The 72,089-nt window shown below is 43.4% G+C and overlaps 1 protein-coding gene across 1 annotated transcript; it reads right to left on the reverse strand.

Moving 5' to 3' along the window:
* Nucleotides 1-345: 345 nt before the first annotated feature.
* Nucleotides 346-27,795, reverse strand: TMEM233 (transmembrane protein 233; the record flags this gene model as incomplete). Its single annotated transcript, XM_082699756.1, has 2 exons — nt 346-486; nt 27,610-27,795. 2 exons carry the CDS (start codon nt 27,793-27,795, stop codon nt 346-348), a joined length of 327 nt encoding a protein of 108 aa, XP_082555882.1.
* Between the last annotated feature and the right edge of the window lie 44,294 nt (nt 27,796-72,089).

Consider the following 72,089-nt stretch of genomic DNA (forward strand, 5'->3'; position numbering starts at 1 on the left):
GCTGCTTTTGTGCTGAAAGGGCTGAGTTAAGTAGTGACATGTGATGGTGATAGACACCAATGATATTCACTCTTTGGTCCTTTGTAGAAAAAGTTTACTGATCTGGGTTCTAGATAGAGCAGCTGGAGGACAGTGGGGCTTTGGATAGGCAGGACCCCGAGTGACTGGGTAGAGGAGAGACCCTCCACAAAGCTCCCTGGCTTATGTGCCACCAGTGAAATAAAAATGAAAGCTCCTTTGTTTGGGATTGTTTGCTCTTGGAACATAACCTAACCTGTCCTCACAGATGGCTGTGGGCACTCAGGAGAAGGCCTTCCATATTGGGAGGGATTCAAAAAAGCCTACTTACTTCCTTGTGAAGTGAACTGCGCAAGAAATACCGATGATGAGAAGGCCAATAATGATGGAGGCGATGGCCACCCACTTGGCATTCCTCCCGAGCCGCTTGGATCCCTCGATGTCTCCCTCGTTGTAGCTGTTCAGAGACTGGGAGACACAAAGGAAAAGCTGGTGATGACAGATGACCCACAGGGAAAGACACGTGCTTCGCAGACTGATCTGCGCAGGTAACATGGTTGTCACCTCCTCCAGGAAGCCCTCCCTGGATTCCTGGGTTGACTTCTTCCCCTTCTGGATTTCTCTATTACCTTCATCTTAGTATTTACTATACGACATTGAAAGGATTGCTTTGGCCTCTCCCATTAGAATATTGCTATGTGGGACCATTTACCTTTCGTTCAGTAAGGTATACCCTGCCCAGTGCTGTATTTGTCATGAAGAGGATGCTTGAAGAAATATTTGTATAACGAACAGGTGTGCACATCTCATCCAGCAGAATGGGCTTTGCAAACCCTGGCCCATGGGCCAAATCCAGCCTGCTGTTTTATGAATGAACTTGGTTTGGAACACAGCCCCACTCCTCTGTTTACTATTGTCTGTGGCTGCTTTCATGCTGCAAGAGTTGTGTGGCCACATCAGAGGCCATATGGCCCTTGAGGCCTGAAATAGTGACTACTTGGCCCATTACAGAAAAAGTTCGCTTCTCCTGCCCTAGATCTTCAATCCATGAGGTCTCTGATTGAATTGTCCCCTTCTCTCCCCAAGCCACACTATCAAGCCACCTATTCATATGGCTTTCCCAGCTGGTAAAATAGTCGACTATTTCTATACTGGCTGGTAAATAGCAGTTACCCCTCCTCAAATCCCAGCCATCCTGGTCCGCCACCTCTGAGTCCCCACCGTTCCAGCAACTTAAGGCTTACGACTGGGCCCAGCAGAACGTCCTTCCTCATTGAATATTTTGTTGAATATTTGAATACTTGTTGAATATTTTAAATATCGCCTTTGTTGCTTGTACTTAGAGCAGTGTCTGCTACCTTGTAGAATTCCAGAAATAAGGACTGGCTGAGGGGGTGAATGAATATACCCATTTCTCTACTGGATGTGAGTTTGTTTGGGGGCAAAGAGGAGGTGCTCAGAGAATGTTTGCTGCTGAGCGGATGGCCAGGACAGCTGAACAATCTTACAATAAGCCCTCTTTATCATGACTCCTACTGCTAAGGCTCCCCCAGAGGTTCTGGTGCTGCTGAAGGAAGACTGGAAATATGTATTCATGAGTTACGGACAGAGGTTGATCAGTGCGGGTAATTTTAGATTTCAGTGGGAACCTCTCTTCCCGAGCCTGAAATCACAGCATGTTGGTAATAATTGCTCCTCTTCCAGGACTGTGAAGGAGGATTAGGTACATGCAGACAATTACAAGCCAGGGAAACACCTAGTGAGCTTCCCACGTCTAGAGCCTTCCATTAATTCTTGGATTCTGGCCACCTTTGCAACAAGCTGGAGGTCTCGGCCGTGAAGGGGGCTTGTGCTCAGGTATCAGGTGTGAATGGGAAGGCAGGGACCTGCAGTGACATCCAGAACTTCTAGCAGGAAGAATTCCAGAATTCTGAGCCCTGAATTCTGGAGTGTGTGTTCAACCCTGAGTATTTATTAGAAACATCTGGCTAGTGTTGGTTTGTTTTAAAACCAGATGTCCTGGAGAGATTCTGATTTAATTGATATGGGGGCCCGATACCAGTTTTCTTTAAAAAAAAAAAAAAAAAAAAGAGTGGTGGGCGCCTGGGTGGCTCAGTGGGTTAAGCCGCTGCCTTCGGCTCAGGTCATGATCTCAGGGTCCTGGGATCGAGTCCCGCATCGGGGGTCTCTGCTCAGCAGGGAGCCTGCTTCCCTCTCTCTCTCTCTCTGCCTGCCTCTCTGCCTACTTGTGATCTCTGTCTGTCAAATAAACAAATAAAATCTTAAAAAAAAAGTGGTGAAATATACACGAAATGTACCATTTTTACTATTTTTAAGTGAATAGCTCAGTGGCATTAAGTGGTGTTCACTTTGTTGTTGTTCACCGTCCCCACCATCTGTCCTCCCAAAGTGAAACTCTGTTCCCATTAAATCCTGACTTCCCATTCTTCCAGCCTCTGGCCCCCAGCAACTGCTATTCTTATTTTCTGTCTTATGGACTGGACCACTCTAGGTACCGCATGTAAGAATCATATAGTATTTGTCCTTTTGTGTCTGGCTTATTTCATTTAGCAATATCCTCAGGGTTCATCCGTGTTGTAGCATGGGTCAGAATCTCCTTCCTTTTTTTTTTTTTTTTTAAGATTTTATTTATTTATTTGACAGAGCGATCACAAGTAGGCAGAGAGACAGGCAGAGAGAGAGGAAAGGAAGCAGGCTCCCTGCTGAGCAGAGAGCCTGATGTGGGGCTCGATCCCAGGATCCTGGGATCATGACCTGAGCCAAAGGCAGAGGCTTTAACCCACTGAGCCACCCAGGCGCCCAGAATCTCCATCCTTTTTAAGGCTTACTCTTATTCCGCTGTATGTATACTGTCACATTTATCCCTTCATCTGTCGGTGGACACTTGTGTTGCTGTATAGTATATATTTTTTAAGCTTCTTAGGATTGAAACCCTTTGTTCCAGATAGATATATTTAATGCCCTGAGGGTCAAGGTGCCCACCAATTTAAGATTAATTCCAAGGAAGTGTGCAACAGAGCACGGGCTCTAATCTCAAAGAGCTGAATTCAAATTCCATGTGTTAGCCGCTATGAGAATGAGAGCAACTTATCAAGACTTGGTGTCCTCATCTGTAAACTGGAGACGGTGGTAAGTACCTTCTTCACAGTGGAGGAGTCAGCGAGTTATGAGTTAAAGCCAGTGAGTTAATGGTGAGCATTGCCCCAGCCCATACTAAATGTGCAACAAATGTTAGCTTTTATTGTGAATTGCCACTGTCTGTCTTGCTCTTCCTCCAGCACTGAGAAGTCTTCGGGGTAGACTCATCTGGGCTATTTACCAGAGTCAGAGATGATCAGGCTCTGCCCCTTGTTGGAACAGCATCTCTGAGGACCCAAGTTTGAGAAGCTTTGTTTTAGATCAAAGTCACTGCATAGAATCTTAGAGCCCCCTGAATGCTGAGCTCACAATTCAACTTATTTCTTAATTTTCATATTTTTCACAGTCCAGTTTTAAATGATATAGATTCAGATGCTCCTCAAGTGACTGTTACCCTACATGCTGCTTTGGAGAACCCAATTCTGAGAGGTGTTCCATCCTGGCAATCTACTCGTGTTGTTGTGATCAGTGGAAAAATAACGAGATCCCTCCTTTCCCCAAATATCGTCAACTCCTGGCTGTTTGGTGAAAAAAATCCAGTTTCATGTTCCCGAGTAGGAAAGACAGCAAGTCGGTGACATGCTGAGAGACACATCTCTCTCTGTGTCCGTAAGCACAAGGGAGATCGGGGCTTCTAGAGTCTCTTCTTTGCAGGGCTCTGCTGGTGGCCTGGCCGAGGGGCATTTGGGTCCAAGCCGTGAGTGAGTCTTACTCAACCTACATCGCTTGCTGACCATCTGGCATCTTGTATGCGACCCTTCTCTCTGCAAACTACCCTTTCGCCAGGGCTCCTACGGGACATGCTGGGTTGTCTAGGAATGAAGCCTCAGTTGATTTGAAAAACAGACGAAAGTTCTTTTTGGTATCCACTGTGGATTCTGCTCCCCCCGGGAGTTTTCTAAGGAATCCGTTTCCTCCTCTGGACTCACAGAAGAAGGGGCTGCCCAGGGGCGCATCTACGGGGGAAATATAAGGATATGGAGAGAAGAGGGTGGGAGACTTTTGAACTCCCAGATTTCACTCTGAAGGCGTTGGGGAATCTTAGGGTTTGGTGGAGATCTAACGAAGACACGAGAGGGAAATAGTGCTCCCCTCCTCCATTCGGTGGGCATCATTCTTTTCCCTTCCCCATTGGAATTGCTGAGGATCTCCTGACAGATGCTACAGACTGAAGTGGTGGAAATGGGTTGTAGAGAAAACGCATAGTTTATAAATCTTTCTCTGAAGAGCTTAGAAAGCAAACTATCCCATCTGCTGTGCAAGAACCAGAGAGAAATGGGATGGCTTAGATCGTCTTATTAGTTCTTTTACATATTACAGATGTAATTTGCGAACACATAAAGCATTCGAATGCTACAGAAACATCCAGTAAATAGTAAGCTCTTCTCCCCATCCTGTTTCCCAGAGGTAACCATTACTTGCAGCTTGGTAGATTTGTTTCTAGATCCCCCCCCCCCCGCCCACAAATAACATGAAAGGAAAACTGACACTTTCTCTTGCTTCTGTTATGGCTAAGCACATCATGTATCTTGGTCAAGATAAAGAAACAGCAGTTTGTATCCTGAGATAACCCAAGAATTCAGAGTCAGTTTTTTGACCCCACGTCGCTCCAATAGTAAACCCTTGAATACTTCCCATCAATCTTGGCAAAGACCGCCTCATCTCTGCCTTGTGCAATGTTGGTACCCAAACATGGGTCACTTCCTTTGTGGCTATTGTAATCTCTTGAGAAAGTTACTGTTTTGCTTTGTTAAGTTTTTAAATCATGAACAGACTGCTGTAAATCTTGGTAGCCTTGGTAATTTTGCATTTGTTTCCTTGAAATACTTTGTGTTGTGCTAGCTGGTCTTTTCGAAGTTGGACTTCCTTGCATTTCATTCTAAGTGAAATCTTTTCTTTTCTAAAGTTTTGGTCTGTGAGTCTTTCTTTGACAAAATTAATAATGATAACAGGTAACTTTTACTGAGTATTTATATGTTCCAGGCACTGTGGTAAATACTTTTTAAGAATTATCTCAGTAGTCTTCATAATAAGTGTGTGAGGTAGATGCTTTTTTTGTTCCATATTACTGGTGGGAAAATTGAGGTACAGAGAACTTCAAGTGATTTGCACAGAGTCACATAGCTAGTTTGGTAAAGTATGTATACATGTATATGAATGTTTATTGGTTAAATGTAGTTCTTTTTTTAAAAGATTTTATTTACTTATTTGATGGATAGAGATCACAAGTAGGCAGAGAGGCAGACAGAGAGAGAGGGGAAAGCAGGCTCCCTGCTGAGCAGAGAGCCTGATTCAGGGCTCCATCCCAGAACCCCAAGATCATGACCTGAGCTGGAGGCAGAGGCTTAAACCCACTGAGCCACTCAGGCGCCCCAAGTATAGTTCTTTTTGATATATTTATTTCCTTTGTTCAGTTTTCTATTAGTTTGTCCTTCTCTCATTGATTTATGGGAACTTTTTATATATTGTAGATCAGTGTTGTACAATAGTAATATGGGAGGCATGTATGTGATTTTAAATTTTCTAGTTGCCCCATTAAAAAATAAAAATAAATAGTGAAATTAACGTCAGTATTTTACATAAATTTTATGTGCACATACACACTCAGAGTTTTTGTTTTCTCTTTATCCCAAAGATATGAATAGCATTACATTATATATGTTCTGCAACTTATGTTTTTCCTCTATTACAGGTGGTGTACCTTTTCAAGCTAGTGCTTCTAGATCTATCTCTTTCTCATCTCCCCATGCCCCGCTTAGGCATGATTTAAAATAACAAGTTATATTGATAGAGTTCCTAATTCTTGCATCCTTGGGGGGAAATCTTCAATTGTCATTGTGCTTGTTGTTACTGTTTTTAGGTAACTTTTTGTTTTCAAATAACTTCAGACGTACAGTTTGTGAGCATAGTTGTCTCCTTTTTAATGGCTCCGTAGTAGTCACTTACATGGCTGCTCCTCACCATTACCCATGTCACTCATTTAAAGTTTGTTACAGTTACACAGTGGGCTTCAGGAGGCATCCTTATTCTAATTGCCCCACCAAAATGCTAGACAGACTTATACTGCCACTAATAGTATTGAAGCGCCCTTCCCCCCACATCCTTGCCAAAACTGTGTGTTATCAATGTATTTTTTTTTTTTGCCATTTTGACAGGTGACAAAGAATCTCAAAATGACATTTCTTTGATTCAGTGGTGAGATTGAGCTATCTTTATGTGCTTGAGACCTCTACTCGCACATTCGCCTCGCACATTCGCTTTCTTAGAGAAACTTTCTAAGAACAGCTTGTTTAAAACTCTCTCTGGTGACTAATTCAGTGCCTGAAACATAGGAAATCAATAAATACTTATTATATGGATGAATGTTTATTGGTCAACTGTGTTTCTTCTTGATGAATTTTTTATTTAACGTTTGTCTAGTTTATGATCAGTTTGTCTTTTTCTTATTGATTTGTGAGAACTTCTTATATATTATAGATCACCCCTGTGCAACAGAAATAGAATGGGAGCCACATATGTAATTTAAAAATTTCCAGTCACCACATTAAAAAAGTAAAAATAGGGGAAATTAATAACATGTATTTGATTTAACCTAGCATGTCCAAAATAATATCATTAAGACTTGTGGGACTACCCACATTTCAAATACTCCATAGTCACCTATGGCTAGTGGCAACTGTACTGAATAGCACAGCAAATAATGTACCTTAATCTATTACATATATTGCAAAATTTTCTCCTGGTTTCTCCCAGTTCATTTTCTTTCCAAATTATAGCTTCTATTTTGATATAGATTGAGGCTCATGAGAAGTTGCAAACTAGAGATAATACCAGGAGTTTTCACAAACACTTCCTCAAGCTTCCCCTAATGATGCCTTATGTCACCATAGTACTTTGTCAAAGCTAGGAAACCGGGGCGCCTGGATGGCTCAGTGGGTTAAGCCGCTGCCTTTGGCTCAGGTCATGATCTCAGGGTCCTGGGATCGAGTCCTGCGTCGGGCTCTCTGCTCAGCAGGGAGTCTACTTCCCTCTCTCTCTCTCTGCCTGCCTCTCCATCTACTTGTGATTTCTCTCTGTCAAATAAATAAATAAAATCTTAAAAAAAAAAAGCTAGGAAACCAACATTAATATGACACTATTAACTCAGGCATAGATTTCACAGTTTTTACATGTACTCTTTTTTTGGGGGGGGGGATGTATATAGTCTCATAAAATTTTGTCTCATCTAGATTGGAGTGTCTACATACAGAAATTCTCTCAGATCACATCCTTCCCCTGTGTCTGTGTTCACTGTCTTCTAACTCATAGGTGTGGTGCTTGGATGGTGCCTGGAGCTTTCTTCTGAGCTATAGACCTTCTAATTTTCCAGCCCAACTGCCCTTATTTTAAGATGCTGGACAGCAAGTTGCCATTTCTGCTCACCACGCAAAGTATGTTAAAAAGAGGGACCTTTAGATTCCTTCCAGTTTTTCTCTTTTTCTGTGAGGCACATGAACCTTCCTCAGGATGCGGAACAGATGAGGCCTCTTCACACATTTTGCAAGGCGCCCAAGAGTCTCCAGCAGTGTATTTTCTCTTTTCTCCAAGCATGGGTTTATGGTGACAAAAGGTAATAATCATCACAGAACCCAAGGAGAGCATCTAGGTCTTGGTGAGCTGCTCCCCAGCCAGCGAAGGTCACACTTTGACAGAAACGTGGGCGAATTCCTTTCTCCTGCAGTGGATACTAATGATGTCATGGTCACTGCATCAAGCTGTTTCAAGCATATTTATACATCCCCTCCCTGGAGGGACACATGACACTCAAATACTCAAAGAAAGAATGTTGCTCAGGAACCGGAAATGAGGGGGACTGTTTCTATGCCCAACCCCAAAAACAAAAACAAAAACAAAAACCCAACAACTAAGCAACAATAACACCACCAACAAAAACCAAAAACATCCCTAAAAAACCAAAAACCCAAACCAAAAACTGCTGCAGGGAGCAGCAAGTCTGCGTCACAAGGCTATGCAGCCCCGACTCCTGGTTGCCTATTGGGGGGTTCAGGCAACTCCTGGCATCCACATTTCCAAGAAGGAGAGACTCCATGTGACTCCATGAATTTTGTTAACTGAAGTTGAACATGAGGGGATCCAACATTCTAGAAATTCGTGACACTTTACATTACATGATAAAACTCCACCACTGTCCTGAGCTAGAAAAACACGGGAAGTACTTTGTCCTTTCCCTCTGCTCTTAGAGCAGAGGTCTTGCCATGTCCCACATGTTACCAGATGAGTCTGCATCACTACGGAGTGTCTGCCACGTGCGGGCCTGAGATGCAGCTCTTCCAAGTTGTACTTTTTTTTTTTTTTAATTCCCTTGGGTTGGTGGTTCTCAACCCCAGCTGACCTTAGAATTACCTGGAGGGACTTTACAAATTCCTGTGCTCAAGACCACGCCAAGACCAATTGAATCAATACTTTTTTGGAAGCTTCCCAGATTATTTCAAGAAGAGTTGGGAGCCATTATCCTAGATGGACATCCATCCATCCATCCATCCAAAAATTATTTGTCGACCACCAACTATGTGCGAGACAGTGCTCTCCATCACCCTGGTGGAGCTTACATTCTGGTGAAGACCAAAAATAAATAAACGTGTTAATAAACAAGACGATGACAGAACATTATTAAGGCAAGAATAATGGGGCGCAGGGAGGGAGCTCTCAGTGAGGTGGTGGTAGGCAGACTGACACGTGAAGACTTGAGAAGGGGTCAGGCCTGCAAAGAGCTGGCGGGGAAGAGGAAGGCTGGCAGAGAAGACAGCATGTGCAAAGTTCTAGGGGGTAGGAAATAGCTTTTTTACTGAAGGCACTTAAGAAAACCCAGAAGGAAACGCAGGAGTGAAGGCGGGAAGAGAGAGAGAGATGAGAAGAGGCTGGGGTAAACCAGGGGCTATGTTAGTCACAGTCATAATTATGGCAAAATAATAGTTAATATTCACGAGGTACCTACTTTGTGCCAGGTCCTGGACTAACCATTTATGCCATCATATAACTGAATCTTCACCCTGATCCTCATGGGGGTTAAAAATTGTATCCACTGAGAAAACTGAGACTCAGAGACAGAGAAGCAGATAATGTGTCTGCTTTCAAAGGCAGCTTTCTAAGGGGGCTACAGACATCACCAAATGATAGTAAGTTAATCAACAAAGCTCTTACGGTAACTACGTCTTTATGTCCATAAGACCCCAAAAGCTAGATTTAATACACTGTTGATAACCCAGCTTCACATAGCTGACTTGACTCCAATTTAATAAAAACTGGGCCACTTATGTGAAAAATAGGGCAAATATGCCTCCAATCTGTGCTCCTGATCTCCCTGTCAAAAATGGGTTCGTTTTCATTGTTCTTGTCTAACACCAAACGTGCTCAGTAATCCCACATTTACCCTCAAACAAAATTAGCCGCCAAACACAAAATAGTAACAATGGAAGACATAGTCAGTTGTTGTTTTTATATTTTGGTTACGTGGTCATAATGCATTAAATGAGTTAATACACGCAAAATGCTTTGAGCAGCGCTTGGTAAATATCACAGTAAGCATTAGCTATTACATTGATATTATTATTATTATTATTATTATTAATTATACCATATGCTGATTGACGAAGATGAAAACAAATGAGCTATTAAATACACTTTGGTGTGCTCCACATTCCCCGTGCCCAATTGCTCTTCCTTATGATTAAGGAAAAAAAGGGGGCACCTGGGTGGCTCAGTGGGTTAAGCCTCTGCCTTCGACTCAGGTCATGATTGCAGGGTCCTGGGATCAAGCCCTGCATCGGGCTCTCTGCTGAACAGGGAGCCTGCTTCCCTTCCTCTCTCTCTGCCTGCCTCTCTGCCTGCTTGTGATCTCGGTCTGTCAAATAAATAAATAAAATCTTAAAAAAAAAAAAAAAGATCTGGGGGGCTCCTGGGTGACTCAGTGGGTTAGAGACTCTGCCTTCAGCTCAGGTCATGATCCCAGGGTCCTGGGATCAAGCCCCACATTGGGTTCTCTGCTAAGTGGGGAGCCTGCTTCACCGCCCCCCCCGCCTTGCCTGCCTCCCTGCCTACTTGTGATCTCTCTATGTCAAATAAATAAATAATATCTTTAAAAGAAAAAAGAAAAAAAGACCTGGGTAAAAACCAAGAGTCCTCTTCCCCTTTAACAGGGCATAGGAGGCACATTTCTGTTACCTGGGACAGGTAAGCAGTGAAGCCTTAGTAGCCAGTGACACCACAGTGGGAAGTAGCTTTTCTGGAAATTTCTTGTTGTCTGAAAATGCCATAAGAGAAGAGAACATAAATCACTTGTGTGGGGGGATGGGATGGGAGCCCTAGAGACCTTGGCTGGGAGCCCCTAGCAACCTTGGCTAGAAACCTGTCCTTGGCTCCCCATTGCCCTGGGAGAGACGCATGTTCTTAATCATGGCCTTCCAAGTCCTGCAGGGTCTGACCTCTGCCTGCCTTTCCAGCCCCATTTGGAGCCTTCATCCTTGCTCCACCTCCCTCTTTCCAAACTGCTCCCCCCATCTTTGTCCTGTTCATTTCCTTTGCTGGAAGCCCACTTCCCTTGATGTCTCATGTGGCCAGGATCTGCTCATTCTTCTGGTCTCAGCTTTCATGTCTCCTTCCTCAAGGCAGTCTTCTCAGGTCACCCCATCTTCAGTAGGTTCCCTTACCTATGTGCTGACTCAGTCTGCATCTGTTTCCTTCATAGTCTCCTCTTGGTGCGACTAGGTCATTTTACTCTGTTGCTGATGGACTCATTGAGTGTTTGACTCCGTCACCTGATTGAGCTACGTGTGGGTGGGCGCCATGTCTCTTTTTACTCATCACCCTTTCTCCAGTGCCTGGTGGAGGGTCTGACACTTAGTATGCCTTTACTTCCCTTACATGAGGTTGAATCAACAGAAAAGCAAACCAGTAGCACAAACAGTGCAAACAGACACTGAAAATGAAGCCATTAGCCAACTTAATGTTCTGACCAAGGTGACCAACCAGTCATTTTGGTACTGACAGAACAGAGGGTAAACTGTGTCATCTAACTTCTGTGTCGGAGTTCTGAAGGGTGGGCTTCTACCTTAGGCAGACATGGGTTTGCTGTGTGAATGACCAAAATAAGGAATTTTTGGCTTGAGGTCAAGTGCTCATGAAGGAAATTCAGATGCTTTCACTTCGTAAGCCAGAGTCACTGACAATTTTTCACTTAAATGGAGCTCCCTCCCCCCAGTACTTGTCCATGGGTATGTGAATTGTCCTATGCCTCATTTTATTGCAGACAATAGATATTTGGATCTTTAATACCGTAGTAGCTGACCTCAAAGGAAAATAAGGCCTTCTAGGGATGGCTCCGAGTCTCAGTTTTCCTCATTTGTAAAATGGGGATAATAATGTCTACAGCACAGGCTGATTGTGAGGCTTAATTGAGATAATGCCTGTGAAGGGCCCAGCCTTACCTCATTTAATCTTGAAAATAATGCAGTGGGGCACCTGGGTGGCTCAGTGGGTTAAGCCTCTGCCTTTGGGTCAGGTCATGGTCTCAGGATCCTGGGATCAAGGCCCGCATTGGACTTTCTGCTCAGCAGGGAGCCTGCTTCCCCTTCTCTCACTGCCTGCCTCTCTGCCTGCTTGTGCTCTCTCTCTCTCTCTCTCTGTCAAATAAATACATAAATAAATAAAATCTTAAAGAAAAAAGAAAATAATGTTGATAGATCTGCACCAGCATTCCCATTGTATAGGTGGGAAAACCAAGGCTCAGAGAAGTTAGGTGAAAGGGCAGAGCTGGATTTCAAACTGGAGTTGAGTGCAGAGCCCAAACCACTAGTTTCTGCCTTTGACTCTGTTGCCAATTCTTGCTGGGGGAAAGAGAAAGCCTACAAGAAAAAAAAAAAAAGAAGTTCTCATTGGAAACTCTGAAACACATAGGACACCCCCTCAACAAGGATCACAAAGCAAGTGAAATAAACAAGGGCCAGAGATCCTATTACAGAGGAGACAATGTGCTGCTTACATATGAGTCTATCCAGAATATATGAAGAACTCTTACAACTCAACAACAAAAAGACAAAGAACCCAATTAAAAACGGCAAAGGATCTGAACAGACATTTCTCCAAACAAGATATACAGGTGGCCAGTTGGGAGAAGAGGGGTGGGGTTATGGACATTGGGGAGGGTATGTGCTATGGTGAGTGCTGTGAAGTGTGTAAACCTGGTGATTCACAGACCTGTACCCCTGGGGATAAAAATATATGTTTATAAAAAATTAAAAATTAAAAAGAAAAAGATATACAGGTGGCCAATAAGGACTTGAAAAGATGCTCAATATCATTTGTCATTAAGGAGCTGTAAACCGAAACCAAAAGATACCCACTAAGATGGCTAGAATACAGAAGACAGACAAGGGGCACTGGGGTGGGGGGCCTCAGTTGGTTAAGTGTCAGACTCTTGATTTCGGCTCAGGTCAGCATCTCAGGGTCTTGGGATGAGCCCTATGTCAGGCTCTGCCCTCAGTGGGGAGTCTCCGTGTCCCTCTCCCTCTACCCCCTCCCCCGCCTGCGTGTACATTCCCTTTCTCTAAAACAAATAAAAATTTAAAAAAACTTAAAAAAAAAAGAGAAAAGTTTTATTGAAGAGGTAGAGACATTGGAGCCTTCCAGCATGAAGCCTTAAAACAGCATAGCTGCTTTGGAAACAGCCTGGCAGTTTCTAAAAAAGTTAACATAGAGTTACGGTATGACTCAGCAGTTCCACTCCTAAGTATAGAGTAGTGAAAACATACACACAAAAGAACTTGTCCGTGAACATTCACAGAACATTCCTGATACAGCCAAAAAATGGAATCAACCCAGTGTCCATCCACAAGTTAATGGAGAAACAAAATAGGGTCTTTTCATACAATGGAATATTACTTCGCTTTAAAAAGAGGCTGAACCTGGAAAACATTATGCTAAGTGAAAGAAGCCAGACATAAAAGATCACAGAATGTATGATTCCGTTTATACGCAACATCTAGAATAGGTCAGTCCATAGGTACAGAAAGTCAATTAGTGGTTGCCAGGGCTTAGGGGGAAGAGGCATGGCAAATGAATGCTAATGGGTATGGAATTTCTTTCTGGGGTAATGAAAATTTATTGGAATTAAATCCTGGTAATGATTGCACAACCTTGTGAGTATACTAAAAATCACTTGAATTGTACACTTTTTTTTTTTTTTAAGGAAGGCCTGGTGACAGAGCTTTTGCACCTTAAGGATTCCAGGGGACCAATGATGGAGGCCAGAGAAGTTGGTGGTGTCAGGCAAGAGATAATGTGAGGGCTCACAAGTAGCTCGGGAGGTATATTTGATAGTTATCCCAGTGTCCCCTGGAAGCAGCTGCCAGGCCCTGTTGGTGTTAACAGTTGGCGCATTACGGTTTTGTGTGAACACGTGAGAAACACCTCTCAGAAATACAGAAAGGAATTTTGCGGGGGGAGGGGGTGATGTAGCATGGAATGGCAAGAACAAGTGAAGCCTGGGCTGTTGTTCGGTCACGTGTTTGCACTCACAGGTCATGAATGCCTAGGGAAACTGGGACCCAGGCAAAAATGGGTATTGCTTCCTCAGTGACCAAATTAGTTCTGAGTGATTGTTCTAATTTGGAATGAAGGTTGAAGTAAAAGTAAACCAATAATTTGGTCCCACATATGGGAGCAATTTGGCTTGAGGCCGAGGCACAGTAATGATCTGTGAAGAGGTCTTGTGTGACCTCCCACCCCAACCCGAGTAACAGAAGCCCTAGCTTTCCATTTTGTGGCCTATTCTGGGGTTCCTTCCTGGGGGAGTTAGGTCCATTTTAAGTGGATGACCTAGATATCCTCACGTATGTCCCTGGATTATACCACGCTTACTCAGCCCCAGGGCCTTTGCACTACCTGGCTCTGCCTGGCTTTTCCCATGGTTGGCTTGATTTCATCCTTCAGCCAACCATCCTTTTCTAAAGCAGAATCTCTTCTCCACCACCTGCCACCACTGGTCGTATTTCCCTGTTTATTCTCCTCACAGAATAAACTCTTCACAGTTTTTTCTCTTACCAGTCTCTGAAATGATCTTGTTTATGTGCTAGCCTGTGTATGGTCTGTCTTCTCCCACTAAGACAAGTTCCTTAGAGAGCCAAGACCTTGACTGTCTCATTCAAAAAGCAAGTGAAAGCTGTGGTTGTCCTGTGCCCAGTTTGGGGCAGAGTGGGTCTGTTTGGCTGTGGATCTGAAGCCACATTCTGCAAACAGATCATCTGTTTGTTTCCTGTGCCTTATTTCTTAACCGGTTCAGAAATCTTGAGGGGAAGTGGGGTTGGTTCACTGACCCAGCATGTAGGCCTCTTCTAGTCAGAGGATGAGTTAGCCCACAGATGCCCCAAATGTCAGCTGTATTAAGGGTCACCATAATGTCTGGTCCATAGTATTCAAACATTGTTGAATGAGTGAATGAATTTGAGAGAACTGCCCCCCACTTCCTACCCTTGAAAAGTGACCAGAGGTTTCCCACGTGCTGTGGCATCTCCTCCAAGGGGGACCAGGCATATTTGAGTGATGTTTCTCTGGGCTGGCTTAAAGCTCTCTTCTCCCATCTGAATTCCTTTTCCTGGCTTTTCTCTTTGAAACTTAGAGCTACATGCTGCCCAGCCAGCTTCCTACCATGGCAGCCAGGACCAAGGATGCTGTAATTGGAAGAAAAGCTTGGTGACCTGGGCTTTCTCTGTCTTTGGCCATACTCACCCTGCCTCTTCTGTTTTCCTTCTCATTGAAAATGGATTTTGGACTTTGTCACAATCAAGCACAAATGTGGAAGGGACTTTCTGGGGGATCATGGGATGTTGAGGTGAATGAAGACATTCTTGCCAGAGTCCATTTCTTTTTGTTGGTAGATATCTAAGAGAGAGAGTGGCTCAAGGGGAGATACTGTGAGCCACGTGACCTCTAAAAGCATGAAGAACTTTACCTCAGGAGCATCAGGTACCCTCTCTGTGGTTGAGGGACAGAGCAAAAAAGTGGGCTTTCTATGGAAAACAGTATGGTATTTAAAATTTTTGTTTTCTATGATTTGATCTATTAAATTGCCCATACCTAAATCCTAATTTTAGAACATGTTCCCTTTTCTATAGGACACGTCTTCTTTTGGGTTACCTGCGTGGCTCAGTCAGTTAAGCGTCTGCCTTTGGCTCAGGTCATGATCTCAGGGTCCTGGGATTGAGTCCCGTATTGGGCTCCCTGCTCAGTGGGGAGTCTGCCTCTCCCTCTGCCTCTGCTCCTCCCCCGGCTTGTTCTTGCGGTCAGGCACTCTCTCTCTCTATCTCAAATAAATAAATAAATCTTGAAAAAAAAAAGTCACCTCTTCTCTCAAAACCATCCTCCTCTTCACCGTCCCTATATCTCTAGTATGTATTTGGGCAGTGGGAAGTGAGGTTGCCTCTCTGTCTGTGTGTGTGTATCTCTCTGTGCCTCTCTGTTTCTGTCTCTCTACTGTCTCACACAGACTCACATACCTATACAGACTTAACATCAATGCCTGAGCACAGCCTCAGATACTTTTGTTCAGCTGTAAGAACTCTTTAGATAGATCAGCATTGTCTTGGACCCCTAACTCCTCCATAGCAAGGCTCCCATCAAAACAGCTTGATAGACCTGGGCCCTTTAGTAACAACGTCTGAGTTTTCAGCTGACTTTGGGATTTCTCATTTCGATTTTGCTTGCTCCTAAGTTTCTGTGCCTAAAGGTAGTGCCGGGAGTTCAGAGATGGGGCTTGCAGACCACGAGGCACAATTCCTTGCCATCAATACTTCATTCATTCATGCCTATCTTTCTCCTTCTTGTGTTTCTGGGCCATGCCTCTCCATAAATATCTTCAAGGACAAGTGGGAATTGTCCTTTTGCCTATCATTAAAACAAAACAGTAGAGAGGACTTCTGCCAGACTTGATTGAGAGCATTATATGATGCTTCCTCTATTGGTGGGGCAGATCTATTAAAAGGGAAAGCTTTCAGAACATCAAAGCTGTATTCCTAGCAAAGGGCAAGGCATAGCCACCTGAACATAATCCTTAAGAGACTAGACTCTAAACTCCATGGTAAGGACTGTCGTGTCTAATTTTATCTACTAGGGTCACCTTTCTTTCTTTTCTATTTTTTAAAAAATCCCAGTATAATTAACATACAGTGTTATATCAGTTTCAGGTGTATGATATGGTGATTCGACATTTCTACACATTGTTCCATGTCAGCTTTCCGAGCTTTGCTTCCTCATGGATACATGGGGCAGACAGACGGCTCTCTTGCATACCTCCCTGGGAATTTGCAAGGAAAAAGTGAGACTGTGTCCATATTAAGATGTTTCGAGAAGTAAGGACATGTGGACAATATGATGATGATGGTGGTGGTGTTGATAATGGCAATAGCATACTACCAAAATTATCCGGAACAAAGAACAAATGAAGTTACGAGAAGAGGACATTAAATACAGAAAGTCACCTTCAGTGCAGGGGGATAGGACATATAAAGAGTAAAGGAAAGGGAAAGGTGACTTTCTGAATTTCACCTACAGAAAAAGAGAATGAAGGCAAAAGAGCATGAAGTTCGGCTAAGGAGACCCATTAAAAATACTTGTGTTGTTCACCCTTATTTGGGGTGCCTGGGTGGCTTAGTGGGTTAAAGCCTCTGCCTTCAGCTCAGGTCATGATCCCAGAGTCCTGGGATGGAGACCTGCATCAGGCTCTCTGCTCACCGGGGAGCCTGCTTCTTCTTCTCTCTCTCTCTGCCTGCTTCTCTGCCTACTTGTGATCTCTGTCTGTCAATTAAATAAAATCTTAAAAAAAAAAAAACTTCCATTGGAAGAACGCAGGGAGAGGTAGGTCTATAATGTAAGAACGTTAGGGATGGAGCTCCTTGCCATAGCTCCCTATCAACATGTCTCAATCCATTAAGACCGAGAACCACAATCATTAAGAATGGTATTAACCAAAGTGTGCTTTGTGGTGTATTAGCCTTAGAATCAAAGGATCCCAGGCAATATGCTTAATAAATGCTCTATGTTATACTGTTCCCCTGAAGAGCCACAACGCCCAGTGTTTGGCCAAAGGTTCGAGAAATCCCAGAGGAAAGGAAGCAGTTTACTTTTGCTTAACTCAGCATTTGACTTCTCAATATCATCACCTCCCCCATCCCACCCCTTTTTTGGCAAAACTTTGTAACATTGGGTAGAACCAGTTGTCTGAGAAGCATGGTGTTGGAAAGACTGGCTTCTTGAACTTGAGGTAACTGGACGTTTTCAGGTATGTTCAGGCTCACACTCTGAAGGCATCACATTTCTGGAAAAGTGGCTCTGCACTGAAGAGTGTCATCCATCCCGTGGACTAGCGCATGGAGAAGAAAGACCAATTTCCAAACACGGACCCATTGGATGGCAGCGTGAAGATGTTCGTGAGCTCTAGACCAGCCTGGAAAGTTATCGTCAGGAACAAAGTCTTGGCCAACCTCTCAGCGACCCGTGGCTTTAGCCTGGGTCTCCTGGGTATTTTTCAGACGAGATCGGGAGCGTTCAGGGTGGTATGGCCGTAGACTCCTGGGTATTTTTCAAAAAAGTTTTGGCAGAAATGCAGAACACAGCTGGGAAGGGAGGGGAATCCTCAGAGATAAAGGTAGGAACAAACTTGGGCCTTCATAGCCATTCATTCATTCATTCAATATGTTTCTTATTGACCATGTGCTCAACATTGTGCTAGGTGATGAGGCCCACAGTGCTACCTCAAGGAGTTCACATATACAAATTTGTGCAAGGAAGTAAAGGTTCCCTGAGAGAAATCTGTTCAGAGTATAATGGGCACAACCCGGGGTAAGGGCAAGCAAGAAAGGCCTCATGGAGGAGGTGACTTTCCAGCTGAGTTTTGAAAGAGGCGTGAAATCTGCATTTAACAAGATCCTCAAGTGGTTAAAGTTTGTGAAGCATTGTTCTGGGGTATGAGTCCTCCTACCTGGTCTCCTCTTGATAATTATTTGCAGGTTTCCGCCAAAGTTATCATTAAAATTCATACATTATAAGTGAGAAATTATTTGCTTACTAATTAATGACGAACTGCACCTCATCCATGGCCCCGTTTTGCCAGCTCATTTAATGGCTGCTGTTGTTATCTGAGCAGTGTTTGATGACTTTGGGAGACAGATTATGGCCGGACTTCTTTTTTCCTTCCTTCCTGCATTCCTTCCTTCCTTCCTTCCTTCCTTTATAAAGATTTTTTGAAAAAATTTATTTGACAGAGAAAGAGAGAGAGATCACAAGCAGGCAGAGAGGCAGGCAGAGAGAGAAGGGGAAGCAGGCTCCCTGCTGAGCAGAGAGCCCAATGCGGGGCTCGATCCCAGGACCCTGAGATCATGACCTGAGCTGAAGGCAGAGGCTTAACCCACTGAGCCACCCAGGGGCCCCATCCTTTTCCTTAAAAAAAAAAAAAACGTCATGGAATTTTTTTTTTTTCTAAAGATTTTATTTATTTATTTGACAGACAGAGATCACAAGTAGGCAGAGAAGCAGGCAGAGAGAGAGAGAGAGAGAGGGAAGCAGGCTCCCTGCGGAGCAGAGAGCCCGATGCGGGGCTCGATCCCAGGACCCTGAGATCATGACCTGAGCCTAAGGCAGCGACTTAACCCACTGAGCCACCCAGGCGCCCCCGTCATGGAATTTTTTAAACATGAAAAAAAATCAGCAAAATAATATAATGACTCCTCGTGTTCCCATAGCCCAGTTTCACTATCTATTAGCAGCCAATCTTGTTTTATCTATATTTCCCACGTTAGTTTATGACACAGCCATTATATCATTTTATTAGTAAATTAAAATGGTATTTAAAATGTATTTTCAGGGGCACCTGGATGGCTCAGCCAGTAAAGGGTCTGACCCTCGATTTCGGTTATTATCTCAGGGTCATGAGATCGAGCCCTGTGTTGGGCTCTGTCTCTGCTGAGGCGCTGATCGTGGAGCCTGCTTAAGATTCTCTCTCCCTCTGCCCCTGCCCCTCTCCCCTATGCTTGTGCGCACATGCGGGCTCGCTCGGTCTCTAAAAAAGTAAAAGCCAGGTGCTGGGTATTATGGAGGGCATGTATTGCATGGAGCACTGGGTGTGGTGCATACACAATGAATTCTGTTACACTAAAAGAAATTTTTTAAAAAAATTTTAAAAAAAGGTAAAAAAATAAAAGAAAGGGAGGTGGGTGGGGGAATGGGGGAAATGGGTGATGGGGAATAAGGCAGGCACTTGTAACAAGCACCAGGTGTTGTATGGAAGTGTTGAATCACTAGAGTCCACATCGTGTATGTTAAGTAACTGGGATTTACATAGGAACTTGAAAGGGGGGGGGAAGGTATTTTTTTAAATAGGAACACACAGATTGGTATCTTGAAATAGATTTAGTCTCTACCGACAGCAGTTTAAATTCTAGATTCCCAAGTACCAAATGTCAGTGGCCACCCTCTGCCATGTAGTAGTTGAGAAAGCAGCAGCAGTTTGGATGATATGCGCATCTAGAAAATCGGCATGTGTCTCTGACAGAAATTTCCAACAGTGGCATACTTCAGGTAACGTTTTTATCATCTGGAACCATTTTAATACTCATCAGAGCTTCATGTACAGAATTTTATAACAGATAAATCACAAGGGGGGGCGGCTGGGTGGCTCAGTGGGTTGAGCCTTTGCCTTTGGCTCAGGTCATGATCTCAGGGTCTTATGATCCAGCCCTGCATTGGGCTCGCTGCTCAGTGGGTAATCTGCTTCCCCCCACCTCTTTCTGCCTGCCTCTCTGCCTGCTTGTGATCTCTGTCTGTCAAATAAATAAATAAATAAATAAATAAATAAATAAATAAATCTTAATTAAAAAAAAAAAAAGGAAATATAGTTTGGATGGATGAGCCGACCCCAGTGGAGCCTGGGTCGGATGGAAAGAAGAGTCGCTTTGGTTTTGTCTTTCATCCTGTGGACATTTACTTTCTTTTTGACCACAAACCTTGTTTTCTCAAGCAGGGGTGGTCAGGCACAGGGTGGGGCTGTAGCTTACTGTGCCAGCCCATGACCAGATAATGGATTTTGACAGTGGCTTTCAGACCACGGATCCATTATCCACTGTATCCTCTGCAGGTTTACGAGACCCATTGCCTTGTTTTCAGGAGGACTTCCCTTCGCCTCTTTTCTGTGTTGGAACTTTTTTGCTGGATCCTGTGTCCTTCTCTTCCTTGACTTACTGCTCTGTTTTGGGGGAGCACATCCTCGTGTAACTTTCTGAGGAAAGGTATATGGCAGGTAGTTTTTTGTTGCTGCTGTTGTTCGGATTTTTTTTTTTTTTAAATCTTGATTATCTGAAAATGTCTTTTTTCTTTTCTCTCCCAAGATTGATTGCTCAGATGGGTCTAAATGGAGGTTGGAAATAATTTTCCGGTTGGATTTTGAAGTCATTGTTCCACTGCTTAACTTTCAGCATTACTGGGGCACTTGGGTGGCCCAGGAAGCCTGCTTCTCCCTTTCCCACTCTGCCTGCTTGTGTTTCTTCTCTTTTAATCCCTCTCTCTGCCAAATAAATAAAATCTTAAAAAAAAAAACTTTCAGCGTTACTTATGAGAATTCCAAAGCCATTACAAATGTATCCATGGCATGTTTTTTTTCTTATAAGTTTGTGGGATTCAAGAGAAATTTTACCCTTAAATATCTGAAATTTCATGATGATGTGCTTTGGTACACATATAATTTCATTCATTTTATTGGGTATCAAGGGATTCTTGCAAGTATTCTGTTCCAGACATTTTTCCTGTATTATTTATTTAATAATTTCCTCCCTTCAGTTTTCTTTGTCTGTTTGGATTTTCTTGAACTTTCTTTTTTCTTTTTTTTTTTTTTTAAAGACTTTTATTTATTTACTTGAGACAGACAGATACAGAGAAAGGGAAAGCATGGGCAGGGGGAGGGGAAGAGGGGGAAGCAGACTCCCCGCTGAGGTGGGAGCCTGATGTGGGTCTCGATCCCAGGACCCTGAGATTAAGACCTGGGCCGAAGGCAGACGCTTTACCACCTGAGCCATCCAGGTGCCCCTTTTATGAACTTTCTGATTAGATGTTGGATTTCTGGGAACAATTCTCAAATTTTCTTGATTATTTCTATCTTTTGGGGGAGGAAAATTTCCTTCCTCATTTTTTGAGTTGTGGTAAGATATATATGACATAAAATTTACTATATTAACTGTTTTTTAAGGGCACAGTTCGTGACATTAAGTACACTCACACTGTTGTGCAACCATAGCCACCATCTGTTTCCAGAATTTTCCATCTCCCCATGTCGAGACATTGTACCCATTAAACAATAACTCCACATTCCCCTCTGTCTCTAGCCACTAACAATCACTGTCTCCTTTCTGTCTCTATCAATGTGACTACTCTAGGTGCCTCACGTAAGTGGAATAATGTATTTGTCCCTTTGTGGCTGGCGTCTTTCACTTAGCATAATGTCTTCAAGGGTTAAATTGTAGCATGTGTCAGACTTTCCTTTCTTTGAAAGGCTGAATAATATCCCATTGTATGTGTACACCATATTTTATTTATTCATTCTTCTGTTGATAGACATTTGAGTTGCTTCCACATTTTCCATCTTTTTTGATTTTTGTATTATCTCCTTGAGCTTCCCTCAATGTTGACTTCTAATCTGTCTGCTGTTTTTGTTTGTTTGTTTGTTTGTTTGTGTTTGTTTTATCAGCCCTCATTTTTAAATTCCCCAAATCTCTGTTTTGCTTCTCTGGTTTATTTTTTCCCCAGTCTGTTCTTTTTTTGTGGACACCATCATCATCATGTTCATCAGCTACCCTTAACCTTTCTTCTGCTTTTGGCACTATTTATCTCCTTACACTTAATTTCTCCTGTTAACCACAGGTCTCTTAATGCAGAAGAATTTCTCAAACATCTGATAACCTCCCACTGCTTGCTCCTATTTGAAAGTAAGTCATTGAAAAACTTCTTGGAAGTTCTGTGGATGAGGATGGGGCTTGTCCACATATGGGCAATGTGTATGATGGGGTGGGGCTTTCATCATTTCTCTGGTGAATTTCTACATGTTTCTGTCTGTATGTGATTTTCTTTTGGTATGATCCCCTTGTTGGAGAGAAATTCTCCAGTCTCCTTCCTGGATTCCAGGGTCAGGGTACAAAGTAGGGACAGGGGCTAGAGCCTTTCTTGTTCAATGATACCTTGACTTTACCCTCAGCTGTATCTGGTGCCATTCTGTTCAATCTCACCAGAGAGCAAATCTCCTTCTTCTGTCAGGTGCCTACCACAGGGGCTGGCTGATGATCTCTGGTAATAATAACTTCTTAAACAGACTTTTAAAGACTCCTCCACTCTTCAACCCTACTCTTTATTCCTAGCTTCAGAGGTGATATCATCAATTGGTATCTCCAATTTCTGAGCCTTTCTAGAGTTTTCAAGGTAAATGGACTTTATTCTTGTTGGATCCTCCTTCTGTAGGATTTAAATTTCAGTATTATCTACTCTACAAGGTCAAGTCAATGCTCAACTAACCATTTTCCATGTTCCAAGATGTTGTTACCTCTCTCCTCTCTTCACCTGTTCTCCTAATATGTTCTTGGATATTTGTACTCTTTCAGATTCACTTACTATCATTTTAAGTGGTTGCAGAAGGGAGTGGAGAAAAATAGGTCTGTTCCATATTCCTTGTTTATTTGTACACATCCCAGTTTAGCATTAATATTTACTTTTAGGCTACAACAATTATTTATTCCTGTGACGTATTTTCTTGTCACTGCTTTTGATCTTACTGAATTTTCTGGTCTCAGTAAAAAGAGGAAAACTGCCATTGGAAAAGGCAATGGCTTGTATCCCTGAAATACACACATCATTGTCATCTCCATCATCACCACCATCATCATCATCTCCATCATCACCATCATCATCATCACCATCATCATACTTAGTGAGTTCTAGCAACGTCCTAGGCAATGGGATGAAAACATTTATCATTCAGTCTCCAAGACTATACTTCAGTAGGTACTATCATGACCCCCGTTTTGCAGGGCTGAAAAGCCAAGCCTCAGAAAGATTGAGTCAGTGGCATGAAATCACAAACAGCAGATGGCAGAAAAGGATTTGAACCCCAGTGCTTGGTATCTAGACAGGTTCTGTAAGTGCGAAGGAAAAATTGTTCTGATGAAAGAAGGCTTATAGATTATCCAGCCCAAAGTCATTGGCTATTTCATATCCACACTTAGGATGACCAGATTGGTTCAGCTGTGCAGATGATTGTATCATGACCTCCTTAAGAATGGAGGCTCAGCGTGGACTCAACTTCAGTCTCTTGAGTCAGGTAGCAAATTCCGTGTACACAACCAACAGACAGTGAACTCAATCTAAAATTGCCAATACTCCTGCAATTTGCTTAGAACTTTTCTCCTTCTTCATCTAAGAGCGCAGAAACCTCGTTGATCTTATTTACCCCTTGATAGAGCTAAGAGAGTATGTCAACGTCTGGGATAGAGTCTGGTGTATAGTAGGTGCTCAGTAAATATTTGTTGAATGAACCAACATTCTTTCTTTGAATCAAATGCCATATGGAAATTATGGAGTTCCTTTCATATGGAATAAACAGAGATAACCAGGGAGCATGGGGAATGAGGCTTGAAAGCCAGGCTGAGCTCTACTTTCTAAGCCATGTGCCCTGGTGCAGGGCTGCATCTGCATGGAGAAGGGATGACATTTTCAAATTCCCTGAACATGTGATATGGGCTAGAAGTGGCCCAGCCTGGGGAGAAGTTCTTGAGATACCCATCCCTGAAATTGAGTAGAGTTTAAATACACTTTTAATAGAGAGGCAAAGATTTCCGTGTCTCTGCCACTGGCAATGCTCAACCCACCAGAGTACGGCAAGCCATGTTGTACTGATTCTCATCTGTAGGGCACTGACTGCCCCCCAACCTGCAGGACTTCCCTACCTCCACACGGGGTGGCGCAAGACCATAGATGCCCACAGTTGGAAGAACATTCTTCTCCGATGTATATTTCTCAAAGTACTTTTCTTATTCCCTAGCATCTACTCCAACTTGGTCATTTATAGAAGTCTTCTCTGGCTTGGTTTAATAAATAAAGATCTCATTGTTTTGAGATTGCTGGTTCTTTTTACAGTTCTGGGAACTAGTTGTCTGAGCCTTATCAGTATTTCCCATACAGTCATGTTTATATCACTCTGCATTCTTTTGCAGTGTTTCTTGCTTGAGGTGTCGTTGATGTCTGGGTGAGGTCCGTTCTCCACTGGAGGACAGACTCCAGCACTGCAAGACATTAGTACTCTTTGCCCTTTTCAATAAATGCCAGTAGGGCCCCAAGGCACTGTGACACCAAAGATGCTCCCCAACATTTTTAAATGCCTCCATGGGGAATGGCACCACACTGAGTAACGGTGTGCCTGACCGCCACAAATTACAGGTAAGTCAGACTTGAAAAGAGACAGACCCCACAAGACACCATAGGCAAGCCGCACAGCTGTCAGGGTTGGTCAACCCCGTTCTTCCTACACACCCTTCCTCTTCCTCTTTATTCTTTGGATTTTGGAATCTTTATCATGAAACATGTCAAGCCCAGATCTGCGTAGTGTCAGTGGGAAAACACCCTAGAGGGTGTGCGATGGAGAAGGTGTGGGCTGCTCTTCAGAATTTGGGTTTCACTTAGTTGATGATCTTTTTGTTTTCATATGTGACATATGTTGTTCCCAGGCTCCAAATCTATCCATCTGTGCAAAGATTATTGCACATACCTAGCCCGATGCGGGGGGTTGGACATGCTTTATCCTGTTCCATCTTTCTGACAGTTTTGCCCAACAAAAAATGCTTTTCACAGTCCCATTTTCTAGATGAAGAAACCAAATCTTTAAGAAGGTGTGAAACTTGGCCTCTAGTCAACTTTCCAAGTCCAGTGTCTGTGTTCTGGCGTGAGAGTGGTGTCTTGCTATAAAACTGTTGGAAAAGTCTTGAGGGAAGAAATGGGGAAGAGGGTGGTCAGAAAAAAGAGGTTTCCATTCAAAGCATGTACCAGTCTTGTCCCACCAGACACACCAAGTGGAATCATTAGTATCCAACTTGTCACCACCAGCTGGAGTGTTAGCTCATCTCAGATCAATGAAGGAAAAAGCCTTTGCAGGCAGTTTTATAATTGGCTATGGGAAAGGGGCAAACGGGCTGCTGATTCATTAATAAATCAGGATGGAGTGTGGGCACCAGTTCCAGCCAGAGTGTCTGCTGCTGCCTGGAGAATTTGGCTGCAGCATCCTCTCTAGCTTTGCTGCAGAAAACCCAAGACCGGATATCTCTGGTGAGGAAGGAAGAGAGGAAACTGGCTGGCTGGTCCTCAGGAACCTGATACCAAGGTTTTCCTGGCTCCAGTCTGTGGAACAGGGCAGCAGGAGTGAAGCAGACGTCATGATCCATTAACACCATTCATTCACGCAGGCTTGCATTCATTTCGTGTATTTATGGAGTATCTGCCACCTGCCAGATTCTCTCCTAGGTGCCGAAGATACAGCAACAAAAAACACCCACAAATACTCCTACCCTCAAATACTCCTACCCTCATAGGGCTTATACTCTAAGGAGGACACATAGACAGTAAGTATATTAAGAAATCAATCAATCTATCTCATGAAGAGGAGTGCTCTAGGGGGAAAACGTCAAGGGCAGGGGAGTAGAGCTTGTAGGGATTTTGATTGGAAACCAGGATTAGGGAAGGCCTCGGGAAGTGACATTTGAGTAAAGATCTAATAATAACATCATCCTGAACACCGCATCAAGCGTTTTACAATCATTAATACAACCACCTCAAGAAACCGTGGCTATGATTCTTCCCATTTTACAGACAAAAAGACTGAAGAGAGATGCAGTGATTTCCGGAGATGATACAGCTAGTCAGCGGTCGGAACTGGGGTTTGAACCCAGGCAGTCGCAACGGAAGCGGCGGCATGCTTGCATGTTGGTGCGGACAAACGGGGTTTGGGGACGGGAGGGTCGCGCGTACAAATGAGGTCTTGCACCAACGAGGCAAATATGGTGCCACCCGTGGGCAAGTGTGGGGGGACCTGAATGGAGGAAGGGGGCAGTGACTCTCGATCTTCCCTGAGCCGAATCGGATTCTCTCGGTCTGTAACTGGGGAGGGAGATCGCGGCAAGGGTTGTCCCGGGACAGCGCCGGTCGGAACCTTACCCCGCCGCCACCCCCGGGCCAGCTGCTCCAGTCAATAAGGCGAGGGCCTCGCGGGTGCATGCCGCCCTCCTGGTAGGGTTCGTCCGGGAGTTCCTACTGGGGCTGAAGGAGGCTGCGGAGCCGAGCCCTGGGAGAGCGGACTGAAGACCAGCAGCCACTACTCGGGAGAGGCGCGCGTTCGAGAGGCGGACGCGCTGAGGGCGCGCCCAGTCGCCAGTGCATTAGCTGGAGCGCCCCGGGCGCGGGACTGAGCGGTGGAGGGGAGCCTGGGAGCCCTTGGGGGACACCAAGAGAGGCGGAGATAGGGTCCGCGCGCAGCAAACGAGGGAAGAACTGCAACGTGCTGGGGCAGAAAGAGTAAAAGAGAGGCCCAGGCGCACGTTGCAGGTGAGAGGGGCAAAACCGGCGCTGGAGAAAAGCCTTGAGAGCGAGCGGGCGCGCTGGAAAGAAAGGGCGGAAGGGTTGCGGGAGATGCCAAGGAGGGGAGCTGGCGTAAAGAGAAGGAAGAAGGAACTGTTGCCCGGGAGAACGGGGTTGCCTAAGACGGCATGGGACCAGGATCAAGGAGAGGGCGTCGGAAATCGCTTGGGGACCTCCAGAAAGTGGCCGGGGAGGCGCCCTGGGCTCAGCAGAGCAAAGACTGTATGCTAAAAGAGTGCCTCGCGCTGGAGAGGGGGATCCCCCCCACGCGGCACTGAGGGGGCCATGGAACCCGTGCACTCAGAGAAAGGGGCGGGCTTTTGCCTGCAAGGGTGGTGACTTTGAGCTTCTAGAAAAGCAGGTTGAGAAGAACCGGACCAGTGCCTGCGAAAGTCCGAGGAGGCAGGCAGGGAAAGAAGCCGCAGAGTCCACGGAAGAACTCCCGGGATGGGCAGAGTACACGATGGGTGCTGGAAGGAGGTGGAAAGCCGGCCTGGGAGAGGCTGGGTCGGGGCTCCGGGCGCCACAGGCAGCGCAGTGGAGGCGCTGGTGGTTGAGGGCAGAGTGCTGAGCCTGAGACAAGTGAGGAGGAGGCGCAAAGGACCGAAAACCCGGGGTGCGGCAGGCGGCGCGTAATGGAGCAGAGGAGAGCGCGCTGGGTCCCCTGCGCTCTGGCAACACCTCCCAAGTCTTCCCCTCCCTCGCTGCTCCAGGTCCTCATTCACTCACCATAATGGAGAAGACGAAAGCCACGATGTTGATGGGGTACGCGGGGCAAAAACACGAGACGATGGCGAGCCACAAGTAGTTCTTGGGCATGGGCACGTCCTCCTCGGTCTTGTCATCCTCGGTGTTGGCCTCTGGACTGCTATCCAGAGCCCTCTTGAAGTCCGCGCTGGGGTCGTACTGAGACATGGGCGAGGCCGGCGGCAGAGGAGCACAGGGTCCGCGCGGTCTGGGACTGAGGCTGCCGGCTCCTGGTGAGGCTCTGAAAAGCCAGTGGCTCAGGGCTCAAGGGAGACGTGACCTCACCTCTCCTGCGTCCTCCGCATGCACTCGCCTGGGCTGAGGGACCTGGGCCAAGAGCTTCAGCACAAGAGGGAGGGAGGGAACAAGGGAGTGAGGGGAGGCCTCCGGGAGGAGAGGGAGCCAGCCGGCCAGAGAAACAGAGGAAAGGCGCTCCTTGAAGGACACACCCAGAGACCATCAGACAGGCGCACAGACTCACTCTAAGCCCAAAATAAAAGGAGGCTTAGGGCAGGGGAGAGCGAAGGTCCTTTACATTGCATACTGGCCAGCCTGCGGTCTCCAGGTGACCAGCTCATCTTTTCAAGACACTGATTTTGAATTCATTACGGGTAACAGAAGGCATCCCAACTCCATGCAAGTGGCCACAGACTGACTACTTCCTCTTGACTAACAGTTTGCACCCCCTCCCTCATCCAGCCCCTTCTCAGACTGAATCCTGAGCCCCAGGAATTTCTCTTTCCCTGGCAGGTGGGCAGGGAGCAAGGCGCTAAGCTTTGGGTCCAATCCTTTGTGTCCTGCACCGGGGTCCTCTCGAGACACCTGCTCTCCTGCCCTGCCCCTCCCCCAGTAGAGACAGCCAGTAGCGGCCAGTCTGGGTTTGGTCTACTTTTTCCCAAGTGTACAAACAAGGAACCCTCTCCTCTCCATTTTTCCATCTACAGAGCCCCTGGAGGGAGAAGCAGGTAGATCTGGCTGGTGTAGACAACCTAGGTGGATAATTGGGATGGGAAGAAGACATAAGGGTCTATTGCAGCAACCGGCAATAATATCGCTAAGCAATTCATGACAGTGTGTATGCACCAGAACTGATGCTCCAAACCCAGACAGAGATGGGAATTTGTCACGTTTGAGTTGAATGACATCAGGAAAGTCCCTTCCCCTCACCGAGCTCTTATTCCTTCATCTGGGAAAAAAAAAAAAAAAAAAAAAAAAAAAAAGCAGATAATAGGAATCCCTTCCTCATAGGGACATTGTGAACATTATAAAATTGCGGACCAAACCAGGTGAATCTAAGTGCTCTGTCCACATTAGTTTTTATGAGGAAGCTATTTCCCCAAAGTATAGTCATTATGCAGTATCTCAGACCCAGTATCCCTTGGTGCAAATATGTCCCCTAAAATCCCAATATTCTGAGCTGGCAGGGCCACAGAGAAATACAAAGTAATTTTATGATGCATAGTTTCAAGAATAGTTGCTCACATCATAATGCAGCAGAAGTATTAATCATCTGCTTGACTTTTTCAGAATGTGAACTGATTATCGGGGATGCTCTCACTTCTGATGGGGCCATCCTGATTCTGTTACCTGCCTTCCTCATTGGACGGCAGACTTTGAGAAAGGGGAACCTCTTGTTCATCTTTGTATCAGCACCCGGTACTGTGCCTGGTACAAAGTCTGTGCTTAGTATGTGAACACATAAAGACGAAGTAGTGTCTTCTCCCCCATTTTGGTTGGTTGATCAAGTGGGAATAAGCCAAAGAATTAGAGCTATGGAGTTCTCAACCAAGCCTTTCTTTTGGCTGTTCCCTCTGCCTAGGATGCTGTTCTTTTGGACTGCCATGTGGCTGTTCCTTCTTAGTTCTCAGCTATCAGCTCTGTCACTTCCTCAGAGAGAGATCTTCTCTTTATATTTATTTAGTGTAGATCCCCATAGTAATTACATTTCAGCAGGCTCCGTGCCTAGCAGAGAGCCTGATGAGGGGCTCGATCCCAGGACCCTGGGATCATGACCTGAGCCAAAGGCGGAGGCTTTAACGCACTGAGCCACCCAGGCACCCCTCAGCAGCTTTTTTAAATGACATGTATCATTATTATAATTTGTTTTTTTATGTGTTCTCTATCAGCTCTTTCTCTACACCTTAAGTTTTGTAACCTGTTCAGAGCTGTATCTTTAGCACTTGGAGTTTTTCTGGCACATAATAGGAATGCAAGAAACATTTCTGGGACGAATGGGTCAGAATTACCTGTGAGGACTGCAAAAACAATGTCCAGATCTTAACCGAGACGAGACCTACTTGAACTGGAATCTCCCAGGGTGATATCCCAGAAACCTGTATTTTAATGTCTGAGAAATCTGTATTTTTAGAACATTCCCTAGTGGTTTTGACACAGTGAGCATTTTCTCGAATCTCACTACTATTTCTAGTTCTTAGGACCAAGTGCTGGGTCCTTAGTTCAGAGATACCCTCCGGCTCTTCAAACTCAGCATGCTGACAGTAAAGCTTCTGCCCCCAAGAACCTGCTCCTGAAGGCTTGGTCCTTAGCTAAGTCCTGTCCACTCCTCCAACCTTCTGTTCTACTAATTCTCTCCTCTCACAATGCTTCAGTTACAAAGATTTTTCTTTTTTCCCCTCTGTTCTCAAATACACCTAGCCGTTTCCCACCTCAAGTTCTTGTACCTTCTCCTTCTTCTTCCTGGAATGCTTCCTCTCTTCTCTACCTGGTGGGTCCTTTTCCTCAGGTCCCTTACGTCAGGCCCCATCACCTCATGTGTTACCTCCTGAGAGAGTCCTTCTCTGACCATCTAAAGTATGATCCTCTTTTTAAAAATTTTTTTAAAAGATTTTATTTATTTATTTGTTAGAGAGAGAGAGAACAGCAGGTAGAGGGAAAAGCAGGATCCCCACTGAGCAGGGAGCCCCCACCGTGGGACTCTGTCCCAGGACCCTGGGATCATGATCTGAGCCAAAGGCAGACTCTTAACCCACTGAGCCACCCAGGCTCAGACCTAAAGTGTGGTCCTCTCATTCTCCATCCCATTACCTTCTTTCTGTCCTTCATCACGGTTCTCACCACCAGAAACTGTCTTTGTTTATTGTTTGTTGTCTGTCTTCCCCACTAGAAGGTAAACTCACAAAAGCAGAGATCTTTTCCCCTTCTGGTTCGCTGCCGTGTCTTCTGCGCCTAGAACAGTTCCTGGTCCCAGCAGGTGCTCTGTAGACATTCATCGAGTTGATGACCTGTGCATTTAGTCATCTAATTTGGGAACTCTTCTCCTTCCCCAGCCTCTACATCAACGATCCGTCAGACCCTACTGATCGGATGGCGGATATGACTCTTGACTCTGTCCTTGTTTTCCCTTCCCCAAGGCTAGTGTTACCACTGCAGTTCTTATCAACAGCGCAAAGGCCCAACAGGTGCTGTCGGAGCCGTATTTGTGGTCTGGGGCTGGTGAATTTAGTTGGCGTGGCTAAGCCCAAGGTTTAGGTACTAAATGGAATTTTGCTGATTCAGGGTTATGAACTGTACCTCTCATGCCAACACACTTGTGCCATCCAGGGAAATACAAAAGAAGGGATTGTTGACTTTGCCAGGAAAACAGCCCTTCAACATTGGCCCAACACTCCGGAATCACCAAAATTTACTGAGTACCTATAGTCGTCATTCCCCAGATGCCTCAGCTCATTTAGTTCCTACAGCACCCTGGGGCACCTGGGTGGCTCAGTGGGTTCAGTGTCTGCCTTGGGCTCAGGTCATGATCCTGGGGTCTTGGGATGGAGCCCCCCAGCCCATGGTCTCAGCAGGAACCCTGCTTTTCCTGCTCTCTCCGCTCCTCCCCCTGCTCGTGTTCTCACTCACGGGCTCGCTCTCTCTCAAATAATTAAATCTCTTTAAAAAATAATAATTCCTACAGCACCATTTGTGAGGTAGGTGGAGAGGTTTCCCTTGCGCAAATGAGGGAACCTGTAACCAGATAGGTGAAGGGACTTACGTTAGGTCTCACAGCCAAATGGAGGTGCAGGGATTCAAACCAGATCTAAGATCCTTGCTCAGCTAGCAGGTCCAGGCCAGAGAGTTCCGTGGACATCTCTGAAGTTTGCTGGAGATATTATATTCCACCCAGAGAAGGTGGATTAATTGCTGTTGACTTGTCTGAAACGTTGCAGTGAAATTGCAAGCACTTGAAATATTTACAATTAAATTGAAAAGCAAGTGCCCACACCAGAAAGTGTAATGTATATGGTGCTAATTCTTGAGGGACGCATTAGACCACTCAGGGGCTCCCAGCTCTAATTTCCTGAGCGTCACTAATTTTCTCTTGAGAGGTCAGCTTATTGCTCTTGCATGAAGCCTGCTGGCTGATTGCTTAATAGTGTGGCAGTCCCTTCCCTCTTTTTAAATGAGAGGGAATACTTCTTGGGGCTTTCTAGATCCTGATGTAGCAACTTACATTTTTTGGCATTTGAAAACATTTTATTCCCAAATGTAAAAATCATGTATATTCATTCTTCAAAAGTTAGGAAAAAAAAAAGTCTAAATAAGAAGAGAGCTCACCTTTATCCCACCATCCAGAGGTAACCACAACAAAAATAAAATAATACTTCCTTTTTGTTCCCTTTCCACATACATATTTTTTCTCCAATAAAGTGGGATTATAGTTTTGTTTTGTGTTTTTATCACTCAATGTTATGTCACCATTAACATTTCTTGCAGATATTTTTAAAAAGATTTTATTCATTTATTTGACAGAGAGAGAGACAGTGAGAGCAGGAACACAAGCAGGGGAGTGGGAGAGGGAAAGCAGGCTTTCAGCCCAGCAGGGAGCCTGATGAGGACTTGATCCCATGACCTTGGCCTGAGCCAAAGGCAGATGCTTAATGACTGAGCCACCCAGGCACCCCTCCTTGCAGACATTTTTATAGTATGCATAATTTCCCATTGATTCAATGGATTATTATTTATTATTATCTGTTTTATTAACCCACTCCTTGATCATTAGGTGTTTAGGTTATTTTTGGTGGGTTTTCATTGTTAAATGAGACATGAATAATGCTGTGACTTTGTACCAATTATGAGCATTTGTGATCATTTCTTTGTGACTTGTGATCTTACAGGGGAGATGTCTCTCTTTGAAAGGGCAGGAAAAAACCTCAGATTGGCTGGTTGAGAAATTGTAGCATAAGATACATATCAAATGTAAAAGTAAAATGTAGGCCAGGGGAACAATCATAGATTCAATGGGCTACAGAAATGAAGTGATTTGAATGAGATGAAATGAGATGGATTCAAAGAACTTTTCGGGGCACCTGGGTGGCTCAGTGGGTTAAAGCCTCTGCCTTCAGCTCAGGTCATGATCCTGGTGTCCTGGGATCGAGCCCCGCATCGGGCTCTCTGCTCGGCAGGGAACCTGCTTCCCTCTCTCTCTCTCTGCCTGCCTCTCTGCCTACTTGTGATCTCTGTCTGTCAAATAAATAAATAAAATCTTAAAAAAAAAAAAAGAACTTCTCAATGCCAAATGGATCCCCAGATCTATGATATTTAATGGGGTGATTTTAAAAAAAGATTTTATTTATTTATTTGACAGAGATCACAAGTAGGCAGAGAGGCAGGCAGAGGCAGAGGGAGAAGCAGGTTCCCCACAGGACCCTGGGATCATGACCTGAGCCGAAGGCAGAGGCTTTAACCCACTGAGCCACCCAGCGCCCCCAATGGGGTGATTTTTAATCTGTGCTTCTTGATCTTAGCCATGTCTAGGATTCCAAAATCGAAGGAGGGAGGTAGGAAGGGGGAGAGGCGGTGAGGGGGAGATGGAGGAAGGAAAAGGAGAGAGAGGAGAGGGAGGGGGAGAGAGGATGTGGTGAGAGAGAGAGAGAGAGAGAGAGAGAGAGAAAGGGAGAGGTTATGCTGATCTGTGAAAATAAAAGAGTAGGGTTCCAGATCTTTAGGAATGATAAAAAGTTGAACGTATCTCCTGCCAAATTTTGCATTAGTCTCAAGTACCAGCCTTTGGCAGTCATAAAGCAACTGCTATGGTCTCAGGGGTTTGCTACAGTGTCTTGTTGGCTAATATTGTTAGAAAACCATTTTCCTTTCCAGTTTCCAACAATTTTGATCTTCTCACAAGAATCCCAAGTGGTGGTGGTGGGGAGCAAGCCTGGAGAGGGGGAGTCTGAGGGGGAACCAGATTCTGTGCTGCTCATTTTTAAAAGCCACGCCTTTTAATGAAAGCATTTCCGGATAGAGGGGCACAAAACACAAACTCTCTCAAACTTAAAATGCAATCCTTTTCCCATGTATCTGTCCTCCACTGTACCAGAGAGCAGTCTCTATCCTGTCATTTTTCTTGCCGAGTGAATGGCAAGCACCATTATTATGTATATATAATGATACTATGTTATCACTATATATTATATCATCATATATCATATATATAATAATTGATCATATGTAATAATGTAATGCTGTTTTGGACTATACTGTGCAAATCCTGGATGAACCAAATAGCAAATGTTCTAACAGTGATCCTAGAAATCAGAAAGAAGTCACCCACACCCCAATATCCTAGCCATTGATGGTTCCCATGCAACCTCCCGGTCCTTGTGTATATCCAAGTGCTTTTCCACACACTTGCAGTCACACTGTATGCGCCATTTTGTATCTTAACTTTTTTTAAACTTAATGCCCTATACGGAACCCTTCCCACATTGGGATCCTCTGCTGAATTGTCTTTGATGATTTTAATAATTTTATGATAATTTAGTTGGTTCCCCCCCTCCTTGTTGGATAATTTTGGAGCTCTGTCATCTTTTGTGTTAAGAATAAGGAAGAAGGGAATTTATTTTAGAGATGTTCCCAAACTCTTCCTTCCTCCTCTTACTGCCCTACCCAGGAAGGTAGGATGAAATGGAGATTGAAAGCAGCTGGCTGCGCTGGAGGTGAGGGAGAAATCTCTTAAAGCAGAATCATTTCCAAAGAATGTGACTGCAAACCACTTAGGTTCTGAAGGGCTGAACGTTGATGTGTGGAATTGCAAGCTGGGGGCTTGGGTGGTAGGGGTAACTGGGGTGATCGGTGAGCAGGCCTGGTCTGGAGAGGGAGTCATGAAGACTGAATCAGAATAGACAAGAATTGCACTCACAGGTGGGCTGGAGGGGAGAACTGACTTTCTTATGTTTGGAGGGTATCGTTTGGTGCACCGGAGTTAGGAGACCAGATGCTTTGGTATTGTCAACCTGTGTCATGCTGTATTCATTAAGTCTTCCTATTCCTTCAAAAATCTTTGAGAAGCTACCAGGTGTCAGACACTATTTTGGGCGCTGGGGATAGAGTGGCAAGCAGGAAAGCCATGATCCTTACTCTTATGGACAAACAAATAAGATGCTTATGATTTGTGGTGAAAGGAAACAATAGGACAATAGGCAGGAACTTAGGTGGGGTGGCTGGAGAAGGTATGCTAGATGAATCCTGTTGAATCTTAGACACACTTTCTACCTCTCTCTACCCCATCTTCTGACTCAGCAGACTATCTTGAATGTTGACCATCCAGGCCCAACACACTCTGGCCCACTGCCTGTTTTGTAAATAAAGTTTTATTGGAACACAGCCAGATTTATTCATTTGTGTATTGTGTATTGTCTGTGGTTTTTCTCATGCTATGATGTCGGAGTTTAGTCATTGTGACAGAGATTGTATGGTCCAGAAATCTGAAAATATTTCTTGTCTGGTCCTTTACAAAAAATCAAACATTTTCTGTTTCAATAGGCTTCTCTGCCTTCTGGTTTCAGGTGGGTTGAACCAACAGAGAACCCTGGCAGGAGAGCAGAGGAAGGAGGAGAATGCTGTCAGTCTGTTTTCCTCCCTGGTTCTCTCCTTGTTGAGTTTCCTTGAGCTGGGGAATCACTGGATTGAAATGACAGCTCCTCCAAGGCGGCCTCTCCAAGGAACTCTCATTTGGGGCTCCAGAGGGCCCTTGACCCTCTTTCCTTGAGGCCTAGGATGGATACTGGCCCCTCTGTTGCTTTGGGGGGTACTCTGCTATCCCTTATCGCTCCCTACACCTTGCTATGTAGTCCTAAAATTCTAATGGGCATGTGCCAATGGAGTCCTGCAGGACGGGGCCCATGATAGATTTAGAAGGTTTCCTTGGGGAGATGACATTTGAGTAGGGATCTGATAGTTAAAGACAAGCCAGATGTTTGAAAACCCGAGCAAAGAACATTCCAGGCCATGTGAATGGTGTGTGGAAAGGCTCTGAGGTGGAAAAGAACTCAGGATGCTTAAGAAATAGAAGAGCCAGTGAGGGTAGGAGATGAAGTAGGAGAGGTGAGCAGGGCTGGACCAGGCAGGACCTTCCCACCACTGGTAAGGGGTCTGGGTTTTATTCTAAGAACAATGGGAAAAGGAAGCATTCTGAACCAGATTTTGATGTGTTCTTTTGTGCTAATCAGTTCCACTCATGAGTTGCCAGATGCAGAGTGTGACTACAATTGACTTTGGGAAATTTATTGAAAGGAAGCTTTATTTCCAGAGCTCGAGGAAGAGTGAGTCAATGCAGCTGTGGGGCAGGAAGGACCCGGAGCAGATCTGGGGACCTTACCACAGGAGTTAGTGTCTTCTCATGTGGCTTCCAGACCATCTATATCTGTGGATCCGATTCCAAACTCTTGTGAGAGAGCATCTGGCTTAACTCAGGCCTAGTGTCCCTTGGGCTCCAGGTAATTGATGGCCAGTGTGGTGAAGTGAAGAAGTCATCTATTCCTTGATTCATTCCAACACTGTGCCAAATATATGCCTTGCACCATCGTAGGTGCCAGGGATGCATATAATGATGAGCTAAGCAGACCTGTCCTCCAGGTCCTAATGGAGCCTTTATTTCAAGGGAAGAGAGCCCCTCCTTCTAGAAAAAAGTAAACAAGTTATTTTAAAATGCTTCTTGTGGGCAGGACCTTTATCTGGTCCCGGTTCTATGGCCAGGGAATGAACCGAGCCTGGCACAAAAGAGGTGTTTGATGACTATTAGTGGCCTGACAAACAGATGATAGCAAGCGGCTTACTTGAGTAGGAGGGTCACGGACGGCCTCACTAAGAAGTTGACATTTAAGTTGAGATGGGGTAGCATGAGAAGGAGAAGCCATGTGAGGGGTAGAGTATGAACCCACTGAGTAGAAGGAATAGCACAAGCAGAGGCTTTGGAGTGGGAAAGTACTTATACACACACACACACACACACACACACACACACACACACACACACCTTAAAGGGGGAATTGATGTGAACTGGACACACTCCCTCCAAAGGGATGTAATTCAACAAATATATCAGGAAATGGTGGTGACAATCTCTACTTCAGGGATTCAAGTGGACTAACTGTAAAGTACTTGACTTGCCTTGTGAATGACCAGATCAGCAACTCTAAAAATAAGGCCATTCATGACTGATTTTAAGCGCTTCAGAGTTTGAAGAAGACAGAACTTTTTTTTTTTTCCCCACACTCATTCTTGTGGTTTCTGAAATACTTTGAAGCAAAAACACCCAAACTCAGGGTCACCTGAGTTCTAGGAACCCTTTTGGGCTGGATTTCTGCTACCTTGTAACCTCAGTGGAGAGAGCGTGCTTTTTCATTGTTTCTGGCTGGTTTTGCTCTTTGGATCTCTGAAGGCTCTCTTCCCTTCCCTCTTGTCTCTTACCTCTGAACTTCTGTATCATATACCACTGGTTGGAATGATGATGGACACTTTCCCTAAAGCACCAACTTCCCCTCCCCCCTAGGGGCTGGACAGCTGTCATCTGCTCCTCTGAAGGGCGAGACCCAAATCGTTTTGCCTCCCAACTGCTTTTTGTCATTATTTGCACATTGTCAAGATCTATAACATTTACATTTTGTTCTCTATCATATAGAAGAATTAATTCTTCTGGGCTCTGTCCAAAGGTTAAACTGAAATCATCAACTGACAGCTTCAAAGTCTTACAGATTTATCATTTACCGAAGAATGACTTTGTGTAATTGGACTTACTGGACTTAGGTGTCATTACAGTTGTGTCCTTTAAAGGAGATACAGTTAATAAAACTTGGGAAGAGGGATGATGAAAAGCGGAAAGGATACAGCATATTGTAACCATATTGTTTTTGGTTACTTTTGTTACTTGCCATCTGATTTCATCAAGTCCGTCTAGATTCTGGGGCAATATTTTAGATGATCTATTTTTTTCAGAGCTTTCTAACTTCCTGTTAAAATTCTGGTCATTGGTTTTCATGCTCCCTGCACAGCTATTGTTCCTTGAATTTCTTTTTATTGGACTCCTGCCTTAATTGTAATACTTTTTTTTTTTAAGATTTTATTTACTTATTTGACAGACAAAGATCACAAGTAGGCAGAGAGGCAGGCAGAGAGAGAGGAGGGGCCGGGTTCCCTGCTGAGCAGAGAGCCCAAAGCCGGGCTCGATCCCAGGACCCAGGGATCATGACCTGAGCTGAAGGCAGAGGCTTTATTTAATCCACTGAGCCACCCAGGTGCCCCTAATTGTTATACTTTTATAAGAAGTCTTAGTATTTGATAGGACAAATCCAACTATCTTGCTTCCTTTTTATAAAATTCCCTTGGGAGTTCTGGGCCCTTTGTTCTTCCTCATGAAACATGTTTTTTGATCTCAAGTGCCAAGAGCTGAGTTAATCATACTCCTGAGTTCATTTTCTGTGTTATTGTTGGTCCACTTTGTTTTATTTTTTTTACTTCATTTTCATATTCTTTTTTTAAAAAAAGATTTCTTTTTTTAAAGTTTTTATTTATTTATTTGATAGACAGAAATCACAAATAGGCAGAGCAGCAGCCAGAGAGAGAGAGAGGAGGAAGCAGGCTCCCCGCTGAGCAGAAAGCCCGATGTGGGACTTGATCCCAGGATCCCGAGATCATGAGCTGATCTTAAGGCAGAGGCTTAACCCACTGAGCCACCCAGGTGCCCCAGATTTATTTATTTTTGAGTGAGAGAGAGAAATCAGGGGCAGAGGCAGAGGGAGAGGGAGAGAGAATGTCAAGCAAACTCCAGGCAGAGCTCGATCCCAGAACCCCAAGATCACAACCTGAGCCTGAAGCAAGAGTCGGTCACTTAACCAACTGAGCCACCAGGAGCCCCTATTTTCATATTCTTTTTATTTTTTTAAAATTTTAAAGATCTTATTTATTTGACAGAGAGAGGCAGGTGGGGGGTGGGGTGCAGGCTCCCTGCTGAGCAGAGAGACCGATGCAGGGCTCGATCCCAGGTCCCTGGGACCATGACCTGAGCTGAAGGCAGAGGCTTAATCCACTGAGCCATCCAGGCACCCTCCCCCCCCATTTTCATATTTTTTATCCCCTCCTGCATATTGCCCACCTACCCTTGCCATAGGTATCTGCTCAAATGTGTTTGCTATATTTGCCTGGATACCTGTGTATCATTGTAAAATGGATGTTGTTCTTTGGGGTGTAAATGTGTTCAAGTGATGCAAACAGTTTTATGCAACAGATGGAATTGTTTCTTAGTTCTTAAAAGCAATATCAGGACTTTCAGATGTGTTATGCATGGTGTGTACATCGAGTTGATTCTTTTGAACTGTTGCACAGTATTTCAAGGCACACATTGGTTAAGTTTTCTTTTCTTTTTTTAATTAAAAATCTTTTTAAAAAAAAGATTTTATTTATTTATTTGTCAGAGAGAGAGAGAGTACGGGCAGACAGAGTGGCAGGTAGAGGCAGAGGGAGAAGCAGGCTCCCTATGGAGCAAGGAGCCCGATGTGGAACTCGATCCCAGGACCCTGGGATCATGATCTGAGCTAGAGGCAGCCGCTTAAAGACTGGTCACCCAGGCATCCCTGGTTACAGTTTTCTATTACATTTCTGCCAGCAATGGGCATCTGGTGATCTTTAGCTCCATACTATGCAAACAGTGTTGCAATACATATCCTCCTACATGTCACTGTGTGGTTCTGTGTGAGGGTTCCTATGAAGTACCTATGTTCAGGGGAGGGGGATGCTAGGTCCTGGGGCATAAATTGATATACTTTCACAAAATACTGACAGGCGGTTTTCTAGAATGCAGGAACCCATCAGCAATGCATGGAGATCCCAGTTATTACCTTACTTTCCAGTTTTTGCCAGTCTCATAGGAGTAAAGTGGTATCTGGCTGCTTTAATTTTTATTTCCTTGATTACTCCTGAGTTTGGGCATCTCATCATTTACCTGTCAGCCATTCAGTCTTCTCCACCTGCAAATTGTCACTGTCCTTTTCTGAATTTTTCTAGTGGAGTTTACATATTTTCTTGTTGGTTTTGAGTTTATTTTATTTTCTAGATGTTAATCCCTCATCAGTTTCATATGTTGCAAGCATATTCTCTCAGGCTACTACCTCCCAGTTAATTACGCGATTTATTTTTCAAATAGGAATGCTTAATTTTGATGTACTCAGAACTACCACTTTTCCATTTATGATATGAGACTTGGGATTTTATTTAATAAAGCCTCCATTAATAGAAGGCAAAAATTCTCTAATAATGTCTTATGTTAGATTTCTGGTTTTATGGTTGACAATTAGGTCCTCAGGGAATTTGGTGTTCACCTTTGTAAAGGACTGAGGTAGGAATCCAACTTCATTTTTGTCCAAATAATGAGATCATTTCACCAAATCATTTATGGTTGTGGGGTTTTTTGGTAACCAATTCTTATACCAGTATTTCAAGATTTTTATAACTATTACTCTGTATGATGTGGTAAAATTTGGGATGGTGAAACTTCCTTATTGCTTGTATTTGCAAAATTGGCTTAGCTAATTTACATTCACTTTAAGTAATTTTTCTGAAACATACACATAATATATTTCCTGGATAAGGAACAAAGTTTGTAACGTTTTCAAGTCTGCCCAAATTTACATATATTTATTTAGAACTTCTTGTAGATATTAGATGTTTTATGGTTTTCTTCATAAAGATCTTCTTTTCCTAGGTATAATTTTTATAGCTATTCGAATGGATATATAGTTTTCCTATTACATTTTCTAACTGGTAGTTCTTAAAATATAGAAACTTCACAGATATTTGTATGTTGTTATTATATGCAATAACCTTGCTGAGCTCCCTTATTGGTTCTCATACTATATCCATAGATTATCATTAAATTTTCTTTTCAGTCAGTCATATTGGTGTAGACCTTTCTTCTCTTAAACATCATTTATTTTTCTTATCTTGTTGGAGTAGCTAATATCTCAATTACAATTTTAGCAATAACTAGAAAGTATTATATTTTTATTACTAATATTAATGGGAATGCTTCTAAAGTTTCACCAATAAATCTGTTTGTGGTAGACTTAAAGACAAAGTTAATTTTTAAATGAAAGTTATGTTTTATTAAAACTCTAAAGTTTAGGGCGCCTGGGTGGCTCAGTTGGTTAAGCGACTGCCTTTGGCTCAGGTCATGATCCCGGAGTCCTGGGATCAAGTCCCGCATCGGGCTCCCAGCTCCATGGGGAGTCTGCTTGTCCCTCTGACCTTCTCCCCTCTCATGCTCTCTCTCTCTCTCACTCTCTCTCTCAAATAAATAAATAAAAATCTTTAAAAAAAAACCTCTAAAGTTTAACTTTATATGCATATCATTCAGGTTTGGGTGGAATAGAATTCAATAAAACTAGGTAATTCAGAGTGATACCTTCTAATCAGTTGCTCTAGGTTTTTTATTTTAAGATATCTTTTATTGGTTTAAGGAAGTTTTCATTAGTGTATTGATTTTTAAATTGTTAATAGATGTTGGATTTTATTAAATGCCTTTCTTATATGGATCAAGATGATGATTCTGGTTTTGTATTTTTTTAAATTTTCTCATTTTCATTTTCTGTTCTCATTGCTGGGATCTTTTCCTAGATGAACTTTGAATCTCCTGGGTTATAACTTTATGTCTTTTAGTTTTCATGCCATATTTTGCATCTCTTTTTCTTTCTTTATGTTCTGGAAGATTTTCTCAGATATTTTTTCCAGGATGTCCACTTAATTAAACATTTTAGGCAATAAAGTTTTAATTTCTTTTTTAAAAAAGATTTATTTATTTATTTGACAGAGAGATAGAGTGCGAAAGCAGGCAGAGTGGCAGGGGGAGGGAGAGGGAGAAGCAGACTCTCTGCTGAGCAGGGAGCCCGATGTGGGGCTCGATCCCAGGACTCTGGGATCATGATCTGAGCCAAAGGCAGCCACTTAACTGAGGCACCCGGGTGCCCTAATTTCTTTTTTCCCCCCATTATTATTATTTTTTAAAAGATTTTATTTATTTGAGAGAAAGAGAGTAAGCACAAGCAGGGGGAGGATCAGAGGGACAGAGGCAAGCAGTCTTCCCACTGAGCAGGGAGCCCACCATGGGGCTCGATCCCAGCACCCTGGGATCATGACCTGAGCTGAAGGCAGATGCTTAACTAACTGAGCCACCCAGATGCCCCTCAAGTTTAAATTCTAAGAGTTCCTCACTATTTACTGAAAACTTCAGTATAATTAGAGCCTACAATTATTATTATATTTAATAATATTATTTACAAGTGAATGTCTTCTTGAATCTCTGTGAAGATACTAATTATAATTTCAGAGATTTTTAAAATATTTTTTGACTCAAAGTCAGCTGTGCTGTTTGTTCAACCTTGAATGTCTGGGGGCCTTTTTTTATCCATTTATATTTATAATGGAATTAGTTGACTAATTCTAGAAGCTGTTGTGGATTTTTTCCACCTGTGTGAGACTGTTTCCAGTAGGACTTCTCCCCTGAATGAAAGGCCTTTATCTTGTACAACCTCATAGTAACTGTGTTAGTTATCTATTGATACATAACAAATTATCCCCAAGTTTAGCAGTTTGGAGCAACACGTATGTATCCTCTCACAAGTGTGTACTGTCTCACGGTTTCTGTGGATCAGGAATCTGGGTGGTAGTTTCAATAGATCGCTCTGACTCGGGGTGTCTCCTGAGGTGGGGCTGCAGTCATCTTGAGGCTTGACCTGGGGGAGATTCACTTCCAAGGTTGCTCACAGAGCTGTTAGCTGGTCTCATATCCTTGCTGGCTGTTGCCATGGCAGCTGGTTTCTCCAGAAAAAGAAAGAGGGAGGAAGGAAGGGAGATAGGCAGGGAGAGAGAGATGGAGGGAAAGAGAGAGAGAGAGAGAGAGGAGGGAGGAGGAGGCAACCTTTTTGCGACCCAGGTTCAGAAGTGACATCCTATCTCAGGGCACCTGGGTGGCTCAGTCAGTTACAATGACCTTCAACTCAGGTCATCATCTCTGGGTCCTGGGATCGAGTCCTGCATTGGGCTCTGCTCAGAAGGGAGTCTGCTTCTCCCTCTCCCTCTCCTTCTGTGCTCTCTTTCTCAAATAAATAAATAAAATCTTAAAAAAGAAGAAGTGACGTCCCATCATTGTTGCTGTTTACTATTGGTTATAAGCAGTTACTAGATCCAGCACACACTGAAGGGGGTTTTAGAAGGAGGGAATTATACAAGAGCATAAATGTGTGAAGGTAGAGATCACTGGGGGGCATCTCTAAGGCTGCCATAACACCCTAGGTCCTATTACTAACTCCCAGCGAGGAAATGGAGCCTAGCAAGGTTAAATCACTTGCCCAGCATCCCATAGCCCTTAAATCAGAGAGTTAAGTCAGGAACCCATATGGAACTACTTTCGAAGTTCACCTACTTAATTACTGTGCCACCATCTTCCAAAGTGTAGGTGCATCACTGTTAGAAAGTAAAATCATTTGAGGTGATACAGACAGTCTTGGGTTGGTGCTACATGCCCTTATGCTTTTAACCCTCATTAATCTCCCGTTTAACTAAGAAAGAGCTGGCTTTGAGCTCAGAGTCTTGGGAAGACAAAGGTATCTGGCTAGACCTTAAAACCATTGCTTTCTGTTACTGGTGTTTACTTCCAGTTGTGGCAAGTAGGCATGGCTTTAAACTAATGATAGTGATATAAAATTTCCTTTAAGAATACCCCCTAAACATATGATATATGTTAACTAAAGTAAAAACTGAAATAACAAAAATGGCACTCAGGTATGGCAAATGGAGTGACGGGGATCTCTGGACTGCTCAAGCTTGGGAAACACTATCCAAATCAGTTCCATAAAGAACCTCAGGAATAATAGTCCCATTCTTTTGGTTCAATCTTTTCTCCCTTCGTTTTACAGATGTGTGAAATGGCATCAAAAGAGAGTGACTTGGGCGCCTGGGTGGCTCAGTGGGTTAAGCCGCTGCCTTCGGCTCAGGTCATGATCTCAGGGTCCTGGGATCGAGTCCCGCATTGGGCTCTCTGCTCAGTGGGGAGCCTGCTTCCTCCTCTCTCTCTGCCTGCCTCTCTGCCTACTTGTTATCTCTCTCTGTAAAATAAATAAATAAAATCTTAAAAAAGAGAGAGAGGGTGACTTATGCAACAGTGTAAGAGGATTCCCCTTTGTCCACATCCTCTCCAACATTTGTTGACTCTTGTCTTGTTGATTTTTGTAAATATTACTCAGCCATCAGAAAGGATGGATACCCAACTTTTGTATCAGCATGGTTGGGACTGGAGAAGATTATGCTGAGCGATATAAGCCAAACAGAGAAAGTCAATTATCATATGGTTTCACTTACTTGTGGAGCATAAAGAATAACATGGAGGACATTAGGAGAAGGAGAGGAAAAGTGAAGTGGGGGAAATCGGAGGGGGAAATGAACCATGAGAGGCTGTGGACTCCAAGAAACAAAGTTTTAGAGAGGAGGGGGTGGGGATGAGTGAGCCTGGTGGTGGGTGTTAAGGAGGAGACGTATTGCATGGAGCCCTGGGAGTTGTACATAAACAGTGAATCTTGGAACACTGCATCGAAAACTAATGATGCACTATATGGTGACTAACATAACAAAATTAAAGAAAAAAGAGGGTGACATCCCTAAGGGTATGTAGTTCCCACGATCACAGCCCAAGTCCCTTAGCCTTCATGCCAAAGTTTTCTTCTCTCCCTCTTTTACCGCTGTTAGTTAGTTTCTTTTCATTCTCCTTACTCCAACCCTTCTATTTCCAATTCACTTTCCTCTAATCAGAGTTTCTCAGGAGCAGTGCTGTTGACATCTGGGGCAGGAGAATCTTCATTGTGGGGAGTGTCCTGTGCATTGTAGGATGATTAGAAACATCCCTGGCCTCCACCCACTAGAGGCCAATAGCATCCTCACCCCCCCATTGTGACAACCAAAAATGTCCCCTGATATTGCCCAGTATGCCCCGGGGGGTGGGGAGCAAAATCACTCCAATCAGCCATCGCTGCTCTAAAGTCATGTTTTTTATTTCTACAAGACCTCTCAGATGCTGATGTTGCTAGTCTTTGGGCCGCACACTGAATAACATTTATGTAAACTGCAAGATAGCTATTTTGTCCCTTACATTTTTGGAGACTGTGTAGGGCAATTATAATGCAAAGTTAAGGCCCCATTCAGTAGAGCATTACTATGTGGAAGGTGAGGATTCCAGCATTAAATTTTCAGAAAGAAATTGTTCTTGAGGGGGTTAGGGAACACCCACAATCTAGTTTTACTCCCTACCCTCAGCAACTTAGGAATCAACTGGATAAATGAAAGGAAAGCCTTATCAAAAACAATCATCTCATTATTTGTGTGTGTGGTTTTTTTTTTTAAAGATTTTATTTATTTATTTGACAGAGAGAGATCACAGGTAGGTAGAGAGGCTGGCAGAGAGAGAGAGAGAGAGAGAGAGAGAGAGAGAGAGAAGGCTCCCTGCTGAGCAGAGAGCCCGATGTGGGACTCAATCCCAGGACCCTGAGATCATGACCTGAGCCGAAGGCAGCGGCTTAACCCACTAAGCCACCCAGGCGCCCCTGTGTGTGTTTTTTTAAATTAATGAAACTTACCTATGTATTTAGCAAGCACAGTTTGAGAAAAGTTTGTAGAATGTGCACACTTAGAGTGAATAACCACTAAATGTGTACTTGCAATGCACACGGAGGTGGGGGCGGGCTCAGACTCTGGCTAGGCGGCGGATTACCATTTTTAATTGCTTAAGAGAATGTTCTGAGAGAGCTTCACATTAGTGAGGATTTGGAGGCAGTTCCACGTATAAGCAGGAAGGGTTATAATGCTGTCCTAAGTATCTTCAATTATACATGAAGGAGTGGGCTTTCTATCACAATCCAGCAAAAAAGCTCTTCTTGGGCTCCTGGGGAATTTTCGTGCATTAAGGATTGAAACTTTTCCTGGATCTTTTTGTCCGAGGAAGGTAAAAAAAAAAAAAAAAAAAAAAAAAAAAAAAATCTCTGTATTGTTCTTCTGAGTAAGAGTGAAAGTGGGTTTTTAAAATTCAGAACCATAGTTGGTAGAGCCCATATTTGACTCCTTTTCTTTCTTCCTTCTCTTTCTAACCCCACCAGCTGTCTCCTCCCCTTCTGCCTCTTTCTCTTCTTTCTGTTCCTTTGATCTTTTTGCAAAGTGGATATAATGAGGCACATGTGTTACTCTTTTGTTTTATGATTTCTACTCTGAGATGCTCCACTTTGCTTTTTTGTTTTCATTACAAAAACCAGAACAAAGGCGGCACAGTTCCAGGAAATGGGATGTGAAATTGTTTATCAGCTATACGAATTTTCGACCTTACGGTGTTGGTTGACGCTAGATGACTCCCATCTCTTTAGGCAGCCAAAATTTGGGAAGAGCAGAGTTCAGGCAATGAAGAGAGAAAGTTCCAAACATTAGGACCGATCAAATCGGCATGTGATGCACTTTGTTTCTGAAATTTCCCGGCAGAGTCTGCATTATGTCAGGAAGGTCAGGCTGGAGGAGTCAGTCCTCTTCCTGGCTGTTCACCAGAATCACCTGGGAGAGCTTTCCAAAAGAGGCTGATGTATTTTTAGCCTTGGGTTCAAATCCTGACATCTCCATTTTTTAAAAAAAACACTCCCTAAGGGCTTAGATGGAGCCAACTTGGGTCTGATCCCAAATGAGATTTGGAACTAGTAAATTAGCCGAGCTAAAAGGTCCCTTTGAAGAGCTTGAGGACTCCCTGAGGTTCTCCATGATTTTAGGAACTCACTTAGGTCAAGGGTCATGTGCACCAAGTGGGGAATAATGTAGCCAATGTTGTGTAACCCCAGATGGCATATGCCTGGACAAGTCAAATCCTTGTTTTCCCACTGCTTGCTTGGACAAATTATCCAGTCTCTCTGAGTCTCAGTTTTCTTGCCTGTAGAATGGCACCAACCCTTCCAGGGACATTGTGGGGATTAAGAAGCTAATGTCAGTGAAGTGCTTAGCAGGATCCCAGACAGATTAAGTGCTCAGTAGGTGTTAACTATTAGTTATTTTTATCAAGTTTTAACTTGATATCAAATTAGTTATTTTTATCAACAAAGTTATTTTTATCAAGAGGACTTGGGGTGGTATGAGTTAAGCTAAACCACTGAAATGCTTCCCACTAGAAGCAGAAGCTTGAGAGGAGTTGTGATTTGAATCTAACCTCAGGAAAGGGATAATGGAGATATTCTTTACTCACAGGAATGGATGGCTCTTCCTGTTTCCCAAATGCTCAGGAGAACTCAGCTTAAACCAGGTAAGAGAACATATCATTCTGGACACTTACTGAACTTTGGGTACTGGGAGCCACATTAGACTTTTTTTGTTACTCTGTTCTTGTTCCTACCCCAAGGCTTTTGCATATTCTATTCCCTCCAGCTGGAATACTGTACTTCTGATCTTCACATGTTTTTAATTATCTTTTTTCAGTTGTTCCTATCATTGCTTTTGTAACTTATTTAGCCACTCTCTCCTCCACTAATATGGAAGCATCATAGATGCAGAAACCTTCCTTCATTGTTGTATCCCAGGCCTTAGAACAGTGCCTAGCACATACTAGGCATTCAGTAAATATTGAGCCAATGAAAGAATACTGAATGAGTGAGTACTGATCAGGACAATGAAGGACTCTACTCTGAAGCCCTGATTTCCATGCCGACCCTGATTTCTTAATCCTGCCAATAGTTGAAGGGCCACAGTAGTAACCTTTGATCAGTGAAAAAGTGGGGAAGATGTGTCCCCTGATTGTGAATCCAAGTTTTGAAGCGTCCTTTGTGAAAATAGGACCTTTAGTGTAATGGGATGAGTTAGGGGTCAGTATTCTTTTTCCACATGGATGTCTAATTAATATAACACCATTAATAATTAGTCATAAATCAAATGTCCAAATATATGTGAAGCAATCCATTCGTTGGCCTCATTGTCTTTCCTTGGAGAAGTACCTACAAACGTCTTTTTAAAAATTTTTATTTAAATTTATTTAAAATTAATATTAAAATTTTAAATTTTATTTATTTTTTATTAAATCACTTTAATTCAATTCAATTTAATGAACAAATACTGTATTATTAGTTTCAGAGGTAGAACTTAGAGATTCATCAGTTGCGTGCAACACCCTGTGCTCATCACTTCAAGTGCCCTCCTTTATGCCTGTCACCCAGTTACCCCATCCCCCGCACTCACCTCCCTTCCAGCAACCCTCAGTAGAAGTACCTATGCTGTCTTAATTTCTCTACACACATATGGTAGTCTCCTGCCTGCCATACAATCTCCTCTGTGTATCTTTTTCTTTTCCAGTTAGTTAACATACAATATAATATTAGTTTCAGGTGTAAAATTTAGTGATAAAACACTTACATACAATAGCTGGTGCTCATCATAAGTGCCTTCCTTAATCCCCATGACCTACTTCACCTATCCCCCTACCCACCTCTTCTCTGGTAACCATTAGTTTGTTCTCTGTAGTTCAGAGTCTGTTTCTTGGTTTATCTCATTTTTCCTTTGTTCATTTGTTTTGTTTCTTAAATTCCACATATGAGTGAAATCATGTGGTACTTGTCTTTGACATATTTCACTTAGCATAATACTCTCTAGCTTTATCCATGTCACTACAAGTGGCCAGACTTCATTCTTTTTTATGGCTGAATAATATTCCATTGTATGTGTATACACACACACATGCACACCCCACATCTTCTTTATCAATTCATCAGCTGATGGACATTTGGGCTCTTTCCATAATTTGGCTATTGTTGATAATGCTGCTATAAACATTGGGGTGCTTGTATCCGTTTGAATTAGTATTTTTTTCTCCTTTGGGTAAACACCACCTCTGTGTATCTTCTAATGGAAGAATTCCTTCAGCTTTTGCTAATATGTGTATATTTAGCTTTCATAATTTTCAATTTGTTTCATAATAATTTCAAACATATATAGATAGGTTGGAAGAGCAGCAAAGCAACATTCATATCTCCCTTAATCAGATTCGCAGCTCTCTACCGTTTCACTGCATTGATTCCTCATCCTCCTTTCTTTTCTTCCTATATATGTCTGCTTATGTGTGTAAATTCATTAGCATTAGTTTTTCTGAATCATTTGAACGTAAGCTACATGCATGTTCCCTTGTCACCTTTAAATTATTCTCTGTGTCTTTCCTTCAAGCAAAAATATTCTTCTAAATAACTACCATATAATCCTTCAAGCAAGGAAATCAGTCTTGATACTACCCTGCCATCTAATCTATTCACCTTGTTGATATTGCTACCTGGCCTAATAGGTGGTCATCTCTGGTCCCAATCAGGAACATGCATCACATTTTGTTACCATGTCTCCTTTGATCTGGAATAGTTCCTCAGCTTATCTCCAACTTTCATATCCTTGACCATTTTTATTATTTTCATTATAAAAATTTGGGAGGCGAGGCCAGAATATGATGTCTTGGTGAATATACTATGGGCAGTAGGAAGAAACTGTATTCTACTATTGTTGGGTGGGGTGTCCTATATATGTCCGTTAGATCCTCTTGGTTGATTGTGTAGTTCTGGTCTTCTATATCTTGCTGATTTTCTTTCTAGTAGTTCTATCTGTTGCTAAGAGGGGCATGTTGAAATCCCAACTATGACTGGGTTTTTTGGTTTCACCTCCCATGTATCTTCAGGCTCGACTGTTTGGTGTACACATAGTTGGGATTATGCCTTCCTGAAGAACTGATTCTTTTGCCATTATGTAATGTCCTCCCTTGTCTCTAGTAATTGTCTTTGTTCTGAAGCCTACTTATGATATTAATATAGCTATTCTGCCTTTTAAAAGGTTAGTGTTTGCATGACATATTTTTCTTTCATTCCTTTAATTTGATCTACCAATATCATTGAGTTTGAAGTGAATTTCTTGTAAGCTGCATATACTTGAATGTTACTTTGTTATCCATTTTTCCAGTCTGCCAATCTCTGCCTTTTAATTGGTGTATTTAGACCACTTACATTTAAGGCAATTACTGATATGTTAGAACTTAAGTCTGCCATTGTATCTTTTGTTTCCTGTTTCCTTCCCCGTTACTCTTTTCTTCTTTCCTGTAGGTTCTTTGAATTCCATTTAATGTTCCATCTTGATTTATTTCTAGTGTTTTTAAAGCTGTACATTTATTTATTCAAGTAAACTCTTCCCCCCAGTGTGGGGGTTGAACTGATGACCCTAAGATCAAGAGCTGTACAGTCCTCCAACTGAACCAGCCAGGTATAAAACTTTCTAATATTTTTAGGTGGAGCTCTTTGTACAGATTGTGCTGGATACTGTTATCTATTTACACACATATATTATGAATCATATGTATGTTTATTATAAATTTAAAATATAAGGAATGTGTAACATAATTTTGAAAATAATTAAAAATGTAATTCTTTATTGAAATTTCAAATATCAAATTAATTCTCACAGAAGTCTTCTGTTGATTTCCACCAAACTCTTGCATTCTTACCCAACCTATGGTTGCATTGATGAATGAGTGTAGTATTGACAAGAATGTTAGTTGATTTTTTTTTCCAGGTTAATGAGTAAGACAGAAGTGAAATGACAAAGACATGGGAATTTAATTTATTTGTCAATGACATAAATGACATTTTTGCTGAATTGGATAATTGTCTCAAATACTGGAAGAGTATTTCTTCTTTGTCATTATTCATAATGTGATGACTACTTGTAAGTTTAATCCACATTATTAATATTTTTCCAACTTTAGTAAGATATAATTGACATACAACATTGTGTAAATTGAAGATGTACAATGTGATATTTTGAAACATGAATATAATGTAAAATGATTACTATAATAAGGGCAGTTAACATATCCTTCATGTTACATCATTATCATTTTGTAGCTGCTGTTGTTATGGTGAGAACATTTAAGATAGACTCTCAGCAACTTTCAAGTATATAGTGCAGTATTGTTAACCATAGTCACCACCTTTAGATTCCCCGAACTTATTCCTCTTACAACTGGAAAATTGTATTCTTTAACCACACCCCCTAATTTCCACCTTCCCCTGGCACCTGCTAACTGTAAATCTGCTCTCTGAGTTTGGCTTTTTAAGATTTCACATAATAGTACAATCCTACAGTATTTGACTTTCTTTGTCTGACTTATTTCACTTAACATAACGCCCTCAGGATTCATTACATGTTGTTCAAAAACCCAAATGGCAGGATTTCCTTTTTTTTTTCCAATGTCCAGTTGTAACTGTGTATAATTGGTTAGAAACTCCTTAGAAATGGTTACATCAGTAATTGCCAGACATAGAGGACAGCCTGAGGGGATTTTAGAAGCAGTGTCCACTTAGTATCCAGTTCAGAGAGAAACCGATATTGACAAATAACAAACTCATTTTCCATGGCTCTGTGTGCCTTTGTCTCCCAGGATTTGGGGAAAGCAGAGCTGAGATAGAGACAGATTTTGGATGGTATCATTTGAACACCTGGATCCTGCTATTTCTAAAACTCTTATCTTTGAATTTGTTTGGTCATGTGAGCCAATAAAATTGCCTTTTAGCTTAGGTGGGCTTGGGCTGTGTTTTTTCCCACGTACCTAAAAGTCTCCCCAGCTGTGTTCTTCATTTATTCAAGAAGGTTTTCAAACCTTTAAAAAAGTGTGGTAAAAACCACACACTATAACTTACCATCGGAATGATTTCTAAGTGTACAGTTTAGTAGCGCTAATATATATGCCTTGTGGTGAAGCCAATCCCTGTAACTTCTTCATCTAGCAAAACTGAAGCTCCATGCCCATCAACCAAAAACTCCCCCTTCCCCCCCCCACCCCGGCCCTTGGCAATAGCCATCCTGCTTTCAACATTTGTGTGAATGTGACTACCTTAGATACTTTCTATAGGCAAAATCATATGACATGTTTCTTTTTGTGACTGGCTTTGTTTCACTTAAAACATAATGTCTTCAAGGTTCATCCATGTTGTAACATGCATCAGAATATCCTTCCTGGGGGCGCCTGGGTGGCTCAGTGGGTTAAGCCGCTTGCTGCCTTTGGCTCAGGTCATGATCTCAGGGTCCTGGGATCGAGTCCCGCAATGGGCTCTCTGTTCAGCAGGGAGCCTACTTCCTCCTCTCTCTCTCTGCCTGCCTCTCTGCCTACTTGTGATCTCTCTCTCTGTCAAATAAATAAATAAAATCTTTAAAAAAAAAAAAAAGAATATCCTTCCTGTTCCTGTACCTCTGGGGATAAAAATATATGTTTATAAAAAATAAAAAATTTAAAAAAAACTTGAAAGAAGGAAAAAAAAAAAAGAATATCCTTCCTGTTGAAGGCTGCATAATATTCTGTGGTATGTGCAGACCACATTTTGTTTACCCATTCATCTATTGACAGACATGTAGGTTGCTCCTACCCTTTGGCTGTTATGAATAAATAGTTCTGCTATGGGGATGCCTGGGTGGCTCAGTGGGTTAAGCCTCTGCCTTCAGCTCAGGTCATGATCTTGGGGTCCTAGGATGCGAGCCCTACATCGGGCTCTCTGATCAGCAGGGAGCCTGCTTCCCACTCCCTCTCTGCCTGCCCCTCTGCCTACTTGTGATCTCTCTCTCTCTCTGTCAAATAAATAAATAAAATCTTTTAAAAAATAGTTCTGCTATGAACATGGGTATACAAATATCTCTGAGACCCTGCTGTCAATTCTCTTAGATAAATACCAGAAGTGGAATTGCTAGATCGGATGATATTCTATTTTTAACCTTTTGAGGCATTTCCATTCTGTTTTCCACAGTGGCTGCATCATTTTATCATCAACCCTGTACAAAGGTCATAATTTCTTTTCTGTTTTTTTTTTTTTTTTAGGCTTTTATTTGTTTATTTGAGAGAGAGAGAATGAGAGAGAGAAAGAGAGAGAGTGCACAAGGTCGGGGTGGTCAGAAGGAGAAGCGGACTCCCCATTGAGCAGGGAACCTGATTCAGGACTCGGGAATCATGACCTGAGCCGAAAGCAAGTACTTAACCGCCGAAGCCACCCAGGCGCCCCAAGGATTCCAGTTTCTTCACGTGCTCACCAATACTACATGCATGTTACAACATGGATGAACATTTTGGTAGTAGCCATCCTATTCCGTGTGAAGTGGTATCTCACTGTGGTCAGTCTGTTTTCATCACGTGCCTTGCACGGTGCTGGGGCAGCACAGCAAACACAGTGGGAACTTGTGGGTGTTAAATGTATAAAGAAACTAATTCCGGGGTGTGTGGGTGGCTCAGTTGGTTAAGCATCTGCGTTGGGCTCAGGTCATGATCCTGGAGTCCCAGGATCGAGTCCGCATTGGGCTCCCTGCTCAGTGGGGAGTCTGCTTCTCTCTTGCACCCCACCCCCTCTTGTGGACACTCTCTTTCCAATAAATAAATAAAACCTTAAAGAAAAACCAAATAACTAATTTCAATCATGTACATCCTTCTAAAAGAGAAATTATCGGCTGGGGGTGGTGTGGGGGTGGGCTTGGCTAATTCTGGAGGAGGGGCATCTCTTAAAGACATAGTTTACTTCCTGCATCATCCGATGGAGGCTTTCCCACACTGCTCCCTTCGTTGGCTCCTGGAGAGGTAACGTTCTGGCTGCTGAATTTCCTTGAGGCCCACGGGCCCTTTTTCTCCGCACACAGCAGCTTTCGGGACTGGGGCCTGCCAAACATCTTCAAAGGTCCCCAAAGAGCTCTTATTTTGGCAGTTTCCCATCAATAAACAGCGCAATGCTTCCTGCCCAGAGGCCTGTTAAATTTTTTTTCTCCCACAGACAATCACTCTTAGCCAAATGTTGTTGGGCAGGATGCGCTGGTGACCCAGGGCCCAGGTTTTCTGTGCTACCGTCTGCCAGCTGGTGAGTGGAGGTCTGCTGTTCACCAGGCCAGGGAGGGGCGTGGAGAATGGAGCCGGGAGAGGGGGCAGGATGGTAGCTGGGTGAGTGCATTTTCTGTGACTCCTGCCAAGACTCAGATTTTTCTTTCCTAAAGTGGCAGAGTTGGGTTTGATGGCTCCCATCTTGCTTGGCATTTGGTGAGTTTGAGAGGGGGTTAGGGCAGCTCTTTAAAAAGAGATGGATGGAGGCGCCTGGGTGGCTCAGTCGTTAAGTGCCTGCCTTTGGCTCAGGTCGTGATCCCAGGGTCCTGGGATCAAGCCCCACATGGGGCTGCCTGCTGGGTGGGGAGCCTGCTTCTCCCTCTCCCACTCCCCCTGCTTGTGTTCCCTCTCTTGCTGTGTCTCTCTCTGTCCAATAAATAAATAAAATCTTTAAAAAACAAACAAACAAACAAACAAAAGGAAACAGATATAATGGAGGACGTTCTTAGGAGGACAGTCATGCTTAGTTCTTGGAAGAGTGGCCGTAATGCCGCTCTCTATCACAAAAGGGGATGACCTGGTCTTCACTTATCCTAGAGCTCATCATTGTGCCCACGGGCACTCCAGATGGAGCCCCCCGCCACCATCCCGTAGGTCCCGCCTGTTTCCCACGGTCAGTAGTGCCTTGGACCATCACTCCCCCAAACCATGCTTGAACCCCTAGCTCCCACTTTGTTACAGAGATAATAGAAGCCTTTCTCCCCTCCCCACCCCGACACAGAACTATCTTCTTTAGAGAGACGTCTCTGCCCTCAATAGAGACCTTTTCAGAATAAGCCTTTCCTTCCCCTCTGCTTAGCTCAGAGGTCTCTGAGAGTGATTCTTTTGGAACAAAGTAGAAGTCTTTCCTCTTCTTCTTACTTTGATGAACTCAACGACTATACAAAAAGCAAATGAAAAAATACTGTGGCTTTAAAATAAGTGTCTTTTGCTTTAAACTTACAAGGTGGTATACACAAGAGAAGGGTCCAGTTTCACAGCAGAAACGATGTTAGAGGGGCGCCTGGGTGGCTCAGTGGGTTAAAGCCTGTCTTTGGCTCAGGTCATGATCCCAGGGTCCTGGGATCGAGCCCTGCATGGGGCTCTCTGCTCATCGGGGAGCCTGCTTCCCCCTTCTCTCTCCGCCTGCCTCTCTGCCCACTTGTGACCTCTGTCTGTCAAATAAAAAATTAAAAAATCTTTAAAAAAAGAAAAAGAAACGAATTGAGGAATGATTGAATGTACTCTCTCTCTATGTTAACATATACGTATGTGGTGAAATTTAATCTGTATAATTTTATACAGCATATATATGTAGACTATAGTATTTACAAATGTGTATATTTTTTCCAGATAATGCACACAGTAAAATCTATTTACTATGTGTAATAAATCATATACTACATTGCTATAAATAATAAGTTATTTTAAAATCTGGGCCCTTTATGTCAGTGTCCCATGACTATGACTTACCTCATGGGGCTTGTGATCTGTCTGTGGTTCAGAACTTCTGGATCTGCGGGAAGGTGCTAATGCCTGAAGTTGTAAGACAGCTCGCTGAGTGGGCTACTGGGCTTCACTCTTACTTTTCTGTGCCTACAGCCTGGGGTCCTCCTCCAACTTCAGCACTCTGGTGTTTAATAATGATCTCCATAGTCCCCAGAACTGGGGGCAAAGGAGGTAAAGGGGTAAGGAGAGGACAAGCGTGGGTGTAGACTGGTGACCTCCTCTTCCTGGAAACACTCTTCCGAGTGTATGTCCTACCGGTGCAGGTTATTCTGGGCTTCTGAGACCGTGGGGATGTGATGGTGTTAATAGCTTCCCCTGTGCTGAGTGGGCACAGATGGACAAAGTGGATACCCAGGAAGCTGGAGGAAGGCAAGAGAGGCATCGGATGGGACCACAGGCTGAGCAAAGCACTTTGATGTACTAGTGGTGTCTGGTGTTCGCTTCTGGCAGCAAGGTCCTTCTGGGGACAACAGCCAAGATCAAAGATCCGGTGGCACTGGCAGAGGTGGTGGTGATGGTATTAGTGGTGGCAAGATAGAAAGATGCTTATTTTGGGGGGTGCCTGGGTGGCTCAGTGGGTTAAAGCCTCTGCCTTCGGCTCAGGTCATGATCCCAGGGTCCTGGGATCGAGCCCCATGTCAGGTTCTCTGCTCAGCAAGGAGCCTGTTTCCTCCTCTCTCTCTCTCTCTGCTTCCTTCCTCTCTCTCTGCCTGCTTCTCTGCCTACTTGTGGTCTCCATCTGTCAAATAAATAAGTAAAATCTTAAAAAAAAAAAAGAAGATGCTTATTTTTGTCTCTCTTCTTTGCATGTTTCCTTATGTCGAAAGTCATAAGTTCATTGTATACAATTAAAAGAGAGGTAAGAAAAACCACGTTGGGTCACACCACCGAGCCCTTTTGCCAAAAAATGTCTGTGGAGCTTCTCCTATGCCTAGGTTCTAGGTTCTGGGAATAGAGAAAGAACGAAGCCGACTCCCTCCTTCCCAGAATTTATAAACGAATGAACACATGAATAAGATATTTTCCGAAAGTGATAAGGGCAATGAAGAAAATAAAATAGAGCACAGACAGGAACTTGGTGGAAGGTTTAGCGAGAGACGATCATTACTCACATTTTCGTGTGCGTGCCCTTCAAGGTCTTCCCCCCTCTCTAGCTGTCCTCCGTCCCTTCTGATCTAATTATGCACCATCTATCTAAAAATGGGATCATGATGTACATTCTGTGTTGTAACCTTATTTTTTTCGCTTAATATATTGTGACCATCTTTCTGTTCCATTATTTATTCAGCTGCGTCTTCATTTTTATGGATGCAGAGCAATTTATCACAAAGGCTGTACCATCCTTTTTAAAATTTATCTATTTATTTATTTATTTATTTTTGAGAGAGAGAGACAGACAGACAGCCTGAGCAGGGGAGGCACAGAGAGAGAGGGAGAGAGAGAATCTCAAGCAGGCTCTATGCCCAGAGGATGGAGTCCCACACGGGGCTCGATCTCATCACCCCTAGATTATGACCAGTGCCGAAATCAAGAGTCAGATACTTCAGTGACTGAGCCACCCAGGCGCCCCTCTCCCCTACTTATATAACAGGTCCCTTATGATAGTATGTAGGTTGCTTCCAGTGTGCAGAAGGATGATCCTTCTAGAGTTTGTCTTTATCATTAATGTCACCTTCCTGATTCGAGCTTGCATTGCAATGCAGTGCAATGGTCCCCTCACTTGGACCATTGAAACAGCCTCCTGCATAGTCCTGTGTCTCTGTCTTACACTCTTCTACCTAGATATTATATTTCTGATCACGTCACTCTTCTGCTTCCAAACTATCATTGGCTCCCTATTGACTATACAATCAAACCTAAACCCCCTTAGTGTTACAAATCCTGGGTTGTGCACCCATAAAACCTGATGGCTTGAATAAGTACAGGAAAAAGAGACTCAGCATCCTTAGTCATTAGGGAAATGCAAGTCAGAACCACAATGAGGTACCACGTCACACTTCTCTCTATATATGTATCTCCTATACATATCTCTCCAATATAAGCTCCAAAGCTTAATATATGTATTGGAGAAGATCTATATACCTCTGTATATAATGGAATATAACAGTATTGACAAGTATTGTACACTGCTGGTGGAAATATAAAATAGCACAATCTGTGGAGAACAGTTTGAGGGTTCCCCAAAGAAATATATGACCTAGCAATTCCACTTCTGGTTACACGCTGAAAAGAATCGAAAACAGAAACTTGAACAGTTGTTTGTATGACACTATTCATGGTAGTGTTATTCACAATAGCCAAAGTGGAAACCACCCAACTGTCCATCAACAGATAAACAAAATGTGATACATTTGTTTTTTTTTTTTAAAAGGATTTATTTATTTGACAGAGAGAGACACAGCAAGAGAGGGCACACAAGCAGCGGGAGAGGGAAAGGGAGAAGAAGGCTTCTGCTGAGCAGGGAGGCCGACGTGGGGCTCGAACCCAGGACCCGGGATCATGACCTGAGCCGAAGGCAGACACTTAATGACAGCCACCCAGGTGCCCCACATGTGATATATAGTTTTACAATGGACTACTATTCAGCCATACAAAGGGATCAAGCTCTAGAGTGTGCTACAGCACATGATGAACCATGAAGACATTACGTGAAATATAGAAATCAGACACAAAAAGATAAATATTATATAATTCCATGTATATGAAATGTATAGAGAAGGCCAGCTCATAGAGACAGAAGGTAGATCACCATGCTAGAGAAAATGCAGAGTTATTCCTTAATGCAAACAGAGTTTCTGTTTGGAGTGATGGAAAATTCCTGTAGTGATGGTTGCACAACAGTGTGAACATAATTAATGCCAATGACTTATACGCATAAACATGGTTAAGGTGGCAAATTTTATCCTGTGTGTACCACACCACACACACACACACACACACACAACTCTGTGTCTTGTCCATCCCTGCCTTCCTGCCTTGGTTCTCAATGTTTGCCTTTTTTCATGCACACTTTTCTCACATCTCTGCTTGTTGAAATCCCACTCCATTTTCAAGGCCCATCTCAAATGGTACCTCCTTCCTTGATAACTTTCCTAACTTGCTGTCTCTCCGTCTTTCATAAATCAATGCGATCTTTAATTTGCTTGCGATTTTAGAGCACTTTCTATGTCCCTTTTGGAGTGTTTCCTTGCCTTAAGCTCCCACTAGGCTGTAAGTTCTTTGGGCAGCGGGACCTTACCTTATTCATCTTTGCATTATTCATTCAACAGATATTTATTGAGCTCATACTATGCGCCAGCTTGGAACATAATGCCAACATTTTGTCGATGTTCAATTAATGTTAAACTGAATTGAAATGTCATAGGTGGTCTGAACCCCAAATCCCCAGAGAAATTTCAAAGTGATGTAACTTTAAGGAGTCACTTTCCTCCTTACTTAAAAGCCTTGTTGGCTTCCCTTCTTGGAAGTAGTGGACTATGATAGGGTTTTTTTTTTTTTTTCCTTTACTTCTGGGAACATATATCCCTCTTCTTTTGGGAAATTATTTTCCTCTTCCCTTACCCTGAGTCTGACCCATGTGATTTGAGTGATCTGTCTTGTTCTTATAGGATTCTGCTGTCTTGATCATTCCTGATTGGTCCAAGGTGGTCAAATCAGAGCTTTCCCTGGGATTTGTGAAACTGGGTCAGAGGAGGGGGAGGGGGCTGCAGGAGACCAGAAACCATATTGCTGTCTGAGTAAAAAGCTGGCATGCAGTGGGATAGGATATGGCTGATGCACAAAAGAGGAGAGGCTGAGAGAAAGAGCCCCTCATACCAGTGGCATCAATGATCCAGATGTATCTTTGTCCATCCCATAACTTCAACACTTCATTGCATTCCTTGAGGCAACCAATGCCCATCTCGTCTAAATCACTTTGAGTTGGGATTCAGCCACCTGAAACCGAATCACCACACCTTTCTGAGCCCATTCTTTCATTCTAAAGTGATGCTTGTTGAACATCTTTTCATGTGTCTGGTTAGCCATTTGTATGTCTTCTTCAACATTACTCGGTGTCAGGGAAATACAAATCAAAACCACAATGAGATACCACCCCACGCCAGTGAGAATGGCTAAAATTAATGAGACAGGAACAACAGATGTTGGTGAGGATGCAGAGAACGGGGTGGGAATGCAAGCTGATGCGGCCAGTCTGGAAAACAGTGTGGAGGCTCCTCAAGACGTTAAAAATAGAGCTACCCTACAGCCCATCCATTGCTCTACTGGGTATTTACCCCAAAGATACAGATGTAGTGAAAAGAAGGGGCACGAGCACCCCAATGTTCATAAGCAGCAATGTCCATAGTAGCTGAACTGTGGAAGGAGCTGAGATGCCCTTCAACAGATGAATGGATAAAGAAGATAATCCAAGATAGATAGATAGAAGATAATTCAACAGATCAATGGATAAAGAAGATAGTAATAAAATAAAGAAGATAAATAAAGAAGATATATATATATATGATGGAATATTACTCAGCCATCAGAAAGAATGAATACTTACCATTTGGATTGACATGGATGGAACTGGAGGGGATTACGCTAAGTGAAATAAGTCGAGCAGAGAAAGACAATTATATGGTTTCTCTCATATTTGGAACATAAGGAATAGCATGGAGGACCACAGGGGAAGGGAGGGAAAGCTAAATGGGAAGAAATCGGAGGGGGAGAAAAACCATGAAAGACTCTGGACTCCGGGAACCAAACTGAGGGTTATAGAAGGGAGGGGGTTGAGGGCATGGGGTGACAGGGTGATGGGTATTAAGGAGGGTGCATGTGGTGACGGGCACTGGGTGTTAAACACGGCTAAATGAACATAAAAAAAAGAATTCCAAAGGAGGGGGATCTAATGAAGTACTGTATGTTGGCTAAATGATAAAAAAAAAAAAAAGAAGAAGTGATGCGTGTAACCCCTCCCTCAAAGAGTTGTTATGAATACTGAAAAACACGATATGTATAAAGTGCTTAGGATAGTGTGGAGCACATAGAAGTGCCCATTAAAAGTTCTCAGTGATCACTATTCGAATCAGCACCCATGGTGCCTGGAGACTGTGGGAGTCAACATTTCTTGCATAAGAAAAGAGATGGTTTGCTTCTTCTTTCAACTCTGTCCCAGAGAGAGGTGTCGGTGCCTCTCTGCCCATCCATGGCACCTTCTCGGAATAGGACCCGAGTTCTGAAGGCCCCTTACCACTTCCCATCGGTTCTCATCGAGGTGTCTCCCACAGTGCGGGCCTGAGGCACAGATGGGCTCGGTCCATACTCCAAATGGAGCCTCCCCTTGCTCCATTCCTATTTGGCTCCAGCTGGTAGACACTCAGAGCCCAGCTCCAAAGCTTAATTGCACACTGCTTGTATGTTGCCAAACACTAAAAACCTTGTTGTTGGATTTAAGTGTTTTGGGAAATGGGCTGTGTTATTTCACCGACTGAGGCTTGGAAAAGTGGGAGCTGCTGCGTGAGCTGCCAGAACGGACGCTGGTCTCCAGTTCGCCCACCTGTGCTCACCAGGGAGGACACGTTGAAATGTTCCTCGTGAGCTCTGCAAATTCATTCAGAAGATGTCCTGCTCCTGCAGTGGCAGGTAGTCGCACACAGTAGGCCCTCAATTATTATTTTATTTTATTTTTTAAAGATTTTTATTTATTTATTTTGAGAGAGACAGAGTGAGAGAGAGCAGGAGAGGGGAGGTCAGAGGGAGAAGCAGACTCCCCATAGAGTTGGGAGCCCGATGTGGGACTCGATCCCAGGACTCTGGGACCATGACCTGAGCCGAAGGCAGTTGCTCAACCAACTGAGCCACCCAGGCGCCCTCAATTATTATTTTAAATGGATTATGAATTATTCAAGGCATTCAAAGTATAGTAACAGCAAACACTTAAATCATGGTAGTGCTGTGCCAGATACTGATTTAAGCCCTCTGCATCTACTAACTCAATGGTTCACAAACTGTGCAGCACATCGGAAATTACCTGGGCAATTTGTAGATGCCCAGATGCCCAGGCCACACCCTACACCAACAAAATCAGAATTTTAGGGCATTGGGAATTTAAAAAACTCCCCAGGTGGTTTGGGTGTGCCGTGAAGTATGAGAATCAGAGAATGAATTCATTGTATCCATTCACCTGAATCCTAGGAAGCAGGTATTGTACAGTTAGAAACTGAGGCGCAACAGACATGTTAGGTGACTCGTCCAGGGTCACACAGCTGGTGCATGTCAGAGCTATGTTTGGAACCAGACTGGTCTGAGTCCATGCTCTTCATCCTACAACACCACAACCACACACCATACCATAGTCTACAACAGAGGCTTGTACTTCTGCCCTCTTCTCCTCGGTCCCCAAGCCTGAGGATGCCTCATCCTCTTGTGGTCTCTTCTGGGTATTTTCAACTCCTCATTCATCTTCTGGCCTTTGGGCTGATTCAGATTTGTCCAACAGAATTATAATGCATGCCACAACGTGATTCTAAATTTTCTATGGGTCACATTTTAAAAAAGTAAAAAGAAGCAGGTGAAACTAATCCTAATAGAATATTTTATTTTATTTTTTGGTTCTTTTTTAAAAATTTCTGTTCCAGAATTCACTGTTTATGCATCACACCCAGTACTCCATGCAATACATGCCCTCCATAATAACCACCACCAGGCTCACCCAACCTCCCACCCCCAACCCCTCCAAAACCCTCAGTTTGTTTTTCAGAGTCCACAGTCTCTCATGGTTCATCTCCCCCTCCAATTTCCCCAACTCCATTCTTCTCTCCTTCTCCCCATGTCATCCATGTTATTTCTTATGCTCCACAGATAAGCAAAACCATAGGATAATTGACTCTCTCTGCTTGACTTATTTCACTCAGCATAATCTCTTCCAGTCCCGTCCATGTTGAAACAAAAGTTGGGTGTTCATCCTTTCTGATGGAGGCATAATACTCCATAGTGTATATGGACCACATCTTCCTTATCCATTCGTCTGTTGAAGGACATCTTGGTTCTTTCCACAGTTGGGTGACTGTGGCCATTGCTGCTATGAGCATTGGGGTACAGATGGCCCTTTTTTCACTACATCTGTATCTTTGGGGTAAATACCAAGTAGTGCAATTGCAGGGTCATAGGGAAGCTCTATTTTTAATTTCTAAAGGAATCTCCACACTGTTTTCCAAAGTGGCTGCACCAACTTGCATTCCCACCAACAGTGTAAGAGGGTTCCCCTTTCTCTGCATCCTCTCCAACACATGTTGTTTATTGTCTTGTTAAATTTCGCCATTCTAACTGGTGTAAGGTGGTATCTCAATGTGGTTTTAATTTGAATCTCCCTGATGGCTAGTGATGATGAACATTTTTTCATGTGTCTGTTAGCCATTTGTATGTCTTCATTGGAGAAGTGTCTGTTCATGTCTTCTGCCCATTTTTTGACATGATTATCTGTTTCGTGTTGTTGAGTTTGAGGAGTTCTTTATAGATCCTGGATATCAGCCTTTTGTCTGTAGTGTCATTTGGGAATAACTTCTCCCATTCTGTGGGTTTCCTCTTTGTTTTGTTGGCTGTTTCCTTTGCTGTGCAGAAACTTTTGATCTTGATGAAGTCCCCAAAATTTATTTTCTCTTTTGTTTCCTTTGCCTTTGGAGACATCTTGAAAGAAGTTGCTGTGGCAGATGTCGAAGAGGTTACTGCCAATGTTCTCCTCTAGGATTCTGATGGATTCCTGCCTCACGTTGAGATCTTTTATGGATTTCGAGTTTATCTTTGTGTAATGTGTAAGAGAATGGTCGAGTCTCATTCTTGTATACATAGCTGTCCAATTTTTTCAGCACCATTTCCTGAAAAGACTTTTTTCCACTGTATATTTTTTCCTGCTTTGTCAAAGATTATTTGACCATAGAGTTGAGGGTCGATATCTGGGCTCTTCACTCTCTTCCTCTGGTCTAAGTGTCCGTTTTTATGCCAGTGCCATGCTGTCTTGGTAATCACAGCTTTATAGTTATGCTTGAAATTAGGCAACGTGATGCCCCCAGTTTTTTCAACATTTTTCAATATTTCCTTAGCAATTTGGGGTTTCTTCTGATTCCATACAAATTTTAGGATTGTTTCCTTCCTCTTTGAAAAATGCCAGCATCCAGCCCTGGGCTAGCCCCACTGTGTACCCAGAGCCGCGTACAGGGAACACTGGACTACAATATTTTATTTAACCCAGTATTCCCCAAATAGTATTCTTGTGACACGTAATCAGTATTAAAACATATGAATGTGATATTCTACATTCCTTTTGTTTATGCTAAGTGTTCCGAGACCCATGTATATTTTATAGTCATAGCATATCTCACTTTGGACCAGGTGGGTGTCATGTGTTTTTAAGTCCTATGTGAGTAATGGCTACCCTATCGGACATTGAGACTCTAACCCGTTCTCCACCCTGCAATGTCAATGTCACCGGTTTTCTCAAGATTTTAAAACACGTCTCTGTCTCCCCATTACTCTCAAGATAAAGTCCACAAAAGCCCTTTCTGATTAGGATCTAACTAATCTTTCCAGACTTCTCATCACGTGTGGAGACTCCAGCCTTAACAAACATCCTTCTTTCCCCGCCAAATACACTTTGTTTTCCAGGTTTCTGTGCCCCCTGTGAGGATGGTTTCCTCGATGTGGAATGTGGCTCCTTCTCTTCCCGCTTCTTCACTAGAAAAATCATTCCTTTCCAGTTGTGTTAAATAAAGAGAGACCTAGGGGCACCCGGGTGGCTCAGTGGGTTAAGCCTCTGCCTTTGGCTCAGGTTATGGTCCTGGGGTCCTGGGATCGAGCCCCACGTTAGGCTCTCTGCTCACCAAGGAGCCTGCTTCCCCCCCTCTCTGCCTGACTCTCTGCCTACTTGTGATCTCTGTCAAATAAATGAATAAAATCTTTAAAAAAAATAAAGAGAGACCTAACCAAATGTCTGCTCCTTTTAAAAGTTTTAAAAGATTCATTAGGAAGGGTTAGTCCAACTCTCTTTGGGTTCATACAGTGACTGAATATAGCTTTTTTTAAAAATCATATTTGTTGGTCCCAATTCACATATTTGCTTCCCTTACACAATGGAGCACTTCACCAGGGAAGGGAATCACAGCTTATCCATCCGTCTGCTTCCAGTGCTTTTCTCAATAAGTTCTTGTCAAGTAGGGAACACATTATGGTTCACCCAATCCCCGTTCATTTTTATTACTTGCCTGGTTTGTAGAAACGTAAGTTCGGGGCCCTCAAGATCTAGCTGTCTTGTTTTACAGATGGGAAAACTGAGGCCCCAGAAGAGAAAAGCACTAACTCTGTTGCCATCTGGCCTATGTCTGGGCCAGTCCTACTCAGCTACCCTACTCTTATTTGGTGGGTTTTGTGGACACATAAAACAATATTAGTTTGAAGCAGTGGGGGAAAGTGAATCTACTTTTTGTCATTGGTGGTTCATGAAATAATAAAGTATAAATGTTTGTAAATGAGACCACATTGCAGATGCCCCAGAGTGGCTGGGTCGTAATGCAATGCTCTTGTGCATTCTGGTACAGACGGGAACGAGTGTCACATTTATCATTTTTGTACATTTTTATCTCCTCCCTCTCCAACTGGAACAGCTCACATGGGGAGATCCTGCTGCTGTTCTAGCAGAGCGGACCATGGTGTCTCTGTGCTACCCCAAGTAAAAAAAGAAATAACTTGGGGGTAGATTATCTGCTGCTTTGATCCTCTAAAGCATCAGACCTCTTTGTTATCAGGGCTGAGAGAGGTAATTAGAATGTGCTTCGAAGAGCTATTTCACGGGGTAACTAGCCGGCATCGCAGGGTGGTGTTTCGTGCTCCGTGATTGGCTTCGTGACCATCTGACTGCCTAGTAGTCCCAGCCATGGGAAAGGGACCATTCAACAGGGACTTAGGGAGAAAAAAACAACTCTATGTAAAGTTAAGCTTCTTAATTGAACGGGTTGGGTCCACTTTTTCTCTTGGCAACCTCAGTTTCACTGGGAGAAAAGCCAGGGAGCCAAGGAGGAGACAGAGGTGCAGTTAATGGGGAAAGCCCTTGGCTGGGGCCCGCTTAGTGCAAGCCCAGGTGTCACATCTCCCAACACCTGAGAACATTTCACAGGCATACCTGGTGTTCTAGAAAGAATATGGCAGGCATTAAAGAAGAGGTATTGAAAAAAACTGAACTCGTAGATACAGAGAACAGATGAGTCATTGCCAAGAGTTGGGGTGGGGTGAGGTAATTGTGCAAAGGTGATCTTACAAACTTCTGGTTGTAAGATAAGTAAGTCCCAGGGATATAATGTCCAACGTGGTGGTGTTTATAGTTAACAAAATACTGTAGTGTGCATTTGCAAGTTGCTGAGTAGATCTTCAAAGTTCCTATCCTGAGAGAAAAATTGTAAACATGAATGGTGATGTTTGGTATATATATATATATATATATATATATATATATATATATATATTAATATAATGTTGCACACCTAAAACTAGTACAATGTTATCTGTCGATTACATCTCAATTTGAAAAAAATAATTAAAACTGGGGAAAAAAAACAAGAGGTATTCTAGTTTATTGGAAATAAGGCCATGGATGAGAAACCAGCAAAGTCATGATTAACCTCTCCCAGTTATGGGACTCTCTCATTTCCTCTTGGCTTTCCTGGCTTGACTGTTTGATTCTAGACATGTGGTGCCGTTCTCAGTAGAGACGGAGCGAAGATTCCAGGGCTAATTCACGTCTACCTCACTTGCAGTGCTTAAAATAGACTTTAGCTGAGATACCTGTAAATAAAAGTTCCAGTATCGTCTTCTGCTCCCCTGAAGGACTGTCTCGTGTACCTTCGCTCTCCCTGCCTATCCCACTTGGGGAGACCACTGAGCGAGGAAATCCACTTCCCCAGACCCTCTTTTCACAGTGATAGATACACGAGGCTTGGCTGTGATAACAGTCCCTACCTTACATTTGTTTCATGCTCTTTTAAATCCAAATTGGCACTTTCACACCTGCTGCAGAGCTAAGTGATAAAACATCTGTGTTCCTTGTCTTTCCCTTTTCTTTTGATTGATGTTGTGGGTTTAACTGGAGAATTTCTCTAGCTTTACCTGCGTGATACATCTGATATTAGTCTCTTCCCCTGACTAACCCACCAGCCCTTGAGAGGAGAGGCCCTTGCTCAGGGGTGTCTAGGATTAGGGTTGGTTCACCCAGAGATTCCCTTTCTCTGCCTTCCACATTCATTGGATCTTTTTGTTGCCAGTGAAGGAAACTAAACTGAATCTGGCTTATGCAGAAAAGAGAATTGGTTGGCCCCCACAGGTAAGTATTTCAAAGGTGTGGCTAGAACCAGCTGCTCAAATGGGGTAACCAAGATTTAACCTCTCTCTTACTCTTAGCTTGATTTTCCTCTCTTTGTTGGCAGCGTCTCTGTATGGGGTGGTTCCAAGAAGCTCTAGGCTTTTTTTTTTTTTATCCTTAGAGTCAACAATTCCAGAAGAAAATGCATTGTTCTCAACGATTCCTGTGGCAGTTCTGGGTTTGACTTCTGTTGGATTACCTTGGGTGTCCATTCCCGAGTCATTTGCTTGGACTATTCAGGTCTTCGTTACATGAGTACAGCATAAGGATCAAGGAAGGGGCTACTGTCTAAAGAGCATGGGTGGGCACAGGCTACACACATCTTCCACATTTTTGAATGACTTTCCTTGACAGAGGCTTAACCGCAGTGTTGGAACAATATGGTTCTTTGCCTGGATTATAGATTTCTTCTTGCAATGCAGTTGTGACGCTAACTACCCAAGATTGGATCAAATCTCACAGGTTAAGACATAGACCCCAACAAGGGTGTCTTCAAGATATCATCCACAAGTTTAGGGATCCCCAGCAATCATCTACATTTCTGACCAGCAGGCTATGATTTGGCGGTTCTCATTGCCCTTCAGATGCAGCAGTTTACTAGAACAACTCCTAGAACTAAGAAAAGAGTGATAATTAGGTTCACAGTTTTATTATAAAGGGTATATATCAAGACCTTCTAAGTTAAGAGTTTCGTAGGATGAGGTCTGGGAGGGTCCCAGTTGTGAAGCTTCCGTGTCCTCAAGAAACATCACCCTTTTGGCACATCAGTGGGTGATTATCAACAAAGAAAGCTCCCTGGAGCTGTAGGCACTCAGAGTTTTTATTAGGGTTTACCGTGTAGGCATGGCTGAATTGAATCATTGGTCCTGTGGCTGAACTGATCTCCAGCCCCTGTGCCTCAGGAGGACAGACTGATACCATAGGACTCAAAGTCCCAATCCTCAAATCACATGGTTGGTCTCTCTGATATGGCCAGTACCCAGCCTAAAACTATCTAGGGACCCACTATGGGATACTTCCGTTGCATAAATTCAGGTGTGGCTCAAGGGGCTCACCATGAATAACAAAGATACTTCTGTCATCTGAGAACTTCTGAGGGTTTAGAGGCTTCCATCAGGGAACTGGAGATAAAGACCAGAGGATTTATGATGTAATGCTCCTCCATGCTGGATCCCAACTTCTTTCCAGGCTTGGAGATGAACCGCTGCCCACTATTCTCTTCTGCTGCCACCACTTCTAGACTCAACGTCAACTTGTAGCTGGGACTTAACAGCATTTTCCTCCCATAGCCCTATGAGAGGTCTCCTCTGGAGTACCCCGCTCAACGCTGTTTCTCCCTATTCCCAGTCCTACTTTCTCTTCCTCCCAAAGCCCATGACCTTAGAAAAGTCCACTCCTCTGTGTCTCATTTCTTCAGTGGTAAAATACAAATTATGGATTCATTTCAGCTCAGTTGGGATGGTATTTACCACTCTAGGAAGCTTTCTCTAGAAGATACTTCTGGTTTTTTCCATGGCTAACATCTCCTCTTTTTTTTTTTTTAGAATCTTGCATTTTATGAGATGAATCTTCCTCTATTATAAAAAAGATGAAAAGTCCAAACTTGCTTTCTCAGCCTTTCTGGCAGCTTGGCTGTGAGCTAGACTTGGGCAATCAGAACGTAAGTTCTCAGAATCAGCGATGTAAAGACTCCGGGTTAAATGAGCCAGAATCAGATTCTATTGCTTATGTCTAAAGATACACCTTTCTTGACCTTGATGCATCTTCCTTACCTGACTGGGAAGACGGCTTCTGCGTGCTCTGTCTGCACCGTTTTCTCTGTTACCACCACCATTGTTGGCATCGCGATCATGTACTGAGTTTTTACTGTGAGCCAGAGGCTTTACACATTTTGTCTTATTGATTGTCTTAGTGGTATAGCCATTTTACAGATGACATACAGAGACGTGAAGATACCTCCCGAGGTCATGAAGCTAGTGAGAGCACAATTTGAATCTGAACTTTCTCAGTCTGACACTGGGATCTTCTCTCTCAACCATCATGCTATAGGACCATCATTTAACCCTTTTGCACTTAAGCCTTTTGGATCTAACCCCAGAAGATAGAGTCTAAGGTATTTCTATTTTTTTTTTTTAAGATTTTATTTATTTGACAGAGAGACACAGCAAGAGAGGGAATGCAAGCAGGGGGAGTGGGAAAGGAAGCAGCAGGCTTCCTGCGGAGCAGGGAACCTGATGTGGGGCTTGATCCCAGGACCCTGGGATCATGACCTGAGCTGAAGGCAGACGCTTAATGACTAAGCCACCCAGGTGCCCCAAAGGTATCTCAATTTTTTTTTTACCTCTGGCATCTCACATGGCCTGGTCCAGGCAAGTGTTCAGTGAATACTTGAACTCAAGTAGATGACAAGATCTCATCTGGTTCAAACACTTCATGAACATCTATGAGCTGCTCAAGCACCCCTCACCCACCCGGTTCATGTTTTTGTTCCCTTGGCTCCTTTCTTCTGATCGCAATCTCTAGGACTTGTTTCTTGATTAAATTGAATCATTCTCTACCTTCACATAGCTTGTTCCCACAAACACCTTCAAGTCAATGTAAAGTTGAAAATTTGCCCCAATTTCCAGTTTTTCACTTCTGTTCCTAGATTTTTGGGTCTTTGGGAATGAAGGTGCCTCTTAGAGCACCTTGTACAGTCTCATGTCCTCCAGCCTCCAGTTTTTTGGGGAGGAGAATTTCACATTTTTGGTAAGAGTTTAAACCTTCAGAAAAGGTCTGGCATGGGTAATTTCTGTATTTGGAAGACATGTTGCCTTTTTGTGGCACTCCAAATAACAAATCAGGATTTTGTGTGGTATTATGACACCTTGCTTAACAGAGTCAAAGACTTTCTCTGAAATTAGTGAAGGAGAGCATGGTCATTCAAATGGGCGTTAAAAGAGCAGATGTTGGTTAGGTGAGAAGAATGACATTGCTAATAGGCCTAGTTATCATAACTGAGGGTTTTCTGCTGTAAGTAACAGAAACCCCAGATGCAACTACCTAGAACAATGAGAGGCTGTATCATCTCACATTGCAGAAAGTCCAAACCAACGTAACTCTCTTGGCTCTGCCCCCTATTGACAGCAAGATGCCCGAACAAATCGGACCTAGGTGATAACCTCCAGCAGAGGAAAGACTATTTTACCCTGTGTCTGTCTTTAAGCTTTTTCAAAAGCTCCCTTTTGCATCTCATTGGTAATTGGGTTACATGATCATTTGTAAAGCAGTCCTGGCAGGGGGATTTAGACCAATCAGGATTTACCCCGGTTCACATGCAGAGGAGGGGTAGACACCTGTACAAAATCAGGTCTCCTTTAGCAAAGGCAGAATGGGAACTGGCTGTTGGGTAGCATTAATGGTGATGGGTGTAGTCCTGAAGGGCAAGTGGGGAAGACTTTTCACAGGAACACAGAAAATGGATTGGGAAAAGAGTAGATAGAGGGTATTTGCTGACTTGGGGTTAAGTGATCAGAGAGCCCGAATCTCTGTTGTTTAATAGTAATCTTGTCCTAAGCTCTGAAAGTACGTTTTGGTCACTTTTAAAACTCTGAGGTAATCGGAATGCTTTAGCTCTACTCTCGTCAACCTGATGGGTCATGGTAGTAGAAGTGTTTGTGCCTGTTTTGCCTCAGTACACTAAGCTTTGTGTTTATTTCTATATACGCTTTAGTCCCCAGCTTTCTCAGGATGGGTAGTCTTGCATATCTGCTACCTTGTGGGCATCCATATTTCCCAGGAGACAGCAGGTATCGGAGGAACCCTGATGATGGCTTCTCTCACTGTCATCCCTCCCTCCCTCGCTCCATCCATCCATCCCTCCCTGCATCCATCCATCCACCCAGCCAGCCAGCTATCCATCTGTCTGTTCACCCATCCATCCATTCACCCATCCATCCATTCATCCATGTACTCATCTCTCCATCCTTCCCTCCCTCCCTCCATTCACCCATCTACCCACCCACCCATCTAGCCAGCTAGCTAGCTATCCATCTGTCTACTCATCCATTTAACCATCCATCCATCCATCCATCCATCCATCCATCCAACCATCCATCCATCTATCCATCCATCCATCCTTCCTTCATTCATTCATTCATCTCCCCAACCATCCACTACCTATGTATCTTCTCATGCACCCAACCATCTATCTGTCTACCCTTCCTTCCTTCCTTCCTTCCTTCCTTCCACCATCCATCTACCTATCTATGTACCCAACCATCCATCCATCCATCCATGTATCTATCCATCCATCTACCCAGTTGATGCCAAGAGTTCTGTGATAGGTGCTGGGAATGTATTGACGAATCAAGAAGATTCAATCCTTGTCCTCACAGACCTAAATCTAATTGGAGAGACAAACAATAAACAAGTAAACCAACAAACATTTTGGGAGCTATTTTGAGACCAGAACTGAAAGGACTTTGTCCCCCCAGTGTGGGCTAGTGTGGTTCCTGTGCTCAGTCTCCCTGGCTAGTGAGGTGGGGAGAGTTGAGGGTCAGAGAGGCAGGTCTAAGTTTCAAGTTACTGGGCGTGTCATGTCTTTGAAATGTGAGTAAGATTTGCTTGCACATCTCAGAAGATTGCTTTGAAGATCATGTAGAATGAATGGATATGAACGTCTTTTGACAGATGTAAATGGTTTTTGAAATTTATTATCACTAAAGCTGTGGCTCTGACCCCCATCAGAAAATGAGCAATTTGAATCCCAACACAAAAGCCTCCATGTAAGTAGAGAGGCAGTGTAATACCGTTGAAAGAATGTTACAAAATCTCAAAACAACCAGAATTTGAACTCTGGATCCATTGATTGAAGGTATGTGACTTGGGCAAGTCACCACCTTGTTGAACCTCAGCTTTTTTCCTCTGTAAAATGAGAATAAACACAATAATGCCAACCTCAGCGATCTTGAGGATTCAGCCAAGGATCCTTATGTAAATGAATGACATAATGTCTGGCCTAAGTCACTCAGAAAATTATCACTTCTATTAATTTTTTACTCTACCTCGTCTGTATATGGTTTCCCCTGGCTATCTCTGGGACCCCAAACAGGGGAAGACACTCGGCTTCAGCCATGGAGAGTGAGGCTCACGGGCCCAAAAAAGAGTAGCTTTGGTCAAGAGGGAAGTGTTGGGGGAGTGACTTTAAAGTTAGCTTGGGGGGGCGCCTGGGTGGCTCAGTGGGTTAAAGCCTCTGCCTTCAGCTCAGGTCATGATCCCAGGGTCCTGGGATCGAGCCCCACATTGGGCTCTCTGCTCGGTGGGAGGCCTGCTTCCTCCTCTCTCTCTGCCTGCCTCTCTGCCTACTTGTGATCTCTGTCTGTCAAATGAATAAATAAAATCTTA

Source organism: Mustela nivalis (assembly GCF_964662115.1).
Source record: "Mustela nivalis genome assembly, chromosome: 14".
Taxonomy (NCBI): Eukaryota; Metazoa; Chordata; class Mammalia; order Carnivora; family Mustelidae; genus Mustela; species Mustela nivalis.